The sequence below is a fragment of the Leguminivora glycinivorella genome, chromosome 2, assembly GCF_023078275.1.
Source record: "Leguminivora glycinivorella isolate SPB_JAAS2020 chromosome 2, LegGlyc_1.1, whole genome shotgun sequence".
NCBI classification, from domain to species: Eukaryota; Metazoa; Arthropoda; class Insecta; order Lepidoptera; family Tortricidae; genus Leguminivora; species Leguminivora glycinivorella.
In genome coordinates, this window is record NC_062972.1 from 21053885 (window position 1) to 21125973 (window position 72089).

Sequence of the window (72089 nt, forward strand, 5' to 3'; positions counted from 1 at the left end):
GAGCTTATAAAGTCAACTTGTTTTATCATTTCGCGACGAAACCTGTCCAGAGATTTGATCAAATCACCATATTTATTATTTGTATACCATATTTCAGTTAAGACTTTATCATTTCCCTAAATTCGTTTAGCGAAATGTTAAAAAAAATTGACTTTTTGAGTTCGTTTCGTCAACTTACTGCCGTGGTTCAGGGATTTTATCAAACTCCTAAACAAATCTAGTGAAATGACTAAACGTGGCGTGTCTATTGGCCGATTTTGTGATTTCACTAAACAGAGTAAGGGATTTAGTCAAATGACTGAAATTTTCTAGATACATGATAAAATGGATTCGCCATTTTGGCATCTTGCGTGATTTGATCATATCCCTTAGAAATTTGATCAAATCTCTGTTTTCGCCATTTCCCTGCGACATATAATATATCTATAGCCAGGTGCTGAACGCAAGACCTGGCATTTCCACAATTTGCGTACCTTCTACTGACTCACAGTTTGTAATTCAGTAACACCGACCGGTTTGGTTCTATTAACTTAGCGAGTTAGATGCGCACCGAAGCAAGATTTGAATCGCGTCAGATTTGAGTTCTGGGGGGTTTCCATGACGTACTAAAGACGTTCAGTTTAGGCTGAGAGAAAGGGACACAGCTATAGCAGTTACATAGCTCCGTCCCTCTCTCTCAACCTAAACTGAACGGCTTTAGCACGTCATGGTAACCCCCCTGTTTGCATCTTCACATAACTTAATAGGATGTACGTATCTACCTATACCAGCCATACCAGCTACCTTAATTAAGCTGGAAAATATCATATACGCAATAAATATTAATATAGTTATTTGTTTTTCAAGGGGGAAAAGTAGTTGTTTAACCGCACGTGCCAATATTGATACCCGAGGAAGCGAAAGATTCCACAAAGGCACTAAGGTTAAACAAACTTTGCCACCGAGTGAAACCCAAAATTTTTCACCACACATCAAACTAAATTAAATACATCAATTTATTCAATATTTATGATTCAAACCCATTTATAAGTAGCCAAGCCCGTTTAAGACATGAAGTTTTTGTATGTAATTTAATGCAATTTTGCTATCTGTTTTCGAATAGCAAAGAGAGCCTTTACCAGTGAAAAATGTTTATCATTACTGGCCCCGTAGCCGAATGGCATTTCTACGACGCGAAACGAAAACGAAACGCCGCGAAAGGTAGCCTGACTCTGACGCGCCAATAAGCAAGAGCGATAGAGATAGATATCCACGAGCGTTTCCTTTCGTGAGCGTTTGTGCATTTGGCTACGCACGCTGGAAATTCTTACACACATTGAGTAGATTAACCCCACTACTTATCAGTAAACTCACGAAGGCTTGTGATATAAGAAGAGAGAATATAATTTAAATACCATATACTTATTTAAATACATAATGGAAAACATTCGTGTCTCAGTAACAAAATATCTGTGCACATAGCTAAGTAATCACACCAAATAAAATTCCCTTACCGGAATTCGAACTCAAGACCAAAGAGAATAAATACACTTCTGTTATCTCAGAAGTATACACAAGGACCTCCTAGCAGGCTTATAATTATACTAGCTTTTTCCCGCGGCTTCGCTCGCGTTAGAAAGAGACAAAAAGTAGCCTATGTCACTCTCCATCCCTTCAACTATCTCCACTTAAAAAATCACGTCAATTCGTCGCTCCATTTTGTCGTGAAAGACGGACAAACAAACAGACACACACACTTTCCCATTTATAATATTAGTATGGATTATTATTTAACTAGCATAATGTTCTAACTATCTTAAAACAACGTTCAGCATATAAAAGTAAGTACAGAAACAACTTTACCTTATTTCTCTTCTGACGGTACTTAATTATAATATTCCGTTTGTGTGCAAAGTCCGGTAAGATCACGAAAATGAAAATTCATTTGTATTCAACATCAAATTTTATGCTTCATTCGCTAAGAAAGAGAACTTTGAATGCTTAAAAGATGATTGAAAAAAGCTTTTGTTCTAACTTAAACAAATACCACTGGTTGTTTCGTATTCTCTCTGAAAAAGTTCCGTTTCATTAGGGCGGTTTCAGACTAGCGTTTTATACGCGCACTTTAGCTCGTGCGAAATACAATATAAATAAAGATAAATACAATTCAAAATAGGATAGAAAATATATTCCTTACTAGCTTTTGCCCGCGGCTTCGCTCGCGTTAAATTCGAATGCTCCATACAAACGTCCACCCCCCCTTTTAGGAAAGTGGAGGGTTCGAAACAGACACAAATTTGCCTATGTCACTCTCCATCCCTTCGACTATCTCCACTTAATAATCACGTCAATTCGTGCCTCTGTTTTTCCGTGAAAGACGGACACACAAACAGACACACGCACTTTTCCAATATTAGTATGGATACATTGGATACCCAATTTAAAACAAAGTACAGTACATTATTAATTTATTACAGTCTACATTTATTATTAATATAAAAATAGCATGGCACAGTCAAATGTGAAACTTGTCAAAGATATTTAGATAACGTTTGCAATAGGTTGGAAATGGTGTACCCTTGTTTCGCCGACAAACTTTTCATCGAATATCATTTCATCGACAACAAATCATCGAAAGTTTAGTTCGCGTAAAATTGTTTCGAGTAATTTTGTTTCAACTACTATTTATTTGAAAATTTCTTAGTTATTATAAATAATATTCAACTAATATTTCTTCATCGCTGATTCGTTTCAAAGTACTTCAAATAGCAGAATTACAAAACATCGCAATTCATTTATTCGACATATTATTACAAAACTTTCTCATTTGTCGTACTACACATTCACAGATGTTTCTATTCTAGGAAACTTCAAATTGTCGATTTTATCGTGGGACATCACATACGTCCATAACTATACTATGACCATTGGCTTCAAACCTACATTAGATTAGGTTTAGGTTAGGTTAGAACTGCGATGTTACAAAACGATGAACGGCTTTTAAAGTAGGTTTAGGTTAGGTTAGAACTGTGATCACACAGATACAAACGGCTTACCGAGTAGGTTTAGGTTAGGTTAGAACTGCGACCTACACAACAACAAAGGGCTTTTAAATTAGGTTTAGGTTAGGTTAGAACTGTGACTACACACAAAAACAAATAGTTTACAGAGTAGGTTTAGGTTAGGTTAGAACTGCGACCCTACACAACAACGAACTTTTTAAAAGTAGGTTTAGGTTAGGTTAGAACTCTGACCAAACAAACAATTTACAAATTGTACAATTTTAGGAAAAATCATAATTAAAATAATATTATGCGTAATGAATTGTATTTAATGTAAAACAAAATGAAATGAAAAAACACGAAACGAAATACCACGATATAAAGTATACTCGGAATAACTTGTCTACGAAATAAAAGTCTACGATTTGATTTTACTTGCGAGTTTTTTAACTCACGAGAAGTAAAATACATTTGCACCCTAGTGTAACACAAAACTTTTCCCCTCACTATATAATAGCGAGGAAACTACAACGCAAAAGATGCGTTTATCACTGCTTCCAGTATTTCCACAGGTGGTAAATCATCTTTATTACTAGATATTCACCTACTTTTATCAATTTTAAAGCAGTTAATTTGACTTTATTGAAGGTCAAATTACTTTGCCCACTAGTGGATAAAATGCGTTTTTACCCGCTGGTATTAAAGGACAAAACACCTGTCTCCGAGCTAGTGAGGGGAAAATAAAATTATGGGGCAATGTATGTACCTACTCACAGAATATTACAGTCTCTATTTATTTTTAATATTATAAATTGTCATGAAGCGCATTAGGTTGATCGACTAGTTAGTCTTTGAAGTCTTTTCGACTTCGAAAGCAAAAGTACTTGCATTGAGTTCGCAATAACTTGCTACAGGCGGAGTTATCAACGTCGCAGACATTTAAACTTTTCTCATTACAAGGCCTTTTAGAGAAATAATTTAAAAGAAAGGTGGCAAGGTGAGAAAGAGCATGTAGACGGAAAGCAAAAATACGGGATCACGAATAGGCATGGGGTTCAAAGGGTTCCGTAGATGTACAATAATAACAACTTTCTTGCATTATCCCGGCTATGGTAAAACCCAGCTCATGGGACCGTGTGGGACTGTGATATTTTATTTTCGTTTTAGCTAGTGAATCATTCAACTCATACAACCCATAATTACTTAAGAACTTACATAAATTAATAATTACCTAGGCAGGTTTTATTCACTCACTTTGAGTTTATTGCCTGAAGTTTAAAACTTTTCAAAATCAATGCTAAAAACGGAAAGATATTTTAAACTTATTCAAATTAATGTTTTAGCTGGGTCTACATGGAATAAAAGTTTACGCGGCACATCTAAAATATTAAACGGGAAGAAGACCTTTGGGTATATCATAATATAATTTGGAAAGTGTTTTAATATTTTAGAACTAGAAAAAATATATAAATAGTCCTCAAATATAAGCATCATAATTAAAAAATTATAAAATAATACCTCGCCGATATATTTTGAGGCTCTTATTTGTAACTAGCTTTTGCCCGCGGCTTCACTCGCGTACTTAAGTCTGACTTTGGATTCCCATTTCACCCCTTTAGGAGGTGAATTTAAAATCCTTTCCTAGTGCTCCTCTGCACCATATAAGGAACCTACGTGACAAATTTGAAATCTCTAGGACCAGCGCTTTCGGCTGTACGTTGATATGTCAGTCAGTCAGTCAGTTTCTTCTTTTATATATTTAGATAAGTACCCATTTCTTGTTCCCAAAATTCAATTACTTAGCTTACCGGTCAAATACGTATGGAAGTTTATTAGCGAAATCATTTCTGCCTGATTTATTTATACTGTACTGCGGTACCCTACGAAAACTGGGTAGGTAAGATAAAAGAAACAAAATGGAAAACAAGTCGGGGGATCTAATTAAAAAGAAGTTGAGATATATTTGCGTTACATTTCTTCGAGTGTTTTTGTGGCGACTAAAATTTGCGACAAAACGCAATCATTAATTATACTTGTGATAATACTTATTGAGTGGAAGGTAACACCAAATGATTTTAAATATTAATGTGCAAAATAATTTTTCAATAACTAGGTACACAAGTGTTTTTTCCCGCACTAGTTCGCAAAGTAGTAAATTTTTTGTTAGGTCGAAACTTCAAATGCGCGCGAATGGGCCATTTTTTTCAAAGTTGTCCACCCCACTTTTTTTTTAGATTTGGAAATTTTTATGTGTTTTCCACTCAGAATCGCGAGCTCTTTCAATCCTAATAGGAGAAAAAAAGTGTCCCAAGGTTTTTTTCCAATTCCGTTACCATTTTTTCATACATTTTGTATGGCGGTAACGGAATGGAAGGTTCGAAAAAATGTATGGAAATCGTGGGACATTTTTTTTTCTTCTATCAGGATCGAAAGAGCTCTCGATTCTGAGTATGAATCGCGTAAAAAATACCCATGTTACAAAAAAAGTGGGGTGGACAACTTTGAAAAAAATGGCCCGAATACACATGCGAATACCCTTCGGTCGTGTTTTAATTTATCGCCACTCGTTTCGAATTCTCTCTTTTCCGCACTTGTATCGTAATGTAGGTACTCTATGTACCGGCACCACACAATGAAGCCACTGCAACAACAATCATCTGCTAAGATATCGTGGCCAATGATGATGATGATGATTTGAGCACCATGCCCGCTTGGCTTTTTTCCTGTTGTATTAAGGAACAAATCATTCTAATTGAAATTTGCAAAAACTCAGCAGCAACCCATCCGCGCTGTGACATACAAATAACTAAACAAGCCTATCAAACGACCAATTTAGCGTCACCAATTTAGAATATCCATCAAAATAATGAATATGCATGCGATACAGCGAAACGCGTATATCAAAAAGCGGATATCTCACGTTTTCGTATTTTCCTTTTTTCCCGTGTAAGCCTGTGGTAACCAATTCATTAATATTCCGCCCGCGGCCGCTCACATATCCGTCGCTTGTTGCAAAAGCAGACAAATCAAAAAGTTTCCAGTTTTTGGGTTATGCAGTTTCGTTTTTGCTACCTACGTGCTTCGTTTTTATGGGGACTGAGGTTTGTTTTTCGGAATTTTTAATAAACAAAGGCCAATTTTGTTATTTTGAATAATTAGGTATGTAACTTGAGTAATCCTCGAAAAAGATATTCTTGTTAATTATTCAATCAGTGCTAACCAAGTTATACTATACCTACTTAATTACTTCAATATTTTTTTACATGCAATTAATATTCTCCTACCACAAAATAAATATGGCTTTATGAAACCACCATACAGTAACTTCTGGCTTTTACCAATCAGTATCGACTAACGTAAGTTTTACCGTTAAATCCTAGGCTTCACCATACTTCAACTTGACTTCGAGCGACTACCTAACTTATCAAGATTAATAATAGTAATAAGACTAATAAGACAGCGTATTGAAGAGAGCAAGGAATATGTGAAGCCCTTTTCTTTCAAATCGCTGGCAGCGTTTAAGTCCTCGCCTTTTAACCTGTGCTATAAAATCCACATTTTTTCTACATTTAAACATTGGATTTCCCTGCCGTTTTGATCCGAGATTGCTAGAAATTGCGCTACATTGAAAATAAAGCCACTATTTCTTTCAGCCTAAAAAGGATTTTGTTTCGAAGATTTTAAGTTTGAATTTGCATGAGGTAACGTTTTCCTTTTTAAACCTTGAGATCTAAATCAGAGTAGAAAATGGTGGGTCTTCTTTCGAATTTTTTTCATGACGACGTTTAAGGAAATACTTACATTTTTATTACAATTGAGGTTGTTCCCGCGATGGTATCATGATGGCTCACGAATATTATTGTGAAATATTTCTGCCAACTTTTCCTTAATGTTCGCTCCAATCTTGTTGATTCGTCATACAATTTCCTTTTATGTAGGCGAAGGAGTATAATGAACTGGCTGGGCTGAATGATGAGTGGCATTCATAGGGTTCTCATTAGCCTAATTAGACATTTGAATAAGAAACCAAGTCCAAGCATTTACCCCTTAGATGCATATGGTATCAAAAAACGTTACCTAGATACTTGCCCCCTTGTTCATACACGTTCGCTAAAGTTAAGAAGCCGATAAAATTCGTTTGTCCCTTTCCGACGTATTGGTGTGATAGAAAGGGACAAACAAACTTTATCGGCTTGATAACTATAGTGAACGATTATGAATAAGGGAGTTAGACGTTTTCATGTTGTATCAAGGGGAAAATTGACATGGATTTCAATTTTTTAAGTCATTTTGCAAGTGAAACATACACGATACAATGCATCTAAGAGTATCATGCGTTGTATTACGACATGTCTTAAATATTATATAACAATTGTTGACAGGGACAACGTAATATCAATCCTATGATGCTATATTCATTTCACATTTATAACATATAAAAGCTTGCTCAGCGGCAGAAAACGCCGAAATTATGAAACGTAATAGATACAAAAGTCTTGGCAAAGAATACCTTTTTGTGTCTTTTGGCGTCGAAACTCTAGGTCCATATGAGGTTTCAGCGCAAACAAGTTCCAGAAATCGCGAAGCGTCGTCTGGTTAAGGTAATTAACTGGTGAGCGAAGCGTTGGTGTGACTTCTTCGCACAACGCACTGCGATAAAGCGAGGAGCTTTTTAGTCTTAGTTTATTATATTTATAATTATGTAAATATGTTTTTTATACCACGTCGGTGGCAAGCAGGTATACGGCCCGCCTGATGGAAAGCGGTGATATTGTTCATTTAAATAAAGTTTTTAACTTTATATCGGCGTATCTTTATATATAATGTGGAAGCTCCATTAATTCGATTATAGAACGTGCTTTTTACGAAGACGCGTGTCTTTGTTTATGTTCTCATGTCAATAAAGGATTTGACAAATATAATTATAACATCGTAGGCCACGTCTTTGCCTTTGGCTAGTCTGTGGTCAAGAGTACGCCCATTTATAATAAAAGAAAAAAATGTCTCATACTTAGTGAAATACGATTATTTTCTCTACTTAAACCTAACGTTCTGAAGCATTCTTCCGATGTCATAGAAGTTAAACTTTCGTGAGACATATTCAAATAGGTATTGAAATGTTATATTATTATTATTTGTATGTCTTACCATATCTCGGGACGGGAGGCATGTGTGGGGCCGAAGCCAACAGCACAGAGGCCCTTTTAGACACTTTAATCTAAAGGCAAGGGATACACCTTATTATTATTATTATTATTGGGAGCCCATGTGTGTATTGAATTGAATTGAAATGTTAGTACTTAAATACATACTTACATTAATATACCGCGTTTAGCGACACGTTTCGAGTCATTTGGAGAGTATGGAGACACATCATCGGGCATGAGTGTCGCAGCGGCTACACTTTGTGCACGGAATGCGAGTTTCCAAAGTTGGAATGCGAATTACTTTAGATTCTAATATCTACGAGTTTTTAGATACTTCCTGAGAATGATCCTGCATTTTTGTGCAACTTGCTTGCAACCCAGACACGTACTCACAAGGGTTGTGATTTCAAAGCAATTATTCATGAAAAATATGATAAAAATAACCAGATTAGTGACGTAAACCGAGTGTTCATGATGTCCTGCTTATAATCAGCTAGGGAGCCATTTCAGAATTTCAACCACACAATTTTTGTTTTTTTTTTTCGATCAATAGTTTAAATTACTAGATTTCTAATTTCAATACCCTTAATTGAGCATACACAGTAACCCTTAATTGGGCATACACAGTAGGGAGTAAGGAGTACACATATTTCACAAATTATTTTGAACTACGAGCACATAATTATGATGCTGAGTAATGAACATCATCATACCCAATTATGGGTTAGCTTGTATGAGATTGTTCTTTTTCGTCGGTCGGCATTTGTCAGTTTTGGTTTCATTTCATTTGTCACAAGTCACAAGCTTCAATAATCAAAGTAAAAGTCAATAGTAAAGAGACAGAATATTATTCGGCTTTACCAGGTAATTGTGAAGGAAGACATGTACGAAAATATAATTCTTTGAAATAAGTCGATACAAGTACAACGACACTTAAAATATATAGGACATTCTTACAAAATATGGTTTGTATTGTGGGTACTCAGAGACGACGTAGAATATAACATAGAAACTATGAACAAATATGTATCTGTGCTTATCATTCAACTAAATACCCTTACCGGGATTTGAACCCAGGATCGGGTTAGCAGGCAGGGTCACTAACAATCAGGCCAGGCCGATCGATCGATCAATCACAATGTATCTTAATAAATAGTCCAATAAAATATACCACATTTTTGCTTAACTGGAGAAAATAACTCGAACTTAAATACACATAGATACTCGAACTTAGATATACGAATAACCTGTCATGTCATAGCGTCCTTATGGCAAGCGAAAATGCGTGCGGTTTGCTTGAGAGCATCGCAAATATTAAATATTATGTTGTTTGCTCGAAATTTAACAGTTACTGCTCAACTCACATCGCTTTCATCACCAATTGGGACGAAATTGGGACAAATCAAGAACATCGAAAGACATTAAATTGTATAAATAAATATATTCATTTATACAGTGATAAATAAATGTATTCATTTATACAGTGATAAATATGTATAATTATCACTTTTTTGAGTCGCTTTCCGGTGAAAGAAAACATCGTGAGGAAACCGGACTAATCATAATAAAGCCGAAGGATGACTACCTGTACGTTGGAAGGTCAAGCGACTTTAGATTTCGTAAAAACTAGTGCAATGCAAGGAAGACAACCTATCAATCAACTCGGATGGCCAAACCAGAGGTTCAATAGGGACACCTTCGGCTCGTATAGCTACGTACCCCACTAAATCCTCGGTGAATGGGGTTAAATAATATTAATATTTAAAACGTGAAATTCAGCAGTTAACATCGGGGTTGCTGGTCAAATGATGTCTCTTATCTCGTCGGTTAACATTGATGCCTCGAGGCGATTCTGTCTAAAATATGATAGCAATTAATTGTTCCGCTGTGATTTAAGCTCAGAATACACGAACATCGTATAAGCAATTTAACAAGGCTTAACTAAGTAGCGACTACACGTTAGGTACAGAACACAGAAACATTAAACGTAATAAAAACTTAGTAAACTATGGAAACTAATACATACAGTTTCAAAAAATCTATGAAAGAACTGGCTTTATAATGTTCATTATGATTAATAGTATTTTATGCAACAGGCGTTTAAAGAAGGTCAAAAAAGACGAGTGGCGTGGGTAACAATTTGAGGCGAAGTCGAAAATTGTTATTAAGACGCCACGAGTATTTTTTGACTCAGTTAAACACCGTTGCATACAATACTTTTTCTACGACCATGCACTTACTTTTGAATAGTTTTTCTAGAATAACTTTCGTGAAATTCGCACTGTTTCCTATAAGTATTTTGACTTATCCTCTGCAATGTTTCTGCACTCACCCTGTCGCTCGCACTCCCCCGCGCCGCCGCCCGCCCCCGGCCGGCGCCCCGCGGCCCGCTATCCCTTAACGGCTACCTAACAATGCTTTAAGAGCTATATCGTATGCGTGGGTGCGCGGGGCGCCGGGCGGGGGCGGGCATCTTTTATGTAGAGTTTTAACGATCTATGCACGACACGGTAAATGACGAATAACAACACGGGAGTAGAAAAAAATAGTTACCCAATTAACCCCATAACTAGGCACCATAAATTTTCTAACATATGATAGATTGCGTGCGAGCGTTTTGATAGCATACTCATACACAAGCCCATTTAAATAAATATGTAGTATCGAATGTATTTACTTCTTCTATGAATCAGAAATGGGGGTGTGTAATGATTAATATAACTTTTTTTGGTATAGTAACATTTGATATAACAGCATTTGGTATATTTTTAAAGGATAAAATCACTCATTTGACATAATTAACATTTGGTATAGCCACAAAAGATCTACTTTTATTTTGTATAATCATTATTTCGTATAACAATTATTTATAATAACCGCTATATGGTATAACTATTTATTGATATACGACTAGTATAATATAACTAGCAAACAGTATAAAACATTTCATGAATTAATTTTATTCTTTTTTTAAGGGATCACAGTTCTAACCTAACGTAACCTACTTTTCTGACAGTAGATGTGTTTAAGGGTCACTGTTCTAACATAACCTAACCTATTTTTCTGGTAGCAGCGCGTTGTGTGTAGGGGTCACAGTTCTAAGCTAATCTACTTTTCTGGTAAATGATGGATCTAATTTATTGTAAATTTTTTTTTATTCTAACTGTGCTTTAGAAATAATTAATTTGTGTTATACAATTTATTTATTATCGGAAATAAGCATTATACTAAAAGTATGTTAATAATAAATGTTTTTCGAAAAAATGATCATTATATTAAATAAGAATTATACAATTTGTTATTATATTATTTGTTGTTATATGATTCAATAATTATATCAAATGAACGTTTTAACGACTAAAAATATATCAAAAAAAGTTTTCTCAAACATGCAATGAAATATTGTCTTTACGTTCCTTAAAATGGGCTGGGAAGTATCGCTTTTTGGGCGCAACAACTCGAGAGGACTGTAAAGGGATTCCATATTATTTTTCAGGCCTAGGCCTGCAAAGTAACTTTTTTTTTATAAAATATTATCCTTTAGAGCATTTTTTTTTATTTCATTGTATGTTTGAGAAAAGCACTATACATGCCTCGGCGTGAAAACGGATTCCCGGCCTCGCTCGCACGCTCGCTCGGCCGTATATACCCACTTGGCCGGAAATCCTCATTTTCCCGGCCTCTGATGTAATGTACTATATATCGATCGATACGCACCCCAGAAATGGTGTTGAATAAAACAAACCCATTCATAAAGGAGAAAATACGTACCAGGAAATGATTTTCCGGTTCGAAATATATTTTAGCGCGAATATAACGATAGGTACCTGCCCTAAAATACGTGTGCCGAACAATTTCACGGTATCGGTCTGATGTGGATTGATGATTTTGGTTCAAGGGTCAAATGTTCGCTTTACTACTGTAATAGGTAGCCTAGGCGAATATTGTGATTGCAAAGGGCAGAGGGTGCTTTGGAGAATTTTGGATTTGATTAGCTTGGTTTTATTCTATTTACCCTTTTCGTATGTGACCACAGCCAGCATAACTTAGCAGATAACGATTATTTGAAGTTTAAAGTATTACCTATAATTAGCAATGTCACATCACAAGTCTTCTCATTTTATATTTTTAAATAAATGCTGATACGCAATAATGTGTTATCCCACATGAATTTTGCAATAAAATGTCAACTTTAATCGTCAAATTTTTGAGTTGACATCTTATTGCGAAATGCATGTGGGATGACACATTATTGCGTATCAGCATCCTTTTAAAATAGTATTTCATCGTATTCTATTTCACAGATTTTCGACATTGATACTAATATCATAATATACTAATATGGTTAAAATAAGAAAAATCTAAATTATGAGGTATTTGTTTAATGAAATCTCCCCGGGGCAAAAATCTAAATAGTCGAATTATAATCAACCTTGTTTCAAGGCAGTATGATTTAAATTATCTGTACTTACAAATTGTTCGTGGTTTACTTACATATTGTATGATTGAGATCGGCATTAGAGAATTGTATTTATGTAGGTACAAACATATGTATATCGTCTGTAAAAAAAACTTGTATCTTCGTCTGTCAATGAAAAGAAAATTGTAATAAGTATGTATGGAATGCATATAGACTTACTGCGTTTTAACTTTGAGGAGCAGCGTGAGATACGAGATTTTTTCAAAGTAGTGACGAAATTTCTTGTGAATAAATGAAAATTATATAATTATATTACTAGTTGACAAGAAAGTCAGGACAACGCTTATAAAGATATTCATCCTCCTAGGTACTTATTATCAGAAATTCGCTACATCACACGGGAGCCCGAGACCTCCGAATTGAAAGTTGCACGCTCTTACCGCTAGGCTACCAGCGCTTAAAAACATTCGGTAAAATGTAAATAGAATTCTAAAAATTCTTCCAACCCAATATTTGCCCTCAGCCAGGGTGAAAATTCACCCTGTCAACCTTGAAGACGAATTGGGTACCATAAAATAATAAAACGGAAACCTCAAAGCGGGATCATCCCCCGGGTAAATAGAATCGGGTAATGGATAAGATATTCGAATAGAAAATTAGCTTTAAGTGGCACTCCTGATAATACGGCCGGCGTGAAGCGCGAAGGATGAAGTTTTCCTTTGTATTTTTAGATTTATTAATGTACAAAAAATATAATAGAATTCTTATTTATTAGTGGATTAAATATACATAATACATAGGTATCTAGTCTTTTTTGACAAAAACATTAATACTGATTCAAACTTTCACGATTTTTACACATATTTAAAAATCGCCAGGTGAACAAGTCTGCCGTTGCTGAACACTTGCTACAGTCAGGGCCTAACCATTGGATTGAGCTTCACAACCCTAAAATTCTCTCTACAGATCGTGGGTATTATAGTAGAAAAATACGTGAAGCCATTGAAATTAAGAAGTATAAAAATTTCAATCGAGACGAAGGTTTTAATATCTCATCCACATGGAACCCGGTCATTAGTAAATGCAAGAAGAAACAAATATCGCGGGTTGAAAAACCGAATATCGTGAGTGTTGTGTGTCGACAAGGTGACATCCCTAGTGCACAAACTGTTCAAGTGGGTAGTAAGGACCAGGTGCGGGTAGTTCGAAAAACTCGTACAGCTAGAAGATGTTGATGTCAACTTCAGCCAGTCTGCTCCGAGACCACGGGGACAATGCCGTCCTTGAAACGTCGGAGGTTAGTGTTTAAAACATAGTGTTTAAAACATAGTAAATACGCGATTAAGTCCCGTTTGCAATTTTAAAAACATTAATAATTGTTATGTTTACTTACTTTTGAGTTAGGCCGATAGTACACTATCATAATGTTTATCACAGAAATATGATCATAGGTCTATATGCCTCCCTTTTTCTCCAACGTGAAGAACAAGGACAACATGTTGCAAATATGATAAACATATGATAGTGGACTATCGGCTTTAATACGGAGTAGGTATGATATGTATGACGCTAACCCCGAGTAATGCAAAATGTTTTTTCTTCGTAGTTTCACGAAAACTCACGAACTTGTTACGCTATTTCAGTCATTATTAGTACGACAAGTACTGGCGTTGACCGAACTAGCACTAAATAGGAATGTTTCCGAGAAAATACTAAGGAAATTTTTCACTACGACTGTACAATTAAGTTAGAATTTCTAGAATATCGATTCCTTTAAGGTAGGTACATCAAACATTTCTTATGGTTGGATTTCTAAGCCTCAAAAGTGACACCTTTCTTGGAAGAAAACGTTTCAACGTTTCTCAACGTTTATTATTATTATGTACTTATATCGAGAGATGGTAGGTAAGTGTTGAGTGACATTTTTTCTATTTAGGCCGAGTTTTTATTCAAATCGTTATAAATGCAGATAACACATGTGCCAGACTTTACTTATAGTAAATAAGTCCTGTAAGCTAAGTTCTGATCCCTTATAAAACAAGCCTAGAAGAAATCGATAGTCCCGAAAAAATCTCAAACAAAGTTCCTACAAAAAGTTAAGGGCGGTGATTGAAAGTGGTATTTTATCTCGACAATTTATAGGGGGTGGCTCGCCCAATTGATAGGGTGCTAACCGCTGCCCAAGGGCCTTAGATAAGGATTATGGTCTTAGAGGAATGCGAGGTTTTTCTAGTGAAAGTTTGCAAAGGTAGATAAGCGAATGCAATCGGGGGTTTTGCAGTAGTTTTTGAAGTTTTTGGTAAGCACTTAAGACGTAATTAACACGGCTGGATGGGTACGTCGGTGAGTAGATGGATAATCGAGGTTTTTGTGCTTCGTACAAACCTACTCACGAAGTTTCAAGCTGATCTTAAAGACAAAAAAAAATTCAAGATGCGACCGTCGCGAGTTTGCGACCGGTTCGTTCATTTTTTACTTCAAATTCGCATAAAGGAGTCTCTAGGGCCCTCAGATACCTATCGATTTTCATTTAGAACGACTGAAAAATTAAGAAATTCAAGATCCGTTCATTTTTGGCTTCACATTCGAAGTCTAATGAATGAAAATAGCCGTGAATCATTCAAAACTTGCATATCGCGGAGATTAAAAAATATATGGTAGGTATGATGTTTACCTTCTATCTAGTCTTAACAAATTTTAATTAAACGATACGGAGTATTTACATACCTGGATTACCTTTCATGGATTGATATTGCCTCGGAAAATGTTCACCTTTTAAAAATGTATTAACATTACATTAGACTGAACAAAGAAAAGTATTCAGCATTTTTAATCAAAATATTTTTTCATGAAATTTTAACTCTTGTATAAATATGATTTCACATATTAAATGAGTGCAAGGGATAAGTGAACAAATATAACCCGACGAAATTAATTAAGCAAACAATCAAACTCGTGAGCGCTGCTGTGTAGTTATTAATGTACCTACCTAACCTAATAGAGCTAATACTCTTATAAATGAGCAGAAAATCTGACATTTAAATGAAATAGGCTGATATTTTAGGCAATTTAAAAACTTCAGCTCTAAGCGACCTTATTCCGATTTTGAATTAATTTTTTTACTTCAAAGTTTAGTTGTGGTAAAGACATATTATGTAACTTCGTATAGACAGCTACAGTCAAAGAAAAAAACGTAGCTCAGAACCATATAGAAAAAGGTACGGTGGCCTAGATGGCGTTACATCTTTAGGGGACGCTCGGCTAGATGGCGCTATCATCATCATCATCATCATTTCAGCCATTAATCGCCCGCCACTGCATAGGCCTCCCTTCGTGTACGCCACTTATTCCAAATATTTCACTAGATTTCATTGAAGTGACCGGGAAAATTGTTTTGATTAATTACTTGGGAGAAATAAATCAGTCAGAATCTAACATTTAGGCATAGGTAAGTTATATGTACGTACACGCAATCTAGACATGAAGTACCTATGAACACGCGAGGCCGAGGCATATCTTGTTTTTCTCCTAATGCTCAGAATGAACAGAATGCAAGTGCTACAAAAATATAAAAACCGGCCAAGAGCGAGTCGGGCCACGCTCAGTGTAGGGTTCCGTAGTTTTTCGTATTTTTCTCAAAAACTACTGAACCTATCAAGTTAAAAACAATTTTCCTAGAAAGTCTTTATAAAGTTCTACTTTTGTGATTTTTTTCATATTTTTTAAACATATGGTTCAAAAGTTAGAGGGGGGGGGGCGCACTTTTTAGGGTTCCGTAGTCAACTAGGAACCCTTATAGTTTCGCCATGTCTGTCTGTCCGTCCGTCCGTCCGTCCGTCCGCGGATAATCTCAGTAACCGTTAGCACTAGAAAGCTGAAATTTGGTACCAATATGTATATCAATCACGCCAACAAAGTGCAAAAATTAAAAATGGAAAAAAATGTTTTATTAGGGTACCCCCCATACAAGTAAAGTGGGGGCTGATATTTTTTTTCATTCCAACCCCAACGTGTGATATATTGTTGGATAGGTATTGAAAAATGAATAAGGGTTTACTAAGATCGTTTTTTGATAATATTAATATTTTCGGATATAATCGCTCCTAAAGGAAAAAAAAGTGCGTCCCCCCCCTCTAACTTTTGAACCATATGTTTAAAAAATATGAAAAAAATCACAAAAGTAGAACTTTATTAAGACTTTCTAGGAAAATTGTTTTGAACTTGATAGGTTCAGTAGTTTTTGAGAAAAATATGAAAAACTACGGAACCCTACACTGAGCGTGGCCCGACACGCTCTTGGCCGGTTTTTTTTCCTTTAGGAGCGATTATTTCCGAAAATATTAATATTATCAAAAAACGATCTTAGTAAACCCTTATTCATTTTTAAATACCTATCGAACAATATATCACACGTTGGGGTTGGAATGAAAAAAATATCAGCCCCTACTTTACATGTAGGGGGGGGTACCCTAATAAAACATTTTTTTTCCATTTTTTATTTTTGCACTTTGTTGGCGTGATTGATATACATATTGGTACCAAATTTCAGCTTTCTAGTGCTTACGGTTACTGAGATTATCCGCGGACGGACGGACGGACGGACGGACGGACGGACGGACGGACAGACAGACATGGCGAAACTATAAGGGTTCCTAGTTGACTACGGAACCCTAAAAATGAGGGATGTTAACTTATAAGCTAGCTACCTAGCGACTATTATAATATAAATATAAACCTTCCTCTCAAATACTCTATCTATTATGCAAAAAAAAGTATAGTTAAAAGTACTTAAAACGTTTATTGATATGACGTACATACATTAGTTATTTTTTCTACTCCCGAACTGTTATTCGTCATTTACAGGGTCGTGCATAGATCTTTAAAACCCTACATAAAAGTCTATTCCCAAAGCCAGCGTCCGACGGCTTTCAGCGCATGCGCGCAATATCGAAAAAACTGAAAACGCATTGTTTGGCTCTGTAACCATGGCAACGCATTGTTATAACGATACTGCGCGCTTTCGCGGGAAGGCTTTGGGCAGCTGAGCTGACAGTGCAAACCTTTGCGTCAAAATACAGGAAACAGTGTGAATTTCACGAACATTATTCAAGAAAACAATGAAAAGCAAATTATAAAACTATGGTTAGTACTATTTAATATTAGATTAAGTACCTACTATTATTATTTTTACCAATATGAACTATAATAGAAATGCAAATTGTAATATGATGATGTGACGTGTAAATTATTATTTATGAATAAATGATTGAATTGAATTGAATTGAAAAACTAAGTGCATGGTCGTAGAAAAAGTATTGTATGCAACGGTGTTTAACTTAGTCAAAAAATACTCGTGGCGTTTTAATAACAATTTTCGGCTTCGCCTCAAATTGTTACCCACGCCACTCGTCTTTTTTGACCTCCTTTAAACGCCTATTGCATAAAATACTATTTGTTACCCACGCCACTCGTCTTTTTTGACCTCCTTTAAACGCCTGTTGCATAAAATACTATTAACGCCAAAGTTGTATTTTAACGCCGAGTGTGGAATTGAAAAACGAGCAAGTGAAAGGATTCTATAGTTGAACCACGAGCGAAGCGAGTGGTTCGAGAATAGAATCCTGAACTTGCGAGTTTTTTAACACACGAAAAGTAAAATAAATTTGCACCCGAGTGTAACACAAAACTCCTCCTTCTCCTCCTCCTTCCTCACTATAGCGAGGAAACTACAACGCAAAAAATGCGTTTATCACTGCTTCCAGTAGTTCCACAGATGGTAAATCATCTTTATTACTTGATTCACCTACTTTTATCAATTTTAAAGCAGTTAAGTTGACTTTATTCAAGGTCAAATTACTTTAACCCACTAGTGGATAAAATGCGTTTTTACCCGCTGGTATTAAAGGACAAAATACCTACGTGTCTCCAAGCTAGTGAGGGGAAAAAAAATAACTGACAGAGCTGTTATGAAAACAGAATTTCCACGGAAAGTTACGGAAATAAGTAAAGTATTTTCACGGTGTAAAATATTCACAGATCATTGTTGCCCTACACGTAAAACCTTTTTAGGGTAAGAAAGAAATTTGTAAGATGTTATCAACACACTCGAACATTACGGAGGCAAATTGTTACGATGACATAAAATATTAGCCATGCAAATCAGAGATTTCTCTCATAACTGGAGATAAGGAGAAATCGTAAAAAAATGTTATAAAACCTTCGGCGTGTGTTCTTGGTCTTACACGTTGTTGTGTACTTTCACTTTTGTCGTTTTACAGTATCAGTACGTACTGCAAAAGGTTTCATATGCGGTATGAAACCTTTTGCCATAGAAGTCACTTTGACGTTTATTGTGAAAATCTTCTACAGTGGTCCAGGATTTAAATTGACTTTACATAGACATAGTGTGTTTTGGGGGTAGCTTAGATACACAGGATTGTCAATGTAGTGTTATGGAAAAGGAATAAAAGCAAGCTGCAATTTATTTCCGCTACCCAAAGGTTGTCTGGTAGAGATCGCTCTTTAGCGATAAGACCGCCTGTTGGGTGCCTCTATTTATAATCATTTGTTTTGTCTCCACTGTATCATTTTTCTGTATCTTTTGCTGTGGTGTGCCAATAAAGAGTATTCTATCTATTTTATCTAAGGTATAAAAGCAGGCACAAGATTTGTAACTACTGAGTAGTCAACATTTTTATAGAAAATACGCGCGAACTTTTATGAATCTTTTTCTACTCTCGTGTTGTTATTCGCCATTTACAGTGTCGTTCATAGATCGTTAAAACCCTACATAAAAGATGCCCGCCCCCGCCCGGTGCCCCGCGCACCCACGCATACGATATAGCTCTTAAAGCATTGTGAGGATACCTTTAAAGGATATAGCGGGAGCGCGGGGCGCCGAGGGCTGGCGGCAGCGGCGCGGGGGAGTGCGAGCGACAGGGTGAGTGCAGGAACAGAGGGAAGGCCGACGCGTCAAAATACAGGAAATATGTAGTGCGAATTTCACGAAAGTTATTCTAGAAAACTATTAAAAAGTAAGTGCATGGTCGTATAAAAAGTATTGTATGCAACGGTGTTTAACTGAGTCAAGAAATACTCGGCTTCGCCTCAAATTGTTACCCGCGCCACTCGTCTTTTTTGACCTCCTTTAAACGCCTGTTGCATAAAATACAATTTCTGACTCGGATCATATTCATAAAACTCTACAAGCCTCACTCTCACTTTTGTAAAAAAAATAGTTAATTGAGTCTTGTAGGGCATGCAAAGTATGAACAACGCTAATACAGTGTACAACTTCAAAGCGTCTTACATATTTACAAACACAAATTAAATATTAATGTTATATAGGTACTTTATAAAGCTAAAAATTATTTTTAATGATTTGTCAAACTTAGCAGATGTTTATTTGCTATTGTATGTATTTATTCCTGTGTTTATGAAAAATCAATACTTCTGTGTATGTATGAAAGTTATTTAATCTGTAGTGTGTGAAATTAATTGTCAGGTCATTAGATAGACGAACTTTACTATTGTGGTCTGGAGATTTTTAAGGCCAGTTTATTTTTCATTCAATGCATATTACGTTCAACTTAAAACGTCCTGTGTCTAAATTTCTGATAAACTTTAACGTATGTCCGTTTTTGTACCGGTTACATGATCGACCGTGCCCCCATCAATCAAATTGGGTTTACCCCGGACAAATGAGGAGCGCTCCCGGGCGATTCATCTTGTATTTATCATTTTTAGAAAGGTGGATAAAAAGCTTTATGCAGAAACCAGTGTACATATAACCACATTGATCGACCTCAGGGTATAGACAGGCAAAGCATGTTTTGGTTTATCACATTACCGTCGAATGTTAAATGTGCTTTACATTGGTGTATAAGGGGCCTTTACCTGCGTGACCTGCGTCAGCTCTTGCATAAAAATTAAAATTTTGAAAAACCCTCGACCGCGACGTAGTGGACCGATTTTCATGAAACATGGCTAAGAACACTCCCGACTAACTCAGCTTTCAGACAAAAAAAACTAAATCAAAATCGGTTCATCCGTTCGAGAGCTAGGATGCCACAGACAGACAGACAGACAGACAGACAGACAAACAGACAGACAGATATACACACAGACAGACACGTCAAACTTATAACACCCCTTCGTTTTTGCGTCGGGGGTTAATAAAATTAAACTAACGTAAGTATGTATCTGAATCTAAACGGATTATCTTGTACTTACGGTTACCATAGTTACCTTACCTACCCAGTTAAATCAAAGTAAAAGTGTAGGTACATCTGCCACAGACCCCACGTACCGATACCGATAATGACAATAAGGCGATTTAGACGGCGTGCGAACTCGCATGCGATTTTAGTTACATTGCGGGCTGTTGAGGTTACATACAAGGTTTGCACAGCCATCAAATATCGCAATGTAATAAAACTCGTATGCGAGTTCCCGTACCGTCTAATAAATGGGCCTTAGTTTAAAAGTAATTGAATGTCAGATTCCTAGTCGGTGCACGACTGGCCCTCATTTTGTAAGTATGTACAGTCACCGGCATAAATAAGTAAAGGTATTTGTACCTTGTCGCTTTTAATCGTTTGACAATTTCGTATGACATTTCAAGCCCGACGTTAAAGTGACAAGGAACAGAAATCATCACTTATTTATGCTGGTGACTGTACCTAGGTTTTTCTAAGTTAAATTTTATGGAGTCATCAAATTCAGGACATAAACGGCTGTCAGATGTGTCAGGATGGAAGTCAGATAAATGGGATAAATTCTGAACCAACATTTTATTAACACAATAAAATATTTTTCCCCGGAAAAATAAACGCAATAAATTCCTTCGATGCTTTTAAAATTGATTACAACATGTGAAATGTGGCGGAAACCAGCGCAAACGTATTTACGCCTAAATCGTTCCTGCTTGCAATCTCCATATTTGTTCACGGGTGGAACTTGAAAGATGTAGGTAGGTATTCGTTATTATCTAACAACCAGTGAACCATTTAAATAAAAATTCAGTTACATTCATGTTTTGCACAGTATTACTGCATACATGCCGATGTTGTATACAAATCTCTAAATTGATTTTTAGGTAGTTAATTTAGTTTTACTAGAGTTTGCATGTCAGGATGTTCTCTCGTCGGTCGCAAACCAGATTCTATGAAACAAAATTTTGTTTCGATCCACTTTTTGTAAATTTTTGATAATGTGAAGGTACTTACAACAAGACATTGTCATGAAACTCATTAAAGCCTATGCTATGTACCTACCTAAAAGAAACTTGGTTGGTCCGACTGTAGCTAGGGAATAAACGAATTGAATGATCAACCAAAAATTTTGAACAAATGGACACTTAAGTATTCTCCAGCTTTTAACCGGCTTCTATCAAAAGGAGGTTTTAAATTCGATTGCATGATTTTTTTTATAATATTTAAACAAATTCGTCGTCTATACTCAATATTATATTTACAAAGGTAATGTAATATATTTTCCGTATTTTCTGCATGAATCTCACGCATCACTCCCGGCAACATTAATCCCGCGCGTTCATCATTCTGATTTCTCGCCCAAGTGCCGCATTCAACCTCAAAAATCGTGTCTATCTCATATAAATCATTTGAAAAGCTTCCTCTATATATTTGTCAACGTTTGTACAAGTTGTTGAGCGATCGCTACTCATTAGCGGGCTCCATCTTGGGCCATTGAGGGCAGGCTTATTTGTCCGATGGGTCTTGATAAATGGAAATGTCTTGGCCACTCCATCATAATGTACAGGCTAATGTAAGTGGACGGTCCTTGGTATAGAGGATGTATGGGCACACACGGACGTGTTATTTAAATAGACGTTGCATATGTGTAACAAATCGTATGAGTGTGCCGTTTCCTGAGTGAACAATGTATGTACCTACCTAAATGCGACTTCGGAAAGGCTTTTAGATAAAGTAAAAGGGACAAATTTGTATTACGTATGTGGCCAATCTCTAATTATTCTCATTATTCAAGCAATACCTACCTCACTCATTTGAGAAGTATTTGTTAAAAAATGCCTACTTTTTTATTATTTCGAGTGTGGACTGGGTGCGTAGCCGAATGGCACAAACGCTCACGAAACGAAACGCTCATGGATATCTATGTCTATCGCTCGTGCGTATTGGCGCGACAGAGTCAGACTACCTTTCGCGGCATTTCGTTTTCGTTTCGCGTCGCAGAAATGCCATTCGGCTACGGCATCTGTTATTATTATTATTAATTATACGTAAGGAAAAAACTGTGAAAAATTGTATGGTTTTATCCTGTTTGAAGACAATTTTCGTTTGTTAGTTTTATTTTACCATTGTTAGTAGGTAGCATATTTTGTAATCGGTGATTTAGTGAAATACATGTCGTTGATTATATCGCCATGTAACTCTATTATAATGGCCGCTGCAAAAATATAAACCTTAAAGAAGAAAAGAGGATATGTCTTCTTCTCCAGCCAGTCAAACCTCTCGAATACGGTCGAGTTAGGCCGTTTTCACATTATCCGATCCGATATCGGATGTAGGAAGGATGTAAAATGTAAGATTTATGCGCTTCCAGGTCTTTATTTATGTATTTGATAGATCATTATTACTAAAAAACGATATAAAACGCAAAAATTGCGGATTTAATCCAGATGGCACTATCCTACGACAGTTTTTGTCCGAGGCACCATGGAACTGCCGATATCGGCAGGACGCTTCCGACATTTTTGGTATGCCGGACCCCCCGCCAGCTGTCGGCCGATAATATTTGTATGTGTGCGTATATAATGTAGGTATACGTTTGTAGTAGTGTGCGTGACAAAAATGGCGTCTATTAAACAGTTGTTAATGATGAATTTCTGTTGAAAAAAAAAAAGATTGGTATTCATCGGTCCGAATTGCGGATACTATTTTTTCCATCTTTTAGTAGATATAGTTAAATGTAAAATTATTTATTTTAGCTGCCACTCTTGAGTATTTTTATGATCGTTATTTAAATTTTACAATAAAATATTTGAAATGTAGTGCGTATAATTATTAAATATAAAAATTTTTTTAAATATTTTTTGATACAAAATCATACTTCATTGATTTGGAACAATGCGTTTTATCGGACCGACATCCGACACTATCGGAAGCGTTTATCGGGTGTAGGATGTCGGTCCGACACCCGATATCGGATCGGATAATGTGAAAACGGCCTTACGTTAGTTCAAAATTATAACAAAAAAATACAGTTAGTGCAAAAATCATTTTACTGTATAAAGAGTAAACGTAATTTTACTGTATAAAAGTTTTTAATTCTTCATCCCTAGATTATACGAAAATGAACAATATATGAATAACTTGCACACTTGCTACATATAGGAAGAAATATAGGTACAAGCCGACTTTACCGCCACTTTTTAGGGAAGGTGGTCAAGGAACAAATAAGTGGCTTCTAGGCTGCTAGCCGATTTGCTTTCTATGAAGCAAGGAACAGGTCTAATCGGCGTTCCCCGAAAGTGTTCACCTCTCTATACATAGACAGAAAACACTCTGTAGGTATGTAACCACTATTACAATAATTAGCTACTTATTTTGAGACACAATTTACGTTTATTAACTATTATAAAAAAATACAACATGTCTCCCCAAACCGTTGTAATGTGATAAAATCGATATATTAATTAATTACAACATTTAAGCAAAACAAATGTACATTAAATTAAGTTTGTGAGATAAAAGTGACCTTTTGGTAAAAATTATTTCATTTTATTTGTGACATTCCATATAAATAGGACCTTATGGCGGGTGGGCGCGGCGATTACGTGGAACAGTAGGTAGCTCATTTTATACTGGACATTTCATAGTTATGCTATGACGTGTCCAGTATAAATTGACCTAGAGGTGGATCAACAATTAAACTCCGTGACTGTACCACATTTTACTTAGTAACAAATCAAAAACTTCCTACAATAACCACAAAATTAAATTTAAAAAAAAAACCCCCGACCGCGACAAAGTATATCGACGACCGGTCTGGCGCAGTCGGTAGTGACCCTGCCTGCTGCGCCGCGGTCCCGGGTTCAATTCCCGGTAAGGGCATTTATTTGTGTGATGAGCACAAATATTTGTTCCTGAGTCATGGATGTTTTCTATGTATATAAGTATTTATATATTATATATATCGTTGTCTGAGTACCTGCAACACAAGCCTTCATGAGACTACCGTGGGACTCAGTCAATCTGTGTAAGAATGTCCTATAATATTTATTTATTTATTTATTTATTTTATTATTTATATCGATTTTCATGAAACATGGCTAAGAACACTCCCGACTTACTCAGCTTTCAGACAAAAAAAAACTAAATCCAAATCGGTTCATCCGTTCGGGAGCTACGATGCCACAGAGAGACACACACACAGAGACAGACAGACAAACAGACAGACACACACACAGACAGATACGTCAGACTTATAACACCCCGTCGTTTCTGCGTCGGGGGTTGAAAACGAAGTTTGACAATGGTTCAGGGTCGAATCGTGTCGTCCCTTTCTAATGCATTGCACTATCCCTTTCAACAATGTCCTACCACTGCACTGCCTAAGTAGAGACAAAACTAGGTATTTGCTAGAATGAGATAACTATATTCGTCTCTCATTCTGTATGATGTGTCGTATCTTAGGCGTAAAATACATAGAACCCGCACCGCACGTCGTAAGACGCGGAACGGACGCCCGCGCCGCACCGCCCGTGTAATTTAAATAACGTCTCCTCAGTACGTTTTGTACAGGAAAGACGTAAGACGCGCTTCAAGCGACGCGGCGCCACGCAAACACTCAAGCAACGCGGCGCGGTCGTCCGTGCATCCCTTCTGTGTATTTTACGCCTTAGATTTCTGGCGTGCAGCTACAAATTCGTAAGCGCCTTCCATAATGTCCTTTTTGAAATGGATTGTCACATTACGTTCAATATACAAGATTACTGATACAGTGTTTAGATTGTACAAGTGTAATCGTAGCAGGAGGACTCCTGTTGCCGTCGCTCCTCGCCGCCTACACGGATGTTTGAAGAGGGATTAGACTCCCAGAGGCCTGGTGTCTCGATTATCTATAAAAAAATTGGCATGATAGAATTATCATCCTCAAATGCAGAAATAGGATGGACGGTTGGCCGTATTGAATATTTAAAAAAATCGTCACTTTATTTCCTTAAAGGTAGGCTAAAACATACATAGGTACGTTAAGAGTACAAAAAATGTGGATACGGGATTTTATTGCCCGTGCACTAAGGTAGTGTAAACATATTTTTGCACTTTCGCTATATTCATATTATTTTTGTTGCTGACTGTACCTTTTTGTAATTAAAGCGTTAATTATATAATATTATGATGTACCTTTAAACCCATGAGTCCTATTTTTAATACACATTGCATAAAATGGTTAAGTACCTACCTCAGGGAGAAAACAAAAGATCCCCGTTCTGAGTCATGGCTTGTCCAACAGGTCTCCATCGCCATACAGCGGGGTAACTCTGCTAGCGTGATGGGGACCTTTGGACCCGGCATGGCCCAGAACGGGTTCCTTTAGGTATCCTACCTTTTTTTTTAATATATAAGTTGTAATAATTGTTTTTTTTTTTATTTATTTTATAATTGTACGCAAGTACCTACTTATAATTAACAATAGCAATGAACAATATTGCGATGTCACAATTTGTTACAAGACACTGTGGAGCTAGGGCACATATTTCACAAAAAAAGCTGACCATTAGTCGAACTAAATAACTATCTAATTACAAACTAACTATCTCTGTTTTGCCCAATGGCTGACTGGTTGAGAATGCCTTAAGGCGCTCAGTCCGCCATTTGTACCGTTAATTTGTACAATAAAGTTTAAATAAATAAATAAGTTATATAAAAATAAATTAAAATAGCATATTTAGATTGACACAATACAACTATTTATCGAGATGTATATACATAATTTTGTCCAGCTTTTTAGTGAAATACTCCTATGTGCGGGGTCCTTAAAATTAGACACTTACCTTTTGTACTAGTTCTTCGAACGCCAAGTTGATACCCTCCTGGGTCTTGGCACTGCTCTCGATGAAGAGCATTCTGTGCTTTTGTGCGAACTCCTGCCCCGCTTCCCTGGTTACTTGCCGAGCCTACAGACAACGAACAAAAAATTATAATGAGTATGCAAAATAATCTGTCAAATTATTTCGTTCTCATTCCGGTATCTAAATAGGCACAAAGGTTGTCGACTGGCGGAAAATGCCCAGTAAAACTATTTCGGTATCTCACATTATTATTTTCTTAAGACAGGTTCCATCATTAAAAAAAGATTTTGTACTTACTAAAAAATTACAAGAAATTAAGTAGGTATTTTCCGTTCTGGCATAATTAAGTTTATGACAGTAAAATGATAACCCATATTTTTCCATGTAGACATGACATGTCAGAAGTACTTAATCAAATACAAAATACCTAACTATTAAAAAAAAACAGTTGTTTTACTCAAAAAATCTTGTTCTTATGGTAAGCCTGAGAGTGGGATGTATGATTAGTTGATTAGACTTTGCAAATATATTAAGTAAATTATATATATTTTTTTTTTACTAGCCTATTATGGTGTCCCAATGCTGGGCAAAGGCCTCTTCTCGCTGCTTCCACTCAACCCTGTCACGTGCGTAATCCTGCCAGCGTGGATAGAATGCGTCCAAGTCATCCTGCCATTTCTTCTTTGGTCTGCCTGAACCCCGGCCTGCACCCTCTACGGTGTTCCATGGGTCCCACTCGGTAACCATTTTGGCCCACCGTTCAGGGTGCATGCGGCATGCATGTCCAGAAAGATACAAGTAAAAATTAATTACCTTGTCAATCTTATTGCCAACAACTAAACAAACTATGTTCTTCTTGGTAGAGTAGACTTGCAGCTCCTCCACCCACTCCTTTAGTTTAGCTAGCGTCTTTGGCTCTGATACATCGTACACCAATATAGCACCATGCGCTTCTCTGTAACAAGAGAACATTATAAAATAAATACTTAAATATCGGGGGCACCCTACACAGATTAAGCCTCAAATTTAATAATAATAGTAAATAATAAATATTGGGGACACCTTACACAGATTAACTTAGCCCCAAACTAAGCAAATCTTGTACTATGGGTGATGGGTGCTAAGCGACGATATACATACTTAAATACATAAATACATACTTATGTACATAGAAAACATCCATGACTCAGGAACAAATATCTGTGCTCATCACACAAATAAATGCCCTTACCGGGATTTGAACCCAGGACCGCGGCTAAGCAGGCAGGGTCACTACCGACTGAGCCAGACCGGTTGTCAAATTATGCAAACCTTGTACTATGCTATGGGTGCTAGGAGCGATATACATATAGGATAAAAAATATACTTATATACATAGAAAACATCCATGACTCAGGAACAAATATCACACAAATAAATGCCCTTACCATTCCCGGACCATCGAACCTGGGACCATGGGCTTACTAATACAAATACATATAATCAATACATTTATAGAATAATATTAATAAAATTTCGCATACACTGTTCTCCAATAAATTTATTGGACTATTTTTGGTTGTGGGAATGTTATACGCTAGCTGAAAAATAAGTTAACACTGTGACAAAACTATTTTTAGAATATATTTGAGCCTGCTAAGAGCTTGTATTTCTTCATCATAGTTAGGTAACTGTTTTACACTAAACAAACATAAATTAGCGTGTATGAATTTTTCAGAGTGTAATTTATGAAAATTCAGTAGTGAGAAAAAAATAAGCTTTTAGACAATTTTTCAAATACTAAATAGTAATTTATTGATATTTCCACTGATTATCTACTGAGAATGTAGAAAATGTACATAAATAATTAGAGTTGGATCTATATCACCACACGCTTTGCTGAATATGAATATTCGGCTCCAATACTCCTTCAACTGCTCAAAGGTTAACTGGAAGAGATCCCTTAAAGGGATAAGTTCGCCTTTGTACTAGTGATAAGCTCTTTTTCTTGTGTGTTGTATTATTTTCTGGTACAATAGAGTGTTTTACTACTACTACTACTACTACATTCGGTTCAGTTCTTACTGAACGGAACATTCGGCCGAATATTCGGTTACGCCATATTTTTAAAGAGGATGTTCATTAAAATTGTTAAATGATTGATAATGGTTACATATGTTACTACAACTATGTTTTTATTATTTATTGGATAACTAATACTTAGTTAAAACAACTCTGAACTCTTCTCAACTCTTAAACTACGGTTTTTTAACTTTTTATAAAACAATTGTATTTATATTTTGACGCATAGGTTTCTCTCTTTTTAACAGTTCCTTGAAAAGCTACTAAAATAGGAGCTTATTATCCAATGGAATACGTAAGATCTTCATTAGTTATTTACTTTGTTTATTTGGTAAATATTCGGCAATGCAACCAAATCATTCGGCCGAATATGAACATTCAAACTTGCTGAATATGCCGAATACTGAATACCGAACCCATCTCTACTTGAGAGTTTAAGGATAAATAATTAATATACCTGTAGAAACTAGATGTCAGTGTCCTATAGCGTTCCTGGCCAGCCGTGTCCCAAATGCCTAACTTCACCTTGACTCCGTTCACTTCCATTATCTTGCATTTGTAGTCCACTCCAATAGTAGCAGGGAATGATGCATTGTAGTCACCGGTTGTAAATGCCAATATGATACTGACAACAAATAATAAGTCTTTTAGTTTTTCAATCAGGCTACAGAATAAATAAGTACACAAGGACACTTTCCTATAATAATGCAGTTTAACAGTAGCTCATGCATGTAACACCTGTTGGAGGTACATAGGCTATGGTGAAGATTATCGTCAGTTGAATTGAATGCTGGTTCGCCACCAAAATAGTACACAAAATAATATTATTTGGACTTGAAATTATTACTGATTTTTTGACACAGAAGAACTGCTTAAATGTCTTAAATTACTTTGAAACTCAAACACTCAGGTCTATAACTCATAGATCAAAATAAATTTTAGGTAGTATTTACTTAGATTGTTTTGCATAAGCTTAAATAACATTGCGTTTCGATAATGACTCATGTTAACCTTGCTCAAGTAATACGCACTCCTTTGTCCAAAAAATACAATTAACTCACCTAGATTTGCCTACTCCGCTCTCTCCAATAACTAGAATCTTTAACGCAGTCACGTAATCCATTTTCGACACTCCAAATAGATCTGATGAAATGATTTGAACCCAAAAAGACGAATTTATTTTCTGTCTAGTAGTGTTAAAGATACAATAAATTGGTTCTATCGATTAGTAATATAATATATGCAAGGCACTAACACGAGCTACTAGCATTAAAACGAAGAAATATAATGCTTGATATCGTAATAAACTTTGATATTTCGTGAAAAAAATAACTATTCTACGACGTACATTTACATTGAAAACATTGCATTTTGGCGTTGACGTTTAGCTTGACGTAATCAGACACGTTTAGTTACTGCAATGTTATATTCACCAAGGGAATTTAAAGCTTTAAAGCCTGGCGTTCACAGGGCTCGCCGAGTTGAATCTCATTAATTCGCCTTCTGTATTTCATGAAACTGCGTCCATTAGAGACTTGAATCGAATTTACCGTTCATAGTTTGGTTCATAGTAAAGTAATCGATCTGTCTGGCCTGGCCTTAACTGACAATTTGTGTTTGCCAGGCTGTATTTTGTTTTACTTTCGTTTATTTTTTTATCTATCTTGCCGGCCTAGCCGAAGTGACAATCGTTGTTGACGCTAAACGTCGTTCGAAACACAGTCTGACTCTGTCGCGCCAGTTTAGAAGAGCGAGAGAGAAAAAGCCAGCTACGATCTACGATGACGATATTATAAACGTTTGTGCATGTATTGGCTACGTACCTTGTCATTAGTGATGGGTAGGACATCAATTTCAAATGAGTTTGTATGAGTACCTCATTTCCAAAAATGAGGTGTTACAATGTCTTACTTCAAATGAGGTGAGGTACTGATCTGTATATATATATAATTTCTAGCATCGGCTGTTCCCGGGATGTCCCTCCGGGACATCCCGGCGTCATTTCTTGTGGATATGATAGAGGATTCCTCTAAACTCCCATCACTCACCTCAAAAAAAAAAAAAAAAAAAAAAAAAAAAAAAAAAAAAAAAAAAAAAAAGCATCGGCTGTTTGACAAAATCCATCGGCAACAAAAACTAGTATGTGTAGTTGTGTACTAGGTAAATATCCTTTATACATACTAAATTTCATTAGTCATAATACTTGAACATTTAACAAGAGAAAATAGATAAAATTAAAAAATATTTCAAGGACTGTCATAGAGGCCTGCATAACAACTTAATTTGATGTTTTTATGGAACTGGGTCTAATTTTGCCATTGAATAATATTATTTACAGTTTGTTCCATTTAAATTACTGCTACAAATTACAGTGGTTTCATATTATTAACAGCTTAATAATAACATACTTTGATTAGCATAGTTACCATAAAACTGCATGTTTTAAAACAAACTAAAGTTCGTATTGTTTTATAATTAGTACCACTTTTACATAAAAATAACAAACCTACCACTCCATGTGTTTTAAAAGCAATATGATAGTAATTAAAAACACCATCAACATTCGCGACGCCGGTAAGTCTTTTCAGTTCAGTTTCACTATTTTTTTGCACACAAATGACACTAAGGCAGAATCACAGGTATATTTGATTGTGTAAAAGTTGTCACCATTATTACATTTTGGCTCATTTATTAGTATTATCACTGTAGGACAAAACTAAACTTTATGCAAATATTGCTAATGCAACTAAGTACGTAAGTACAAACTAACTTTTCTTCTGTAAACTGTCATTACTGTCAACGTCAACCGCCTGTGAATTACGTTTCGTGTCGGATTTATTTATCGTTCTATTGAATTAAGAAATGAATTATTCTTTCTATTACTGATTAAATACTTAATTAAACTACCATGCTTCACATAATTTATATTATATTTCGGTCAGTAATCTTGTAATTGTTTTTAAGCAAGCTTCGTAAACGCATCTTCTCAGTGGTTGGCCCTCTGTGTTGGTATTCCGAATATTCAAAACACTGTGTGTGTGTGGATTGAGTGAGCACCTTCCGAAAATAAAAAAAAATATGCTGATCATTTAGTAAAAGTTCTAAAACAATTGTAAAACGAATCTCTGAATTTGTAAAAAGATAAATCAAAAGATACAGCCATTAACATGTGCTCACTCAGTTCTCACAAACTACCAACGAAAACAGTGAATATATTCATTTAACATGTAATATTTATATACTAACATTTAGTAAAAAATAGGCCAACCTACCTCTATAAATATTAGATCACCTAGTGACGTATTAAATTTTTTACAATTAGTTTCTTATGCTCACTCAATCCACACACTTTTGAAAAGCCGAATTTTGATGAAAAACATAAGATTTAGACCGCTATTATATGTGTATAGTTTAGTAAAAGTGAAATGGGAATTCGTAAAATACAAAACGAACCACTAACGTGTCAGGTTTTTTTATAATAAATTTTTGTAAGTGCTCACTCAGTCCACACGTTTTGAGAAAGTTAAAAATGTAAATATCTTACGATTTGTAGCACCTAAGACACTCGAAAGTACTTCAACATTTAGTAAAAATTTTTACTAAATATCCACCATCTAATATTTTATATTCGTTGTCTGGTTTTAAAGATATTCAGACATAACTTTTCTCATACAAATGTATCAAGTAGGGTGACCACACTATGTCGGCTCCTGATTTTCCCCACCTTCCCATTGTCATATTGAGATTGGGGAGTTTCGTTCGTTCAATTTTGATAATATTAAACTAATACCATATTAATTCTCCATCTGCAAACTGTTTTTAGGTTATGTTCTTGGCCTAGTGATGATGTGTATTGTTTAATTTTTATCAACGTCAAGATAATAACCATATCGACATGCATGCATTAAAAAGGACATGAATGATAATTGGTAAGAAACAAAGAATATAATACTTCACTAGTAAGAAACCAGAACCTGGTAATCTAATCGCGCTAACAGATGAGCGTACCGGATTTGTAAGTGGGAGCGAGAAATAGTTATTATTTTCTCGCTCCCACTTACAAATCCGGTAAACTATTATCAAAATTGAACGAAACTCCCCAATCTCAATATGACAATGGGAAGGTGGGGAAAATCAGGAGCCGACATAGTGTGGTCACCCTACTTGATACATTTGTATGAGAAAAGTTATGTCTGAATATCTTTAAAACCAGACAACGAATATAAAATATTAGATGGTGGATATTTAGTAAAAATTTTTACTAAATGTTGAAGTACTTTCGAGTGTCTTAGGTGCTACAAATCGTAAGATATTTACATTTTTAACTTTCTCAAAACGTGTGGACTGAGTGAGCACTTACAAGAATTTATTATAAAAAAACTTGACACGTTAGTGGTTCGTTTTGTATTTTACAAATTCCCATTTCACTTTTACTAAACTATACACATATAATAGCGGTCTAAATCTTATGTTTTTCATCAAAATTCGGCTTTTCAAAAGTGTGTGGATTGAGTGAGCATAAGAAACCATTTGTAAAAAATTTAATACGTCACTAGGTGATCTAATATTTATAGAGGTAGGTTGGCCTATTTTTTACTAAATGTTAGTATATAAATATTATATGTTAAATGAATATATTCACTGTTTTCGGTGGTAGTTTGTGAGAACTGAGTGAGCACATGTTAATGGCTGTATCTTTTGATTTATCTTTTTACAAATTCAGAGATTCGTTTTACAATTGTTTTAGAACTTTTACTAAATGATCAGCATATTTTATTTTATTTTCGGAAGGTGCTCACTCAATCCACACACACAAAACACTTGAGTTATGAAAATGAAAATGAAAATGAAATATTTATTTTTCAAGTAGGCATATTACAATGCGCATATGAACGTCAAATAAAGCTACGCCGGCTCTAACCCTACGCCTCAGCCTCGAGAAGATTTCAGTCCCCCCTCAGTTGGGAGGGGGGTATCCACTATGGGACCGGCAAGAAACTCGGCGGGCAACTTCTTTTCAAAACATTACATCTTATAACTAACATGCATTAAATAACAAGATACAATTTAACATGCAAAAGTATTCATCAAAGAATATGAACAGACTAGGTACTCTATGGCAATTAATTTCAATAAATTATATTATTGCTTAATAATACGTCGTTCTTCTTCAGAGAAAACATATCAAATTGTCACAGAAGAAAAAGATAATATGAATCTCAATATCATTAAATATGTAATTTACCTACACAACATAAAATATAAAATATTTGATGTGCTTTCTTATCTGAACTGTGTCCTCTATACATAATACAATTATTTTAATTGCTATTCGTTTTTTGTAGTTTCTGGTTCGGGCCATGCATGTTTGTCTGTCAAATAGTCCTCGACTCTGTAATAAGCCTTTAACATCAATGATTTTTTTAAGTAGTTCTTAAGAGCTGGGAGGGGTAATCTCAAAGCAGTGTCAGGTAACTTATTATAAAAATGAATGCATTGCCCAACAAATGACTTCTGTACTTTACGGACACGAAACTTCTTTATGGCAAGCTTATTTTTGTTTCTAGTGTTATAATTATGTGTTACCATTTCAACGTCCAGTCTAAGAGAGCTCCCTGATTACACATAACAATAGCCATACAAACTCTATTGCTGCGGTAGATCTCTCTCTCTAGTACTGGTCAATGTGTTAGCACAATAATAGCTATCAAAAAATTCAAAAATGAAGACCTGCCGCGAAAAACAACATTTTGCATCTCAGCTGCATTTATTCATGACTTCACAAATGCGACAGAGACAAAAGATGTGGTTCACGCGAAATCGTCTGATTTTTCGCGCGATTTTTGCGAGCAAGTTAACTATCCTGGGATCAAAAAGGCGTAAAATGTATGAAAACTTGCGGCGCATAAGATTGTTTTCTTTCGAGTCATGTGTAACGTATTTTTGGTGAGGCAAATTTGAAGCCCGCGTGTGTCTGTCTCACTCCCTCTTATGGTAAACGTAACTATCTGTTTCACTTTGAAAGGATTTTTGAAGTGTTGTTGTCACAGTGCCTCTTCTGTCTTTCCGGTACAAAGCGATTTCCGGTACAAACGAGTCAAACGATACATTTTATTTTATCGGTGGACCTTTTGTCCCGGCCATAAGGTCTGTAGTTCGATAACTGAACGTGTGGTTGATCACTTCATTTGAGGTGTCGACTCTCGCGACGGAGTTTGAGGGCCGCGTCTGCCGCGAGGCGCGCGAGTGGATGATGAGTTTTTGACGTTTTGTGACATTTGAAGTATGTGCATGATCTGTGAGGAATGAGGTGTTTGTGTTGCTACTGTTGCGAGCGAGTATTTGAGGGCCGCGAGGCGCGCGTGTGGATGATGAGTTTTGACGTTTTTGTGACATTTGAAGTACGTGAATGCTTTGTGAGGCGTGAGGTGTTTGTGTTGCGACTGTCACAAGCGAGTAAAATGAGGTGCGGTGAGTTGAAGTGTGATGCAATACATTTTTGCCGTGTGAAGTACTGCGACAAATTAACAATATGAGTGGTACAAATGAGGTGCCTCACGAGTGAGGAACTCAACACTACTTGTCATTACTATGACTATGTCATATTGTGTTGCGGTGCCGGCGCCTATTACAAACTGTGTTAAATGTATCAATATCCAATAATATACAAAATGTTAGTGTCGTTAAGTAAAATACTTACGTAGTTACTAAACTAATAATAAACACTAAAAACCGGCCAAGTGCGAGTCGGGCTCGCGCACAAAGGGTTCCGTAGCAGCAAATATAATAAACCAATAACTTAACCAAAATTACAGTTAAATCAACCTATCTCAAAAACTATAAGAGATACTTTGATCAAACCAAAAATCGTTGAAAGAGTTAATTAGCATGCATCACCTCTATTTTTTTTAGAATTTTATACCCCGTAGTTATAAAAATAGAGGGGGGGGGACATACTTTTTACGACTTTGAGAGCTGATATCTCAAAAACCGTTCACTTTAAGAAAAATGTTTTTTAGAAAACTTTATATCATTTTAAAAGACCTTTCCATTGATACCCCACACGGGTATGTACATCGAAAAAAAAATTTTCATCCCTCAGTTACATGTATGGGGGCCCCACCCCAATTCTTTTTTACTATTTAGTGTCATAATTTTGTAGCGGTTCATACAACACATATTCCCATCAAATTTCATCACTGTAGTACTTATAGTTTCCGAGTAAATCGGCTGTGACAGACGGACAGACGGACAGACGGACAGACGGACAGACGGACATGACGAAACTATAAGGGTTCCGTTTTTGCCATTTTGGCTACGGAACCCTAAAAAACGAGAGATTTAGTGTAAATTCATATTGTAATTTATGAAATTGTGAAGTAAGTAGATATAATAGATTAATCGCACATTTGACCTTTTTTTGCAACAAATTTTGTTGCAAAAAAAGGTCAAATGTGCGGGAAGGAATTTTAAATTCCTATAATATTGCAGAAACTCTGTGTTGTGTTACAAAGTGTTTTTGTTAGTAATATTCACTACTATTATGTATTGAATACTTATTGATATGAAGAGGAATGGACGAATGTACCTACCAGGGTAAGCTTTATCAAATAAGTGATATTTTATTATACACTACTAATATAGCAGCAGAAAACCTTTTCCGTTTCCTCAGGGACCATATAATTTAACATTTTCAATCAATGTTCATGTTCAATGACGCAGTTAATATGAAAACGTTTAACGGCATTGTATAAGACCCGGATTGGACGTAAGACGGCGGACTGGGCTCTGGAGGCACACACTGAACACTGGGGCTTTATTCGGCAATTTCGACATGCTTAGTTGTCAATTTTTGTAACATTTTAAATCAGCGGCGCAGCGCAGTCGCTCGTTGCTTCCTTTCAAAATGTGTCGTGTCGTCTCGTGAGTGTGTGTTTGATCATACCGCCCGCGCCCGCGCCCGGTCCTGGGCCTGTAGGTAGGTTAAGAGTACAAACCTTGAAGCTAGGAACACACTACGCGGACGTCCGTCGTGAATCGACCGCGGACGGGAATCTGGACAAAGGAAATACACATAACCGTGCAAACTATCGGTCGACGGACGCGGACGTGGCCTTGAGCGCACGGACGTCCGATTGAAATCTGGCTCTCTGGATGTTTTGTTCCGTGCACACTGATAGGTCGCGGTCGCGGTCGTTTTACGACGGACGTCCGCGTAGTATGTTCCTAGCTTGACGCTCCGTGGCGAACTCAAAGACCTTTACAGGGGACAGCGGAATCACATTTTTTGCCATACTGAATTGAACCTTATCACAGACAAAAAGGTGATCGTATCAGACTAGCGAAAACGGTCCACATGAGAGGGCATTGTTTGGGCTGGTGTCCCTCTCGCACGTGTGGCTAGAGGTTACCATAGTAGTAGTATTTTTATCTGTATATTACCTGACTTTATACCTTCTTATAATATTTTAGTGTTATATTCAAACTAGGGTTTCGATATATTTCAAAGAATTGGAAAATAATTATAATGTAATTATTCTGATGCCAATAAATCAAAGATTTGTATAATTAAAAAATAACTTCAAATGGGTATTAGTAGATTTGGTAGTAACTTTGTAAATTGACTGGTATCCCCAATGTATGACAGTGATGACGTCACTGAATAATGTTGACACTTACTGACAAGTGCGAGAGGAACACCAGCCCAAACAATGACCTCTCATGTGGACAAACTTTTTGACCTAACTACACTATCTAGTTTAATAATTCTAAATCTATGGGCGAACTATACGCTGCTGCCCCTCTAGCACAACTTGCCTTGTCGCGCGCAAGTAAGTCCATACTTGAAGTCGCGCTTGATGTATGGACTCGCGCGCGACAAGGCAAGTTGTGATAAAGGGTCTGGCACTGTCGCAGCAATGTGAAAGAACAGATGGAGGGATAGAAAGCCACGAGTTACGATACATTACGGAGTGTAAGATTGTTACACCACAGATACAGTATATAGAGCAAACTTTATTTCAAATAAAGTATGCCGGTCTTGGCCGCACTGACCTTAGCAAGCTAAATTAATGTACCTACTTAATCCACTAACAGGGTAAATTGGGTTTCTGCATCAAACAAAGATGTCTGTCTACATTAAATGTAATGTAGGTATCAAGAAAATCTAGTAGAGTAAAAATTCATTTCTCAGATACATATTTTACAAAGTTTTCAAAGCAGGTCGTTTCGAGTGGAGGAGAAAATAAAGTTTCTATTGCTTTTGAATAAATAAAACGTTTCAACCACAGATACGGTATACAGCAGACGGTTATAAAAGTTATAAATTTATCAATGAAAATAGTTATTGTAGAGCTCAAAGAATAAGTCTTGGTCGTGCTCCATTGGGAACTTTGAAGTTGTTTATTTTGTTCTGTGACTCCTTTTGTTTTGTCGCTATAGTGGAGATGCAATGCCTGTACCTACGGGTATTATAGAATAATATTAAAATTTAATATAGGAATAAATCCTTACCTAATCCTTAAGAAAAATATATATTAATTGTTTAGAAATAAAATAACAATTAACACATGTCTCTTTCGGGTATAGTGTGGTAGCTAAATATACTGGTTTTAAGTGAATATCGAAAGATAAAATCCGCAATTATTGAGCTTTGGTTACAAACAGGCTGATTCCAATGTACCTACCTTAAAATATGTATCTAAAAACGCTATTTTCTTTATAAACAGCGCTAGGTAGATATCAAGTGATACTACACCTTCACATTAGACTCCCCGTGAATGCATTCTAATGAAATAAAGAAACGTTTTGTCCCGTTCTTCCATTCAGGCGAGAGTCGAGACCTATATTCGACGGTAGTATACTAAAGCAAAACAGTATGTATACCTCTACGTATTAAAGGCCATGCCAGGATAAGCTAAGTGAATCTGCCCCCAGCGAGTTTTGGCTTGAATTTTTTTTTATTGATTCGTCTTTGTAATAGTGTCGAGTATGCCAAATTTCAGCTCCCAAAACTTTATAGTTTAGTAATTAAAAAAAAACGAAATTTGAACTTTCTTCGATTTTTTTTTCTGGGCAGCCGATTTTGACGTGCGTCATGTATATTATGCATGTAGGTAGGTCAATTATATGATATTAATTTTGTGTTATATTGCCATACAAAAAATGAAAAAAAAAAAAAAAAATTTTTTTTAAAGTATTATCGCGCAAGCGACACCTCCAGATTTTTCATCAAAGTAAGCCTCTTTAATAAGCTACCAAATGAATATTAATACTTAATTTTATCTGTGGTAGAACAAGGTGTTTTTTTTAATTGAATACATCACAATACATTTTACTCTCATACACGCTCTTTAAAACGAATCGCTGACAAACTCTAGAGAAACGTGCACGTTCGTCATAAACACTGGCCACTAATAAAAATTACAAAAAAAATTTTTATAAAAAAAAGTCACAAATTGCGAAAAACTTTTCTTATACAATTTGTATGAAAAAAAATTTTTTTTTACATGGTGTTTTTCTGATGCCAATCGATTCCATTCCTATTCAGTATCGATATTCTTTGGGCTCAACTTGCGGTAATGTACTAAAGAGCCACAAATTTGCGGTTGGACGGCTAGGCGCTAATATCAAAATGAGTTTCGCGCCTAGTAGCTCCGCCTAAGGCGTGACCCACACACAAGCGTCGTAAGACGTGGAACGGACGCCTGCGACGCGTCGCATAGGTGTAAGTAATTTAAAAAAAAAACGTCTCCTCAGTACATTTTGTACAGAAAAGAAAAGACGTAAGACGCAAACATAAGACGTCTTATAAGGCGTAAGACTTACGTCGTTTGTGTGTGGGTCAAGGCTGATTTTATTTAAAATACATACTTCGAGACTTCGGCTCTACGCAGATCCTGTGTGACATTTGCAAATTTTGTTCTGCAGAAACATATTTGAAACTGGTTTTAATGCATCCATTGCGCCCTTTATGTCAACCCTTTGCTCTGTGCTACAAACGCACAGCACATTTTGCAGCACAACAAATTATTACCCAGTGCCCTGAGTGCCCCTAACGCTTTGACATGAATACATCAATATGCGCTGAATTAAATGTCATTAGATGAAAGTCGTTTAATATATAAAGTCACAGGTGCGTTTTATTTAAGGCATTGTGTGTGAAAGCATAGCTAGGTCGGTCTATAAATCTTGTGACAAAATAATATAACGGAACATAGATCAAGATCATATATAGTACTTATATTAGAGAAAAAGTGAGCAATAAGTCTCCGGTGAGGGTAGCTTAGACATTTTCTCCGCAGTTATAGACGAGGTCGCCACTTAAGCATTATCTATTCCCAACGGCAATCCGTTCTCTAAACTATGTACATGACTTACCAATTGCCAATCAGTTGTGTAGGTAATCATACGGACAAGGTCGGCGACTTTGATTCTTCTGCGGATATTCTCAACTCATATCATTCTGGCTTTATTATTCGCGGGCTAAGTAACTTCTGAGGTGACTTTTGGGCTCGTTTGTAAACAACCATATTTCTGTTCCGCATGTAGGTCATCACTGAGAACTTACAAGAGTACATTAACAGTTGAGCAAAGTCCGATAGACGGATAATTTGTTTCATTCAGTGGGCCATCAAGGTGCCGGTTATAAATTTGTATTTCGCTGTTCTTCAACTGTCCGCTGTGACTCAGACCTGAATAGACTCGAAGTCTATTGCACACTGTTATCGCAATCTGTCGCTTCCCTTTCGAAAGTTCATGCATGGAATATATCGGTCAGTCTGAGTAAGATTGCGAAGAATTAGAAAAAATGTTGTATAATCATTTATAATGAACACTGACCAAAATAATTATCTACTAACAGGAAAAACACTGCTCCATTTCCATTTCCTAGTATTTTAATGAAACTTTGCAAGTAGGTATCGATTTTCACCGACATTAGATATGTCATATGAGATTTTTAATTTTACTAACATATGAATGGCTAGATTAGCTAGAGACCACATAGTATTTTTCAATGAGATGAGATGATGAGGCTCTGGATCTTGACCAATAATTACCAGGTTGAGACTGATGCTTTTTTGGGAGATGTTTCCCTTTGCTCTTTCACATTTAATTTACTGACTGATTTATTTGCTGAAATAAAAAATGAAGCTTGTTTCAAATACCAAATTGCTACACAAATTCTGGAATCTGGTCAGGTCTTTTTGCCATTTTGATACCCGGGCATTGACGGCTCGGCTGAATATACTTACTGTTTATTTTATTGATGACCGGCTTCAAAGTTCCCTCCGAAGTGAGATTATTTCTAAATGAATAATGAAACGCCTTCAAAGATGAGAGCTGAGTTCGACGGCTGAATTTGAATAAAGGTCTCGGTTAATATGACCTGAATTTACTCTTTTGTTAGGGTTGCCGCTTTGTTAAACTTTGTCGTAAGAAATAACCAAACAGTATCGTAAATTCTTTTTCCCCTCACTAGCTCGGAAACACGTGTTTTGTCCTTTAATACCAGCGGGCAAAAACGCATTTTATCCACTAGTGGGTAAAGTAATTTGACCTTGAATAAAGTCAAATTAACTGCTTTAAAATTGATAAAAGTAGGTGAATCTAGTAATAAAGATGATTTACCACCTGTGGAACTACTGGAAGCAGTGATAAACGCATTTTTTAGCGTTGTAGTTTCCTCGCTATAGTGAGGGGAAAAGTTTTGTGTTACACTCGGGTGCAAATGTATTTTACTTCTCGTGTGTTAAAAAACTCGCAAGTTCAGGATTCTATTCTCGAACCACTCGCTTCGCTCGTGGTTCAACTATAGAATCCTTTCACTTGCTCGTTTTTCAATTCCACACTCGGCGTTAAAATACAACTTTGCCCCCTTGTATAACAAATAACTATTTCACCTCACTAGCTCGGAAAGGACTTTTTATTCTTTAAAAACAGATAGCAAAATCGCATTTTATCCACAAGAGTGCAAAGAATATTTGAAATCCGAACGTGTCATTAGTTACTTTTTTAAATATAATTTCTTGTAAAGGCATGTCCCAGACAGGACAATTTTCTCCCTGTGCTTAAATTGTCTTAACAAATCATGTGATGCGAACGTAAAAATAATTTCATATCGAATTGTATCCGACTAAAAACATAAAATTCAAACAATTTTATAACATGATTTTACCATAAAACACTTGAAATCGTACAAGAAATTGTATTTTTGACTCTTCCATTGTACTTATTCAGAACGCACCTTAAGTAACATTGTAATCTCAAAACGCGTGAAACGGAACGCACCCAAATAGATTTTTCTTCTTGATTCTTAATTTGAAACTTTTGTGGTGTTGGTTAGTGCATCGTGGAAATTGTAATACCTAAACGCAAATTGACTTATTTCCAGTTGTTTTTATTGCGTGTTTCTTCGCTTTAATGAGGTGAAAAGTTATGTGTTACACACGGGATGCAAAGTTATTTTACCTCGTGTGTATTGCAACACTCTCTGCGCTCAGGATTCTATTTTTGAACTACTCGCTTCGCTCAGGATTCTATTTTCGAACCACTCGCTTCGCTCGTGGTTCAACCATAGAATCCATTCGCCAGCTCGTAGTTCAACCCTAGAATCCATTCGCTTAGTTCGTGTTGCAATTCCACACTCGGTTAAAATACAACTTTGCTCCCTTGTATAACAAATAACTATTACAAATCGACTTAATCACACGGCAAGGTTGAGAAAGCTGATTAAATATATAGGAAAAACCCATGAAGGCTATGACTCAGTAACTTGAGTTCATCAGCATCACACAAATAAATCTCCAATTGAGCCAACATTATGTACCCAATAAATTTGTTTGCCAGGATCCGAACCCAGGACCAATTGGCTTGACAGCTCACATTAGTAAAAAATAACACTATTTTGATCAATGAAATAAAACATCAAAACTTGTGCATTAATTAACGAAACATGGATTTCCAATCACGGAATGAACAAGCGGCAACCGATTGAATGAAGACAAACACTGGCGACTCAGCAACACCGGTCCAATGAGCCGATTGAACGAAAGACCGTGAACGAATGACCGGTCGAACGAATAGCTAGCGCGACGATTTGGATTCGCTAGGACGTACAAACTGGGTATACAAAAGGCTAGACGTGTACTCGCATCGCTAATGTGGAAGCTATTTTCTACTGACTTACAAATACACTATTTTTATGTGAGCATGTGAGAACCAACGAAGCGGCAGCTGACTTAAACGAGAGCTACACTACACATTACCCTTATTATGAAGTCACACTAAAATAAAAATAGATTTTTACAAGTAGTTACGTGTTACAATGGCAATAACAAGTTTCAAGTTGTACACAATACGAGGTAACTTTACGTAGTACGTAAATTATGAACAAAAGGAATATCTATATTATTTGCTCGAACCACTCATATCTTATTTAGTTTAGTATTCTATAAAGTTGAGAATAAGTAGAAAGCCAGCTAATCCGCCTGTTTTCTTATTCATTTTCAAAACTTTCAACAGAGCATAACATCTGCAATTTAAACTTTAGATACCTTGGGTTTCTAGACGCGTCATTGTTAATTTCTTTATAAACATCTCTGGGTGGCTAGCCGAATGGCACAATCGCTCACGAAACGCTCACGAAACGAAGCGCTAGTAGATATCTATCTCTATCGCGCTTGCGTATTGGCGCGACAGAGCCAGCGGCGTATCGCTTTCGTTTGGCGTCGGAGAAATGCCATTCGGCTACGGGGCCTGTTTACTTATTTGATTCATGGTTCTTATTTTCTATATAAATATGCTCCTGGATAATATTATGTATAAGGGCCACGGCCAGTTATACCAACCACGGTTAAGACAGGATATACTATGAAACAATACCAATGAACTAGATTTCGGTCTAGATGTAACCGACTTAAAGTAGTCATAAATTATGTAGCAAAAGTATTTACAACCTTAAATCTATTTACGCATATTATTTCAGATGACTGATTTCTGACTGCGATACTTTTAGATATATAGGCAGTTTTCCTCCAAAGTTCTCTACCATCCACGAGCTTCATCTATGTAATCTACTATTGGGTACGTTACTAGCTGAACGCACGTGTGCGAAGTCAACACTACATTCGGCGCGATGTACCGAGTTTATATGTGTACTGTACTGGAGCCGCGGAAGTGGGACCATAAAGCGGTCTCTTTATGGTAACGCTGCAGTCTGCGAAGCGGGTTAAGGTTTAAGCGATACAACTAGTACAAATACAACTAGTACAAATACAGGTACTTATTTCCCCTTTTTAGGGTTCCGTAGTCAACTAGGAACCCTTATAGTTTCGCCATGTCTGTCTGTCCGTCCGTCCGTCCGTCCGTCCGTCCGTCCGCGGATAATCTCAGTAACCGTTAGAACTAGAAAGCTGAAATTTGGTACCAATATGTATATCAATCACGCCCACAAAGTGCAAAAATAAAAAATGGAAAAAAATGTTTTATTAGGGTACCCCCTCTACATGTAAAGTGAGGCCTGAATTTTTTTTTCATTCCAACCCTAACGTGTGATATATTGTTGGATAGGTATTTAAAAATGAATAAGGGTTTGCTAAGATCATTTTATGATAATATTTATATTTTCGGAAATAATCACTCATAAAGGAAAAAAAAAGTGCGTCCCCCCCCCTCTAACTTTTGAACCATATGTTTAAAAAATATGAAAAAAATCACAAAAGTAGAACTTTATAAAGACTTTCTAGGAAAATTGTTTTGAACTTGATAGGTTCAGTAGTTTTTGAGAAAAATACGGAAAACTACGGAACCCTACACTGAGCGTGGCCCGACACGCCCTTGGCCGGTTTTTAGGCTTGAGGTTGAGGTTAATTCTGTGCCTGTAGTATTAAAGGGAAAACCCTTCAACTAGGTGCTCTCAGGTAATGATGTGCAAGTTGCGGAAACTTTCCAAAAAAATCTTAAATTTGTTGAAAAATTCACGAAACTTTCACGAAAAATAAAGGAAATTTAAATTTATGAAATGGAAAGTTTCTATCCATACAATTGTCCATACAAAGTATGGAAAGTTTCCAGAGTTTTCCTATGTGAAAATTTCAGAATTTTGGAAACTTTCCGTGGGCACATCGGTATTCTCAGGATTTAATTTAAAAATGGATGTTAGTGGAAAATCACAATATAACTATATCTCAGCAATAAGAAGTTGTAGCAATTGTAAGGCTATCGTGAGTATCAATATAAAATATTCAGTTTATAGTAGTAGTAAATTTTGAATAAACTCGTCGACTTGAGCCACTGTTGCTGTCTTAATTAGCGTTTTAGCGGTCTGTTTAATTAAGACAACACTGCTTTAAGTGGTCTTGCTTATAAAATAATACATATTTAAACTAAAACCAAGAAACGGCTATAGAATTTTTTCTTAACTAACTATGAATTACTGCTAACAGGAAATATGTAGGTACCTAAATACAATGGAATGTTCATTTGTTTTAGCGTTGTATTTAATAATGAAAAAAAAAGTGGCAATTGCACGTTCGTACCATTGCACGGAGCGCTAAAATTTATTTAAAGACCGCAATTATCTTGGCGGTTGCCAGTACGTGACTACTTTGCCACCTTCCTTCCATATCTTGTACCAAGCGCTGTAGCTCTGCGTCGCAACTGTAACATGCTGTGGAAATTGTCCACTTCCGAGGACGCATTAAAATAAACATTGTAAATGATTGAAGCGTTATCGGAATTGGTTTTATACGGCTTAGTTGACGTCACCAAACGTTGTGGGTTTATCTTTGTCACGTCTGCGATACGGAGTGGCTGAAGAGTGTAATAAACCGGCCAAGTTTGTGTCGCGACAAGTCTTACACTAGTGTTGGAGATTTGCACTTGTATAGTCAAGTGTAAAAATATGGGTCTCCTTAGCGCTAAATACATTATGTAAATTTTTAAGATTAACTTAATTAAAATATTTTTTTTAAAGTGTATTCGTCACTGTATGTGTTTTTGCCAAGAGTGGCACTGAAACTTTAGTAGTTCACGTGCTCTGCCTACCCCTTTATGGGATACAGGCGTGATTGTATGTATTTATGTATTCCTCACTGTATGGACTTTTGTCTGTAATAAAGAGATTTTATTTTTTATTTTTAAATGCGATGTAACTTTTGTTTACTGTGTAAGTATTATAGTTGCCAGTATCTCCATGTAATATAATATGAAAACGATTTTTTCAGACATGCGGGGAATCCACGTTATTGGCTACGGCCGGTAAATGTGTGTCGACCTGTTGACAACTGCACACCGCTCAAAGCGTGTTATTGAACGACGACCGTAGCCCATATCTTTCATTACATTGCGGTATTTGATGGCTGTGCAAAGTTGTATGTAAGCTCAACAGCCCGCAATGTAACTAAAATCGTATGTTAGTTCGCACGCCGTCTAAATCAGGCCTTACAGTCAAGTCAAGGGACATTGTTTCACAAATATGTCAATGTGTTGGAATAAGGGCCAGTTGCATCAACCACATTTGACAGACACATCATCATCGTCCCGCAGCAGACGTCTATGGAATTTCCCATACAATAAAATTTAACGAACGCTTTAACGGTGACGGCCCTAAGTTCATGTATGTTATTGGCACTTTTTCGTGTCCATTTTTGTCTAGAATTTTATTTTAGGTATGTAAAGACTGTATCGTTAAGTATAAACACAACTTTGAATAGCCGTATTTTTTTTCTATTATATTTTTATCTTATAACAAGACATGGGCTTAATAAGTCACATAATAAGGTGCGCATTTTGTCCTAGAAACTCGACGTGAAGCATGTGGTTTAGACAGTATTGACTTAATCTTCCCAATTACGATTTCGGACAAATGCTACTAGAAAATTCACAAACTGCGTACAAGACGATACGATTGCGAAAAAAAATTGTACGGTGCGAACCTCAACTACACATGATCCACAAAGCAGAATATCTGGACATAGTCTAGCCACTGTTATTTAAAAAAAATAAAGTTTCGGATCTGTGTATGGCGGCCATTTATAGTATGTGGCATGGCGCTTACGCTAACTTCGACTTTGATGTCGAATTTATCTATCATACAGTGTTTATGTCGATCTGGTTTAGGGACTGTTCAAACACCATGAATGTCAAGTAGACTTTGGCCTATGGCTAATTTTTTTATCTGTTTCTCTTATCCTGCTTGCATCAAAAATTTACGGCAATCCGAAACGTTGCTCAAAAATGCGTTTTTTTTTAATTATATAAATTCACCGCATTTATTCTGCAAGTGCCCTATTGAACAACCATGAAGAGGACTCTTAAAGAATATGTTTTGGCAGCATATTAACCTTTGTTTGTTGAAATCGTACTAATGAGTCATTGGAATATTCTCAAAATAAGCCAGATAGGGGTTGTCCCAAATGTATTTGCTAGACCTTAATGAAAGTACCATAAACTCCCTAAAATAAAATCAATATCAGACCTTCTTATATCAAATAGTGCTTACCAATACCTTCAGATCATACTCTCGGAACATAATAATACAAAATTATGCACATGTTAACATTTAGACCAGGTTTTTTTTGTCCTTATACTTAACGATACAGTCTTTATTAGACACACAAATACCATAAACTGATTCTGTTACGATAATATAAGCTTCCTCCCCAGGATAAACAAAACTCAATTTGAAACAAATTCTACGATCGAAAAACTTAAATTAGGCGGCGCAGAACATCGTAAAAACTTTACTTAAAATTACGTAAAAATCCCAGTTACGATACAACGCGATAACTTTTATGACTAGTACATTTAGATCTAATCAAATATACTTCCTTACACGCTCAATTATAAGGTTGAAATTGGTACAGTTCTCAATTTTATGATAAATCTAAGAATATAAAAGACTTTTTTTTAAATCTCTTTATTTACATGAACATATTTACATAATTATATAAGAAACTAAGACTAAACTTGAAAGCTAGCTAATGTCTAAAATAGGCCCTTGAGGCATTGTACCAAGGATACTGGCGACATTTCCTCGCTGTATCGCAATGCTGATACGAGACTTTTACTTTCACGTCTTCTTTCAATAGTTACTCGTTATATTTGGAAAGTAATGGCCTGCCATCTTGGACAACTAAGTGGCTCGCGGTAACATTTCTTACAAATAGATACAATTTTGTTAATGTATACAGTTATTATACGTGCTCTACTTGTACATGAGACTTCTGTCGCTTTTTGAAATGAATTCTGTACGAATGCTAGTAATTGGATAAAAAATAGTCGAAAACATATTCGAATAAAAGAACAAACACGCTGTTATGGGTTCAATAGTTAGTTGTAGGAGGTTTTCGTTGAAAATCGACTAAGTGCGATGTATAAGGGGCATAAAGACCCATTTACACGTTACTATTGCTCGCACGCGAATTTCATTACATTGCGGCATTTGATTGGTGTTACGAAATGTATATATAAACTCAACAGACTGAAATGTATTTGTATGTATAACTAAGGGTATGCGGCTATGCGCCCACGGGCGACATAGTCGACGCAACTTTTTTGTCTCTCACACTATCGGACTATGGGGTGGTATGAAAGTGCGCCCACACAACTTTTCATAGATTCACATCCAAGAGACAAAAAAGTCGCGGCGAAAAGTCGCCCGTGGATGCATACTCTAGAATCGCATGCGAGTTCGCGCGCCGTCTAAATAAGCTTTTATCAGCTACGCTCGTAGCGCGCCTCTACGAGCGTATCGTTGTCGTAGCGGACTGGCAGTAAGTATCAAAGGTGCGTAGCCGAATGCACAAACGCTTACGAAACGCTCACGATGATATCTTTTTCGTAGCTATGAACATTTCTATCGTTATTGCGTATTGGCGCGACAGAGCCAGACTACATTTCTGTGGCGTTTCGCTTCGCAGAAATGCCATTCGGCTACGGGGCCAGGTGTTTTCTGTTTTTAAACAGGTTATGAGTTATGAAGACATGTATTAGTGTTAAGCATTACGTTCCGAATAAACGTTTTTTATTTTATCAATGAACGGAATTAGAGAGTTTTAGCATTCGGATATAATTGTCTTTTTGATTAAAAAAACATATCTACGCCAATATCGTCTTATTAGGTTTTTAAAATAAGGACAAAAAAAATGTGTCTATCTTTGAGCAGATACGTATAATTTATACACTAGACTAGGCACGTAAATACTGGGGTACGCCGTAGAAAAATATTGTTTTTTTCTCACTTTTAATTTTGTACATAAACTATACTATCGTAATAGAATATAAACAGTACCGTTACCATGGGCTGCCCAAGTGAGAGCCGTATTACTTTACTCAGAAAGTAAGTGAGTTTACGTTTGTTTACAATATATTGTGCCTAACTTCACGCCAAAGAAGCTGCTTCTATCCCTTTCTAAGTTTATCAATAAACGGAGAAAGAACTATAGGCGAATGCTACGCCTCTGGTGTTTACGCGATGGAACTAAAATCATAAGTAAATGTAATTTACCTATCGAAATCTGTCAATATAGGGTCTACTGCAAATTTCGAAACATACGCACTGAGGGATTCTCTCCTCTTTCCATTCCTCTTTCACTTTATACTGATAAGAGTAAAAGAGACGCATGTCCACATTTCGATAACTTCGGTATTCGGTAGTAGGCCTCAAACCATAGGCCAAGTCATTCTAACGTGACATTTCTGTCAAGTTATACAAAAATCACACGGAATTTTCACGATTATATTTGCAGTTTTAAATAAAATTATGACTAACATATTGCATTAATTTATAATATTACGTGAAATTCAAGATTAGCTAAAATTGAATAAAAAGATAAACCAGTGAACAAATCAAATAAGGTAATGAGTTATTTTTGGCCATCATATTGTACTATTTACAATTGAGATGATTATAATGCTCAAAGCAGTTTTTGGTTTCAGAAAGATGACGGAAGCTATAATTGAAATCAATATTTCCGAACAAACCCGTATGGTATTCAGTCAACATGGAAGATGGTTCAATTGATATTAATACTGTGGCACTCTGGCAGTTACGCTACTCAAAACCTTAGGGCAGCAGAGGGGAGCAGTACCAATTTATAGGTGTTTTTGTTCCGCGATGCACTTAATGGTATTATTGACCATGATAATCACAGGTATATGTATAGAAGTGCTCCAATAAAGGAAAAAACCTCAACTCCAAAAAATAATCCTGTTACTAAAATAAAGTATTTCATTAATTGACTTTGTTTATTTGTGATGTTCTCGAGTAGTAAAGAAAAATAAATATTTTTTACAGAAAAAGGGTACATAGCATCTTATATAGAATTAGCTTTTGCCCGCGGTTTCGCTCGCGTACTAAAAGAATTCTTATTCAAACATACACAAATAATAAAATTTTCATTTGGATCCGTAGGTTTCTATGCAGACGTTTGTCTGCGTTTTTTTCGATTACTCATATTACTATTGTTTTTAAAAAAGAAATGCTTGCAGTGGTTGTACAAATGTTACACAGCGACCACAGCGTAGGTAGTAGGTACGAGTAGGTATGTATTCTATATACACTGAGGAAACTACATATTGTATACAACAGAACTCACATAGCTCCGTATCTCGGCACTATTGTCGGTGGGTAAAAAGTACTTTCTCGCATTATCGCTTACAATTACCGATTGCCGACCGATTACCCCTATCCCTATCCCTAACCCTACCCCTATCCTTATCCCTATTAGCGTTTGCTCCCGGGAAATACCGGTACCAAAAGTACCGGGAATTCCCGGGATTTTCAGCCAAGCAAAGAACCGGGAAATGAACTTGAAGGCTGTTATAAACCCTATAATTTATGAATTTATTATGCACACTATTGGCGCTTTGTAAATAATTTGTAATTGTTCAAAAATACTTCTTTTCATTCATAAAACATTGTATTGTGTAGTTACTAAATAGTCATAAGTTTAGCATTTTAATATGTGCAATATTACTTTTATGATTTACAAAGTAATTGTTATTCCTGTAATTGTTTCTTCTGCTGTATGTTGTATTAAATATTGTATGTTTGCGCTGATGGCCAAGTTGCCAATGCTCCCAATAAATTAAAAAAAAAATTAGCTTTGTCAATTTTGACACAAGGACTTAGCTGAAATGTCAATCGTTGACTAGGCTTGTGCCGTTTCGTTCGTTGATCGGAGCGCTCCGATCTCGTTCAATCGCTCCCATGAACTAGTTCGCTCTTTTAGGTCTTTTGCTCATTTAGTTCAGCCAGACCAGCGACCACTGCGGTCGGAAAGATCAGAACGAATGGGACCGAATAGTGTCAAAATTATACAAATAGTCCACAGATAGTAACATTCCGGGCCGAAAGGTTGTAAGTAACCGAAGTTTAATATGAAAACTTGACTTTTTTTAGGGTTCCGTAGTCAACTAGGAACCCTTATAGTTTCGCCATGTCTGTCTGTCTGTCCGTCCGTCCGTCCGTCCGTCCGTCCGTCCGTCCGTCCGTCCGTCCGTCCGTCCGTCCGTCCGTCCGTCCGTCCGCGGATAATCTCAGTAACCGTAAGCACTAGAAAGCTGAAATTTGGTACTAATATGTATATCAATCACGCCAACAAAGTGCAAAAATAAAAAATGGAAAAAAATGTTTTATTAGGGTACTCCCCCTACATGTAAAGTGGGGGCTGATATTTTTTTTCATTCCAACCCCAACGTGTGATATATTGTTGGATAGGTATTTAAAAATGAATAAGGGTTTACTAAGATCGTTTTTTGATAATATTAATATTTTCGGAAATAATCGCTCCTAAAGGAAAAAAAAGTGCGTCCCCCCCCCTCTAACTTTTGAACCATATGTTTAAAAAATATGAAAAAAATCCCAAAAGTAGAACTTTATAAAGACTTTCTAGGAAAATTGTTTTGAACTTGATAGGTTCAGTAGTTTTTGAGAAAAATACGAAAAACTACGGAACCCTACACTGAGCGTGGCCCGACACGCTCTTGGCCGGTTTTTGTTGCTCTGCTAAGTAGGTCTCGCTCTCGGTCGGCGCAGTCACACATTCGTTCTCGATCCAAACCGCTCGCGCTCGCCGATCCTATACTGAACTAAATGAGCAAAGACCGATTCTCAGACCACGGAAAGATTCAGTTCATTTCGGTCATTGATGGGATTTTATTCCTAACAGTTCATAGTTCGTGAACGACACAAGCCTATCGTTAACGCTAAACCATGGACTTTAAATCTATGCGCTAAACGCCGATCGAAATTCAGTCTAGCTCTCTCATGTCAATACGGAAAAGTGATAGAGATAGCTAAGCTACGATAACGATGTTATCATAATCGTTTGTGCATTTGGCTACGTGCCCTGCCAAAAAATTAGATACAATTTTTACTTGTTTCAAAATGATTTTTCTACTCACTTTTGTATCAAATTATAATCTTCATATACACCCCATAATGGCCTAATCGCCTTCAAAAGTTCTATACCTTACCTTAGACTTTGTCGTTACCTATGTCGATGTCGTTGTAATTGATGTTTGATATGTACGCTGAATTTTAGGTTTTTAGTTTTCGTTTCACGTCAATTTATTAAATACTTAGCCTGTTACTCAAGAATATTACAAAATAAACAAAGTCACAGAATGAGATACTTTATTTCAGTAATAGGATAATTTTTTAAATTTTTTCCTTTGGTTCACTTCTAATATAATTATACCCACGAGTTATGGTGACTATAAGTACAAGTATTGTGCATTGAGGAACTAACATGCCCATGAATTGGTACTGCCTGCTGCTGTAGGTAATCAGTTGATTCTTAACTGCCTCATTCATTATCAATTTGAACAATCTTCTACGTTGGGTTTGCTGAATACCATACGGCTGGCATGGAAATATTGTTTTCAATAATATTTTCTTTTTCTGAAAGCAACCAATATAATCATCTCAACTGTAGCTAAACAGTACAAAATGATGAATAATAAACCTAACTCATTACCTTTGTAAAAGTATCAAGCACTGGTTTCATCACTGGTTTATCTTTCTGATTGTATGAAGTCAATAGAACCAGAACTACCGACTACTACTTTTATCGAACTACTGACTAACTGCTACATTTAAGCTGTTCTTTAATTTCACGTAATACATATTATACATTAATACATATTAGTCATAATTGCATTTAAAATTGCAAATATAATCGTGAAAATGTTGTAGGATTGTTATATAATTTGACAGTAATGACACATCAGAGTGAATTGGTGGTTTACTTTTACGTTAGTAGGCTTGTGTCGTTCACGAACTATGAACTGTTAGGAATAAAATCCCATCAATGACCGAAATGAACTGAATCTTTCTAGGCTCTGAGATTCGGTCTTTGCTCATTTAGTTCAGTATAGGATCGGCGAGCGCAGGCGGTTTGGATCGAGAACGAGTGTGTGACTGCGCCGACCGAGAGCGAGAGCTAATTAGCAGAGCAACAAAAAACGTCAAGTTTTCATATTAAACTTCGGTTACTTACAACCTTTGGGCCCGGAATGTTACTATCTGTGGCTATTCGTATCATTTTGACACTATTCGGTCCCATTCGTTCTGATCTTTCCGACTGCAGTGGTCGCTGGTCTGGCTGAACTAAATGAGCAAAAGACCTAAAAGAGCGAACTAGTTCGTGGGAGCGATTGAACGAGATCGGAGCGCTCCGATCAACGAACGAAACGGCACAAGCCTATACGTTAGTGACTGTCATAATTACTCACGTAAAGTATTGAGTTTTCACTAGAGACTGTCAAATAGTTCTGGTTCTATTGACTTCATACAATCAGAAAGAGAGCGCCTTAGCTGTAAAGTTAGGAACGTATTAAAAACTCGGAGTAAACACGTTAATAACTTATGGTACCGATGAAAATTTTAGTACGTGAGCGTTTCCGCTTGGAGCACTGTTCAGTTTTTCCATACATTTTCCGTAACTCTCACTGAAAACGTAACGTATTTTTTCACTTAAAAAAGTCATGGTAAGGCTACAGTTGCAATCCAGAAAACAAAAGATCTCCTCGAGTAAACTTCAATACTTACTAGCACCTGCACAAATAACGAACTGCTTTGTATTCTTGCTTTAAAAACGATTGCTGAAAACATTATAAAACTAGTATACTTAAAAAAAAACTATTGTACCTTGATATAAAAAATATGTAGGGTGCATTAGGGTAATTTCAAAGCACAGAAATGCGCGGTTAATTTCGAAAGGGGAATCTTCATATGATGGAAATAATGGTGATTTGTAAGTGACTTTCGAAATTAGATGACTGTAGAAATTACCCCAATGCACCCTAGGTACATATTTTTTTAAACACTGTACTTGACTATACAATTCGAAGACAACATCCGTTTCTTTCCAGAGCTTTTTAACACAAGCAACTAACTATTTTGTGTTAATGAAGTGAAAGTGATTTGTTAAAATCGTTGTAAACGGAAATCTGTAAATCTGGGTACCCCTCTGGGAAACAGGCGTATGTACGAAACACATTTTATTTAAAATGTATTTCAAAACGAATACAGAAAACATGTGTACGTACGATTTAATATATAAAATTGCGATAGCAAGGACATTTCAAACGGCCATCGCAACCTTTCATGTATGATGAAATGCGGTCACTCATGTGCACGACTACCTTACCGAAACCAAGATATTGTTCCAGCCATTCCAAACTTAGAGTTTAATTTCGTTTGTTTCAGAGCTACCGTTAACGTTGCGAGGCAATAACATCAAATAATTCCCTGCACCCCAATGGATCGTGAGTACTCCGAAATAGAGTTTATTTTACTATGCAGCAGTAGTTTCAAGTTTTCATTGTTGTGTTCTCTCTGAAAATGCAATGGACATGATACAAAGTTACGGTACATGGCAACGACAAACTTGCAGCGTAGATCATAGCCATTTTGACCGTCTGGTGCGATTGCGCGTTCAACGTTATTTATGGTATGGGTGAAAAATATTAAAATATAAATATTTGGCGAAAGAGAAGAGATGTGGTAAAGAATACCTACATTGGAAAATGTGTTGTATAAGTACGGAAAGTAGGCGTGTAGTGAGTGTTTTAAACCGATACGAGATGGATAGAGGCCTGCATTTGTACATCTATACCTAATCATACAAAACAAAACTTTGGAATGCTAGAAAATTTACGGACTATACAGGTAGTGCTAGTAACTGTGTGGTGACGGGTTAAGAATTTCACCACCCCCTTTCTTCCCGTGGGTGTCGTAGAAGGCGACTATGGGATATAGATTAAATTGTGGCGTAGGCGAGAGGCAGGCAACCTGTCACTGCAAGAGTGGCACTGAAGCTTTAGTAGTTTCATGTGTTCTGCCTACCCCTTTATGGGATACAAGCGTGATTGTATGTATATATGTATGCTAGTAACTGTGCAGAAAAATATTATGCTCATTAATTTACGTACTTGTATAGAAAAGTAACACATTTTATGTATAAGTACCTATGCATGGTAAATAAAGTATCGTTTCTTGTCAGCAAAATAATGGGACCAAGTAAACTGTTTAATTGCGATGTATAAAATACTAGCTTTTGCCCGCGGCTTCGCACGCGTTAGAAAGAAACAAAAAGTAGCCTATGTCACTCTCCATCCCTTCAACTATCTCCACTTAAAAAGTTACGTCAATCGTCGCTCCGTTTGGTCGTGAAAGATGGGCAAACAAACAGACACACACACTTTCCCATTTATAATATTAGTAAAATATGTAGAAGAGTTTCTGACACGTAACTTTAATGTGTATTATTGACCATACAGTTTTAAATATAAATCTAAATACATATACTACTATTATAAATATTATAATGTACTACCTCAAAATTTACACCAAATATAAACGTAACTCCAATTTTAGATATAAAATAAATAATATTAGATAACCTACATACAGAGAAGCTTCCAAGTATTGCATTTAATTTCCGACCATATAGCTTGGCTCTAAGATCAATTTTATTCTGATTCTTTTCTCAATCAATGTAGGGAGACTACACGTCACGGCTGACTTATACATCGGCGTAGACATTGGTCCCACGAGCTCTATATAACAGACAAGGTCACCAGGTTTCACTTATTTTTTGCTAGGATATTTTCGTATAATACATGATATAAACGATTATGGTGAATATTTTAGAGGTATAGCTTGTGGCGTATGGAGAGTGATCTTACTTAGTTGAGTAGTGAGTAGCGTAAGTGTTAAAAACTTTGCGTATCGCGTAGGAATAAGATATCAGTTTCAGAAAATAATAAATATGTAAAAGCGGACGCATGCGAATGTCAAAAAGCATTCTCTAACAGAAATAGTTCATGTTATGCATTATTCGAGTAATTAAAGCCCGTGTAAATTGAACATATTATTTATTTTCTATAAATGCTCAATTTAGGGTCAAAACGTTCATTCACTTAAAGCCTCTGCCACACATAAAGCCTTTTGATAGCGTAGCGTAATGATAGCGGTGCCCCTGACGAACGCTGGCGTTCCGCTCGCAATCCACGCGCATTCCGCTCACAATCCGCGCTCGTTAGTTCCCGCCGGCGTCCGCTGGGCGCAACGCCAGCGTTCGTCCGGCGCACCGTTATCATTGCGCTCCGCTGACGCTCCGCTAACGCTCCGCCTACGCTCTCAAAACGCGCATGTGTTGCCGAGCTTTAAGAGTATTTACTTATTAATTTTAAATAAATAGATTTTCATGTATTTATATATTATATGAATAATAGGGTGGTCCACATTTGTATGGAAGAAAAATAAATATGACTAATCCTTTCTCCACATGGTTCCCTTTGTTCTATTATGATTTAGTAGTTTATGTACCAAATTTTAACCCATTTGCTCATTATTTACAGGTCGCTCAAGATACATTTAAAATTGGATATCTCCTATAATAAAATAAAAACCGAAATAATTAAAACATTGCAAACTGCCCGGTTCATGTTTTATTTAGCTCTAATGAAATAGGGAAAAATATAATTAAACCATTAAAATACCTCCATGTAAGATTTTTTCTTTAGTCAAGTTCATTTCATACATTTCAGTATGGCATTATTGCTTTATTTTGAGCGACCTCTAAATAAAGTCTAATTGTTCTCAAAATTGGTTGACATGATTTTAATAAGTTTTCGTGTAGAAATAACCATGTGGAGCTCAAACAATAAAAAAATTTTTTTTTTGGACCACCCTAATGAATAATTGTCTGAATCCACACAACACATCTTCTTGAGCTTACCGATATCTGTAAGAATGCCCTACAATATTTATTAATCAAAGTAGAAAATGTAATGCGACTTCCAACTGACAGCGTTAAATGTTTTTCGCTCAGTGTTGCCCACTCCAATTTTAGAATACCCTTTCTTATTTTCATTTCCACATTACGAAGTTTCACTTTTTCCGCGCGGAGGGACTCCAAGCATTATTATTTTTTAATTAAATAAACAAATGAATTATATCCGATAACTTTGCCTAAGTTTACTAGGTTCTCCTCAAAAAATAGATAGTCCTATATTTTATAGGCATGAAAATGAAAGTCTCTCTCCCTCAAAATGCGTGGTGGCCCCACGCCCGTGAATTGATAGCACGGTAGCACACAACGAGTGTATTGGGAGTGCTTCGCACGCCGTTAACGAAAACAAGCAATTTGTATGGATTATATAGGGCAACGGATTTAAGACAAACAGGGCCTTATTTAAGCTGATTTACGTTTAGGATAGTACATGTAACTATAGCCATGTAGCTATAAAGTAGAGATGTAAACCTTTAATATGATTGAAACTAAATAAAAATAACATAAAGTTCCAAACGAGTGGTGATAAGTTAAACGTTTTTCAATAGGTGCATAATGGCCCTTTGAAGTTTCGACATAATAGGCACGTAACTTCTTGCACTAGTGCGATAAAATAGTGCTGCTAGATATTTATGTACTTACTGCAAAATATTTTTCCTTTGTTCTGCGTAGATTTAGACAGTAGATAAATGATTTAGGAATATTTCCAAGTTCTTGAGTAGGGGTCGTAAGAACTTAATTTACTTATAAATACTTAGTTATATTATAGCACTTTATTATTCTCTTTATTCATTTTAAATTTCAGGTTAGGATTACAGGTACTCATTAAATATTACTAATAATGATATATTTTTTAAGAACAGGGAAAGGTATTTAGTTAAGCTGTTCTCGTAAACAGAGATTAAGCTTATTATTTTACATAATCAGTCGGGCTTTCTGCTTACCAGTTTCACCAACTATGTAATTACAAATACTGACAGCAGATAATCATAATGAGAAGTAAAAGCACGAATAAACAAGCTCTTTGAAGAATAAGCAGAACACAAAGGATATACATATATACATTTTGCAAACCTGCCTAACGACAATACTAATAATGTAGAGTTTGTAGAGTGCTTGTGATTATATTACAAGTGTTGAAAAAAATTCCAACTTTTCATTTTCTTAAATTTTTATACCGTCCTAAATGTACATGCGAAATATAAGAACATGCAGGAATCAGTATAAAATATGTATTTCTTTATTTAACAGCTATTGCACAAAAGAACCTTCAAGTACCTACAAAAGGTGCACTGTGCAGGCACAGTATTTAATGTATGTAGATAGGTACTTACATTAATTGACAATATTATACTTACCTATTTATATTATAAATATACATAGCAATAATATAAATGAAATTATAAGTACGCGTAATGTCAACTGTTTACTCATTGCTATTAAATTCTCCGAAAGACAAAATACAACCAAACATAACTTGGACGAGAGTGCTCCGTTCACGCACCATGAACATCCTAACCTAATAATCGACGTTGCTGTCATATTGCCGAAAAGAAAATATTATTACCATGTCCCGAACTAACTGACACTTGACGCTCAGTATTCAAGGCGGGCCTCATAAGAATTCAGATCTCGCCCTATCTTGTCCTGCTCTATCGAAAAGCCTTATGTGCCCGTACTTGAACCGACCTTATGTCTTTCTCGGTCAGCAAGTCCGTATTGTGCGAAGTCCCGTAGATCACATAAAGGCTACGGTTTATGGAGCGACCGGGGTGCAAATACAAAGTAGGTTTTTTGCTAAGGCATAAAAGTGTGGTTCGAATATTTGCTTTGGAATGAAATGGTGCAGATTCTTTTCTAAAAATTTTACAAAATATGTATAGCTAGGTACATATCTGTGCAAGAAGCTTGTAGGAAAAGTAACGGTACCTACGAATACTATACGAATTGAAAATAGTAATAAATTATTTTCGGCTTCGACTTAGTGGCTCCAAATTTTGTCTAACCTAGGTTTTCGCCTGTTTTTAACCCCCGACGCAAAAACGAAGGGGTGTTATAAGTTTGACGTGTCTGTCTGTGTATATGTCTGTCTGTCTGTTTGTCTGTCTGTCTGTCTGTTTGTCTGTCTGTCTGTCTGTGTGTGTGTCTGTCTGTGGCATCGTAGCTCTCGAACGGATGAACCGATTTTGATTTAGTTTTTTTTTGTATGAAAGCTGAGTTAGTCGGGAGTGTTCTTAGCCATGTTTCATGAAAATCGGTCCACTAGGTCGCGGTCGGGGTTTTTTCAAAATTTTAATTTTGTGGTTAGGTTATTATGGTCTCTCTTGTTAAAAATATCTTATACCAAACAAAACATGTCAATTTGAAACTCTGTCTGTCATCCTTTGAACCTTCTGTTAACCCTTCTGTGTACTGCCAATAATAGTACATTGTGCAACTAGGGGAGGAAGTTGAATATTACTAACGAGAGTAAGTTAAATCGCGACGGTTTGCCGGAGCGATTTAAAGACTCGAGTTAGTAATATTCATACTCCCCCAGTTACACACAATGTTTTCCATCACACTCGCAATTTAAAAATAGATGTGAAAAAGTTAAGTACGGTACAAGAAACTTCATTATTCCCTTGGAGAATGATTTTTCTATAACTCACGCTCCGCCTGCGTGCAATAGCACATTTAAATTGGTTGTGATGAAAACATAATTGTCTAGTCTCCAATGTGTTTCTAATGGGAATTGGTTCTAGACTAGCATTAGTCACACGGAATTAGACTTATTTACTTTAGTGAATGAACTGCGAGATCGTACATGTTCCTATGATAACGCACTAATACTTAGGGAAGTGAACCATAGAAGTCCATTAGGGGAGACTATATAGCGAGTTAGATTAATGTTTGCTTGCAGCTAGACTTGCATCAGACACCGCGCTTATGTCATGCGATGTACGCGTCTCGTAAGATAAGCTGGGATAATGATTAGTACACACAGTAATGTTTTCATATTGCTGTAGTATTATTGGGACTTCTGTAATATCGATATTTCATATCTTATCAGCTATAATGTTATTTCTGGAGGCCATTTAGGCCTTTTAGGAACTTTTAGGTGACGACATACCAAATTTATTGTTTTAAAATCCAAAGTAAAGGCACGCCTCAACACCAAGAAAAATGGTTTATAATGAAGAGAGATTTCGGGCCAGATAATATCAACAAATTTCGTGATTGTCTGAAATCAATACATTGGGGAAACGTATACTCCCAATCTGATTTAAATAGCGCTTTTAAGGAGTTTCATAATACTTTGTAATTTTTTTACGGACTTTGTTTCCCGCTTAATAGAACAGTAATTGGTAAAAAAATAAAAACTAGCTGGATTACAAAAGGAATAAAAAAAGCTAGCATAACAAAACGGAAATTACGTTTCCAATACTATAAAACAAAAACCCCCCAGGCAAAACTGTCGTACCTTAAATATTCCAAAATTCTTAGAGCATGTATAAATAACTCGCAAAAAAGACAAAATCAATCTTACCTAGGTAAAGCGACGAATAAATGTAAGGCTGCATGGAATCTAGTAAAAAATAAGGCGTATTGCAATTTTAAACCAAATCATTTAGACAAGATTGTAAAAGAGGACAAAGAAATTACCGAGCCTAAAGAAATAGCAGACGTCTTTAATGAGTATTATACTAACTTAACTAGTAACGAATACAAAACTAAACAACATGGCCTGGGTAATATCTCGTCACATAACAAAACTATGTTCTTATATGCGTGCGATGACTATGAGGTAACTAAAACAATTAAATCATTAAATTCTACTAGTGCTGTAGGATATGATGAAATATCTACCAAGGTTGTTAAGGACTGTGCGTCATTAATTGCTCCGGTCTTAAGTTTTCTGATAAATCTTTCTTTTACAAGTGGCACTTTTCCTGATAAACTTAAGATGTCTATTGTAAAGCCATTGTATAAGAAGGGTAAAAAGGAAAACTTAAATAATTACCGACCCATTACTTTGGTCCCTATTCTATCGAAAATATTTGAAAAAATTATGCATTATAGAATCACTACTTTTTGTGCCAAATATGGAATAATAAATAAAGAACAAAATGGTTTTCAGAAAGGGAAAAGTACTGTACTCGCTACATTCACTTTACTAAAAAAAAATAACTGACGAAATCAATAAGAGACAACCAGTGTGTGCCATTTTCTTTGACATATCGATACCTTTGGGTTCAATTGGCGTAAAGGACATTTTGGCGAAAATGAGTTATATATACAGTTTTGTTCAGTATTTCAAGCGCTATCGATCTGTATAGTTAAAATTTCGATATCTCTTAAAAAGGTGCCTTTACGACCAAGATTTTCTACTATGGACTTGCAAAAATATCTTTTCTGAAGGGGCGTAAATATCAAGTCATTAATTATAAATTATTATTTGTGTCGTAAAGGAAATCTACAAATAAAAATATAGTCGTAAGTCACCTTGATATATATTGTTGCCCTTTAAGCCCTTACTTTCTAAGGATCACTTTCTATAGTGGTTGATAAAGTTGGGTGTAAAGGACAAGTTTTTTTGTTCTTCGTCCTTTACGACCAGCACTAAAAATATTTTATCCGCAACTGTAATCGATATCTTTGGGTTCTATTGTCGTAAAGGACATATAATGCAGGTTTCCAAGAGAAAGATAAACCCACTTTTTTTGTTTTTTTGACCTATATTTGTGACGTGTATAAGAAAAATATGCAGATTACGAGTATCTTTAACCTAGTGTAGCAACCGTAGTGATAAACTAAACGATTTAGAAGATAGATGGTTGTAAAGGACACGTCAAATGCTATTAACGTCCTTTACACCCATGATTTGATAGGGTCGTAAATGACGGTCTTAGATGATTTTTATACAAAGTCGGGGCGTAATTGTAACCGAAATGGTACAAATGTTGTACTAAGTTTACAATTAAAAACTGGAAAAATGTATCAAACCGTACTTAATATGGCATAGAATAGCTGCATTAGTTTAATGCAGTGTATTATTTATCTAAGCTATCTTAGCAACAAAAAAGAACAAGACTAATATTTTATATCCAGTTTTGTAATAAAGAAACAATATTTGCTTAAAAACTATCTAATACTTTGGCAACAAATTAAAAGTTATTTTTTTAGTATTCGCCGCTGTCTGAATAGTCAGTAGGTTACGCATTCAGTCTTTAATTCTAGCAGGGAAACGCTTTCGTAGTATTATTATACTGCGGCGAGATGTAGGTAATTAAAAAAAACACTATAGTAATCAGGGTATTCAAATGCACAAACGCTCACGATAATATCTATTTCGTAGCTATATATCTTTATCGCTCTTGCGTATTGCACCAGACTGCATTTTTGTCGGCGTCTGGCGTCGACGATTGCCATTCAGCTACGCCGGCAGTAAACTTTAACAGTAGACTATACTAACATTTAGTGCGACAATAACAGGTGCGTTTCGCTAGCGAATGAGCGTTAGCGTTTGGTGACTTGGCTATGTACCCAGGTACTTAAAGCATTGACTATAATATTTCTAGGATTGAACTCATAATTAAGATTATTCTTATTTAACAGGTTTAAGACTAAATAACAATCTTCTGTTTTAAAATTATCAAAAATATGAATCAACATAGTAGGTAGTCTTGACTAATACAGTTTGTATACCCGTCCTAACTTGCGTTTATAAATAAATACTTAACTCTTAGTTATTCTTAGAACTTCTTTCTACTTTAGACTTAAAATTACTGTCGTATTAATATAGTCTACTGTTCACAGTTGCTGATTAAAGTTTACGTGATTACCATTAGTGTTTTTATATTTACTTAAACTTAAACTACGAAAGCGTTTCCCTGCTAGACTTAAATACTAAATGCGTAACTTATTGAGACAGCGGCGAGTACTAAAATAATAACTTTCCAAAATATTAGATAGTTTTTAAGCAAATGTTGTTTCTGTATAACAAAACTGGATTTAAAATAGTCTTGTTCTTTGTCTTTGCTAAATATTTAGATAAATATACACTGTAACACTAATGTGGCTATTCTATGCCATATTAACTACGTTTTGATACATTTTTCAAGTTTCTCAATTGTAAACTAAGCTAAAAACAGTTGCCATTTGTACCATTCCGGTTACATTTACGCCCCGAATTTGTATAAAAATCATCTAAGACCGTCATTTACGACCCTATCAACTCTAATTGTTCAAAAAAATCGTGGGTGTAAAGGACGTCCATAGCATTTTGACGTGTCCTTTACAACCATCTAACTTCTAAACCGTTTAGTTTATCACTACGGTTGCTACACTAGGTTAAGGATACTAAAAATCTACATATTTTTCTATATACGTCACAAATATAGGTCAAAAAACAAAAAAGATATAAATATTTTTCTAAAAAAAAAGTTGTTTTTTGCTTCTCCTGAAAACCTGCATTTTGTCCTTTACGCCAATTGAACCCAAAGGTATCGATATGCAAAGCTTTTGACTTTGTCTCACACCAACGTTTTCTTGAGAAATGTTATAAATATGGCATTAGGGGTAAAGCACTAGACTGGATAAGTACCTAGTTACCTGCATAACCGCAAACAGTGTGTCCAAATTGAACATATTGACGATGGTAATACCATAGGCTATGTTAGATCAGATATTGCAGTGAATAGTGTTGGTGTTCCACAAGGGAGTGTTCTGGGCCCTTTATTATTTCTGCTGTATATTAATGATTTACCGAACATTACAGATAACCAATGTATCCTATTTGCCGATGACATTTCCCTAGTAATAACATGTAATAATATTGATACTTATAATGATGACATAAATACTGAAGTTACGAGAGTAATTGAATGGCTAGAAGCAAATAATTTGAATGTTAACTTTGATAAAACCAATTTCGTACAATTTTGTAATAGAAAAGAAGTGCCTGAATTAAATGTCAAATATAATGATCAAACTATACATGAAACTGATGTAGTAACGTTTCTAGGTATAGTTGTAGATAAAAATTGCTCATGGAAACCCCAAATTGAAAAGAAATGCAAAAGCTTAAATAGTTTTGTTTATCCGCTCCGGCGACTTGCAACTTGTGTAAACAAGGAAACTGCTCTACTTGCATATCATGGCTATGTTGCGTCCTTGCTAAGATATGGAGTCGTACTCTGGGGAAACTGTTGTGAAATAGAACGACTCTTTATCTGTCAAAAAAAGTGCATTAAGGCGATTTGTAGGAAACCCTCAAGAACATCTTGCAGGAATCTCTTCGCTGAACTAAAACTGTTACCCTTACCATCCTTATACATTCTGGAAGTCACCAAATTTGTCAAGTCAAATCAATCCTTGTTTACGAAATTAGAAGACATATGTAGCTTTAATACGAGATATCCATTAAGACTAGTAAAACCTAAGGCGACAACGAAACTGTGTGACAAGAACAGTTCCTGCATGGCAATAAAAATTTACAATTAGGTCCCTGAAGACATAAAATCCCTGCCTTATAAAGCATGTATATCAAAACTGAGTAATTGGTTGTTAGAAAAAAGATTTTATTCAATTAATGAATTTTTGACATCATAAAATAGATAGGCGTATTACTTTAAATTTATTGAATTATTTCTTGTAATTTTATTATAATCATGACATTTTAATTAAGTATGAATTGTGTGGGTAAATTATTAAATTTGAAATGTTTGTATTTTTCTTACTATTCTAATTTAAATATTATAATTAGTAACGTAGTGAAATGTATGATATGCATGTTAATTGTAAAGCTATATAGATTAATAAAATTGATACTATATGTATGTTCCTAGATTAGTTAAATCATATTTGCACGCTTTTTATAGGCAAAATAGTTGAACGAAATTGTACCTCTTGACCATCTTACTGTACACTATTTTATGCAAATAAATTACTTACTTACTTACTTACTTACTTATTTCAATAATGTAAATTCTATGTGTAACACAGAATATTCATACTTGGATTGTTAAAAAGGAATGAAAATTATCCCACGAAATCGTCTGATAAAGCGCTCGCAGTTTTTTTAATGTATGGAAAGTTTCACAGTCGACTGGTGAGTGACGTTGATAGTCGGTGCCACTGGGCCTTAATAATGAAAATGTTTGTTTAACTCTGAGTGAAACAAAATACTTTACTTTTAACTTTGAATACATAGGAAGACAGTACAATACTTACATAAGTAATTACATTTGTTTTAAACACGTCACATAATCAAATACCTACCTAATTAGTGTGTATATACAGGTCAATTCACAAAAGCTAGCATGAATGAATGAATAAGTATATAAGATTAATCAATAAAATAATGGCTCTTGACAGTTACGACTGTATACCGATGCAAGTGTCACTTATACAATCAAAGTTTCATTTATTCAATTCGTACCAGCTTTCGTGAAATGACCTGTACTGTTGTCTAGTAAAACAACCATCCTTGTAACTAGAGTCGTGTGTTCTATGCCTTACAATGCTTCACGTCACAAGCACGAAACCGTAGCCAGCACAATGTAGGTGACGAGTTTAATTATTTGGAGCGCGTTCGAGAACATTCCAAGCTGTTCTAGGATGTTCTGAATTACCATCGTGATCGGTGAGGTTGGGATACGCTTGATTGGTATTGCAAATTTTCATCAAAATTTATGTTTGAATGGTTTCCCCATTCAATAACCAATTAGTTATTGTGATATTTGAAAGATGCAAGGCTTCCCGTGCAAAGTCCAAATTGTTTTTGTAATAATGATACCCTACATTTACCAGTGACTATATTAAACTTTGTGTGGCGACAGAGGGTTGTTTCTATTAGGTCGGTCCCTGGGCTGCGGTCGACCACTATTTTTGCGCCGCCTTTATTAGCTGCCCTAATAAACTGAATTTGTTTATGGTGCGCGAAATATAGGGTTACTTATTTGGTGAAAAACAGGCTGAGAGCGCCGCGCCGCGTGAACTGTGGTTATTACAATCGCCCTTTTTTGTACAAATGGCTATAAATTTAGATGGAAAGCAATATTTGAACGGAGCTTCTACAGTAATATAATTGTCAGTTGGAACACACACCTACTCGTATATAAATTATTACATTATTATTAAGGCATCAATTCGACTGCATATTTTTTTAGTATGAACTTGGTGTTTTAATATGTAGTATACGGCAAAGGTAGTGGTATGATGATGTATGTGGTATGATGATGATGAGGATAAAAATGACAGTCGGATGGCAATTGTATCTGCATTTCTCTTGCGATTATATATTACATCTGTCTGTGACATTGTCAATGACTGTCTTATCTATTCAGACTTGTATTTACGAAAGAGAATACTATTCTACTTAGAATAGTATTCTCTTTCGTAAATACGAAGTTGCCAGAAAGCATGATGCCCCTTTATTTTAAACATGCAAACAATAAGCGCGCAGATTTATAGGGGCAACTTAAAATCCACAAACACGACGAGTGCATGTAATAAAATCTAAGTTGTGTGTGTGTTACTGCAAAGGTAATAAATGTTACGTTATTCATACTCACGCCATCAGATGCTGCTGAATCTTCACTTCACTTAATAGGTTGGTCCGACCTTATGTAGCTCTAAATAAGTTGAAATTCCTTTAACTAATAAAAATGCTACCTACGACTGTGTTGTCGCGGTCGTGTTTAGTTCATTTTTGTTTAGTAAAGCTTTCATATTCAATTTAACCGTTTTTACTTTACATTACGGTATAATATCGCTTAGCAAACGAGCGCTGTCAACCTGCATTTAGTTCACTCGCATCCGTTCCTGTACCTGCTCCACGTATTTTATTTTAACACTTTTTTCCATTATATTTTATAGAGCGGAAGAATTTTATTTCTAGTTGTTATCATCATATAACAACAGAGTTCGGTTAAATATTCGAATAGCTTGGGAATTCATTCAGCTTTATTTATTTTACTTGTTTTGGTATGTTCCGTTTGTTTATTTTTTGGTCCACTACTTGTGTGACCCAACCTATGAAATCGATCGATGATTACGGTTTTTAATACAGGATTTGTGATTGTTTTTTCATTACATAAGGCTACTTATACGTCATGTCCAGTAAAAAACTTTTTTTTAAATTTGAATTTAAGATGTCCTTCTGAGATATAAAACTTAATTTTGTTCGTGTGATGTCCACGATATTTCTTATGTTCCTAAATAAGTCTCTAGGTCTAAATGCGTAGCTAACTTGTTGCACGACAGCTAAAACTGTGAAAGTATATATAAAATGTACCGATTTTTGTCTTTTTGGTAAACTCATAAAAATATTATGTCGAAAGGTGATCAAAATGAAAATTTTAAAGAAATTAGAGCTCCGCGAATGAGACGTACGAGTAGATTTGTGCTTTCTCTATCTGACCTCACCACCACACGATTAGCCACCTCCACATACATACCATTTTAAATGAGCCATAAGCCGATGTTTGTAATTCTTTTCTACTATTATTCTAAGGATAATGTCGCACACAATCAAAATATTGGACCTGCGTATCAGAAACCGCATCTTACGAAATAGGCCAGCAATTTATACGTTTCGCGGCAAAACTCTTCTGACAATTTGTGGGACGTGTACATTGGAGATAATCTCGCGCGACACAATTCACGAGATAGAATTGCGCGAGACAGCCGACGCAGCACAGTCCTGGAATATAAATAGTAAATACAGTAAACCTACGCTGCGCTGCGTGGCGATGGCGTGGCGATCGAACGTATCGAAACGCAGTCTGGGTCTGTCCCTCTGCCACAGTGAAGCGTAAGCGATTGTGACTACTACGGGTGAAAATACTCATACTATTTTGATTTCGATTTCGTTTGATGTTTGACCTGTTTGTTTCATGTTTGTGTGGTGAAGGGTTATATGCTTCACTCGATGTCAAAGTTACTTCGTGCCTTGTAAGCATCCCAAGTTCGTTCGGATCTACCTCGAGGTAGAATATTAGAACCAGCAGTTAAGCAACAACTGTGCTCCCTTGTAAATCAAATAGCTATTATAAATATTTGTCAGTCAAAATTTGTATCAGGTGTTACGTTTTTATTTTATCCTACTGTTTAAATCATTTTACTGCGCCTAACCGACAAGTCGCGAGTTGGCCGTGACACGTCGCGTGACAATTTAGTATTGTTTACATTTGCTACCGTAGATTGTGCCATACATCTTGCTGAAGTGCTTGCGTTCTGTGTTCGTAGGCCAGTTAGTGTCAATGTCACTTGTTGCTAAAAGTTACCGAACACTGCGTTGTACTTACTAATGTGTCTTGAGTTTTATTCCTACTAAGTAGCATGTGTTGCACATGAAGTATATTAGGTATGTTATTAGATACTCGTATGTCTTAATAGACATCGGTTTTAGAGAGAACAAGTTGGGTTATTTGTTTTCCAATTGTAAAACTTATTTTAAATATACCTTGTGAGTTGCCCCAATTTTCTGATTACCTACTAGATTATTACCCTATCACTGTCAACGCTTATCAACTAGCAGGTACTTAATCTTAATAAGGTCAAAATGTTCCCTATTTCGAAGACATCACCGTTTTCTACCTATTGTTGTTTTACAGAAAAGGTAACATAATATATAGCTTAGTAAACATTAACTTCGTTATTAATTATTTAAATGTAAGTACTAAATATAATAATGTGATCCCAAAAGGTTCAAAACTCAGTGACCGCGAGTAGGTAGTTTTTCTAAGATAATACATGCACTTAGTCGCGTGGTACTTACTTCCCTCTGATCGCTGCCACTGGACGAATTACTCTAAAAATACAAAACTCGATATAAAAACAGAATTTCAATTTTGATTCGTTGTGCCAATAAATTGACTACCCAAACATTTCAAATTGACTCCCCATCATCGATTCCATTACTAAAGCCCGCCTAATATCGGCGAGCAACATTTTTACTAGGAGTCTAACCCCGCTACGAAATATATTGCTTCCCAGTAAACCTTTATTGGGTATCCCGCCCGTAAAGGGAATTAACCTGTTCCATTTCATATAAATAGGTTCTCGGGTAAACAAAGAGTCGAGGGATTAGACGGGAACATACTCGCAATCTACGTTCATGATAGACCTTGTGTTTCGCTTTTGTTCGGGTAAAGGTTTGATGTATTTAACTAATTATGTTACATAATTCAGCTTTCATCTTTCCGTGTACCTTTTGGTACAAATCTCACTCGGTAATTGAAGCGTCAAACTGTGTATGTTTGTTTCATATTATAATTATGAAGGGAAATGCAAAATGTCAATTAAGTTTGTAACACACTTAAAGCTCTCAGACATTACGCGGATAACGAAAATAAGTGTTTCATCTTCGAAAACGTGATCATCTGAAAGTTTCACATAATTGGGAAGTTTTTGTTATGCATAAATATGTATGCACCATACTTCTTTGTAAAGGGGAAATTGTCTATTATAAATAAAAGCTACTCGTAACTTTGAAAACTGCTCTCATCATGAATACGATATGAATAAGACAAATATTTTTCTTCGCATTAATACCTCACCCTCGATATCTGCTTCCTTTATATGTAAAGTAACACAACTTTCCCCCTGGTTTGCCCTTTACAGTTCTGATGACTTCAGAAGTAGAAAGTTTTGTTTGAACTCAGATTCGAGTTCCCTTTTCCTCGTTCGTAATTGGAAACAAAATCGTCTTTCGCAGTAAGCGCAGTTCGAAAAAGTTGTCAGTGGGCTATTCTAAAACCATTAACCTAATTATAAGTAAGTTTAATATAACAATTAGCCCGCAACTTCTGTTGCGAAGGTATAACATTAGAATTATCTTTGTTTTTCATACCTACTATGAACAGTATGAACATGAACACCAGCATGAACTTTGCTACTTTCTTTGATCTGCAAAAAATATTCCTAGTCCTAGGTCTTGATACGACACCTAAGTTAAGTCTTCATATGACACCTAAGTTAACTTTTTCTGAAAATGTTGAGGGGTTCTAAGGGCACTAACTGAATTTGGTGATTTAGATCCTCGATTCAATTTTTTTAGTATCGAAAACTTAAGTATATAGTAACTGTCAAGAATCATCGAGGAAAATATAGGATAAGGATATCTTCCGAGAGAAAACTCAATTCTATACCAAGAAACTCAGTACTACGGCAAATCAACAATCTATATAGTATCTCAGAAGGCAACCGCAGGAAGGGTTATATATCTCACGATCAGGTGAGGTTACATTAGAGTGGGACCACACTAAGCTGTCATGTCAAGTGCTACGTCAAGTATGGATTACATCAGAGCTTACAGGGGATATGTAATAATAATATAATTGTAATAGCTACTATAATAAACACCTTTTTGATGTTGATTGTTTCCAAATTTCGTTGGCTATTCTAAAAAGTAAGTTGTTTTAATAACATAATTACTTTAGGTTTATGTTTATGTTGTATGCAGTTTAATTTTCTTGTATTACGTTACGTTATGTTGTTTTCTTATATTCATTTAGTGAACATTATTTGGTTTACAATTATGAACCTCCAGGTCTTTTGTTATTGTTTTTCTTTTTTTTGCAGTACATTTTTGTATTGCCAATATGTAATGTGTTTATGTGACTGTTTGGTTTCTGAATAAACTAAAAAAAAAAAAAAAAAAAAAAATACCTACTTGTGCATTTGTAGGTGCGAAGTTTGTGCATAGCTAGCGTGTTAGTCAGAGTCTGAGTTTGAATGGAAAGCATTAGATTTTCAAATAAGACATTCGAAAACTTATAAACGTTACAGAAAAATGTATACTGTAATATTTAATTAAAAAGTAACCGTTTGGCCGGTTACTTTCTCCATATTTTTTTTTTTGTGGCGTGGCTTCGTAGTAGATAACGTTTCTAAACTCATGGTATCTACACTGCACTGGTAGTAGTGGTGGTTCAATTTGGAATTGCTAGCGTATTTTGCCATTCCACGCCTTCGTTTTTACTTTTAGTACCTATAGAATCTTTAACAATTTTGTTAACGAGATGGTTCAATAGATTGCTTCTTAACTTTCATTAGATAAACAATCTTATCCCTCGCATAATAATGACTAAAATATTTTAATGTGGTCATAAAACGCAATGGCACATACGTAATGGTCCTGGCCAAGCGACAAGCCTATTAGGCCCGCCATTCACTTAATCACACCGTGATGCGAGCGTAATAGCCCACCGCGTTTACATTTTCAGGGGTGTAGTTTAGTTACCAGAAGCAAATTTAAATTATATTATATTATAAATAGAAAAAAAGAGCAATCTTAATACCTAGGTCCACAGATGACCAGTTTCCCGAACAAAATCGACTTGTCGGTTATCGGCATTGAAGCTGAGTATTTGGTGTTTTCGATAGCGTAAAAGTCACAAAAAATGTATGTAATTTTTGATTCTAATAAGTAACCATTTAAGGAGCTCTTTATTTTCCCCATGCAGTGAATGTTCCTTTTCCACGACATTTACGCTATCAAGTCACGTATTTTGAAATGTAAAATTTACCTTTTGCGATTAATTAACAGACCGATATCTACCGACTCTGGCAATTTGCGGGGCCATTTGCACATACTGAACTTTTCCTCAAACTAAGCAAGTCTAAGGCCGAGTTCACTATCATAATTATGTTTATCATAGAAATATGATTATAGGCAACATGCCGTCCTTTTTCTTCACGTTGGAGAAAAAGGGAGGCATACATATCTATGACCAAATTTCTATTATAAACATAATATGATAGTGTACTATCGGCCTAAGAGACGATTGACATCACAAACTCAGGAATTCATGATGAACATTCGCAAACAGCACAAAAGTTCGCAAAGTAATACATTAGTTCTCAGGTCTAAACTTCAAAGAGCTATATATACCTACAAGAAGGAATTCGTAACTATTGTCAAAAAAATACAAATTCTGTTGTTAAAATTCAAGATATTGGATTTATAAATCATAATTTTGTAGTCACATCGTGTTGGCACAAAATTGTATCCCACTTCACTACTCTGATGCGAGTCGATATCAAAAAGAAAACAAAGATACTTAAAAATCGATCCGTCTTAGCCCCAGTTTGTGTTGAATCTGTGACTATTCAGGGAAAGCATTTTCA

At 35.9% G+C, this 72089-nt stretch overlaps 1 protein-coding gene across 1 annotated transcript; it reads right to left on the minus strand.

Annotated features, from left to right (window-relative positions):
- Positions 1–24923: 24923 nt before the first annotated feature.
- On the minus strand, positions 24924–30033 carry LOC125239879 (ras-related protein Rab-18). The gene is made up of 5 exons (XM_048147629.1): positions 29727–30033; positions 29123–29290; positions 27418–27559; positions 26587–26709; positions 24924–25650 (listed from the first exon to the last, which is right to left on the minus strand). The coding sequence occupies exons 1-5, from the start codon at positions 29786–29788 to the stop codon at positions 25537–25539; spliced, it is 609 nt and encodes a 202-aa protein (XP_048003586.1). The 5' UTR covers positions 29789–30033; the 3' UTR covers positions 24924–25536.
- Between the last annotated feature and the right edge of the window lie 42056 nt (positions 30034–72089).

What these genes read in the sequence shown, in the direction of transcription:
- LOC125239879 (XM_048147629.1), bottom strand. Translation starts at nt 29,788, where the DNA reads ATGGATTACGTGACTGCGTTAAAGATTCTAGTTATTGGAGAGAGCGGA. An exon ending in AGCGGAGTAGGCAAATCTAG is followed by an intron (nt 29,291 to 29,726) that starts GTGAGTTAATTG and finishes ATTTGTTGTCAG; the next exon opens with TATCATATTGGCATTTACAA. An exon ending in TTGGCAATAAGATTGACAAG is followed by an intron (nt 26,710 to 27,417) that starts GTAATTAATTTT and finishes CGTTGTCTGTAG; the next exon opens with GCTCGGCAAGTAACCAGGGA.